The 60,948-nt window shown below is 45.3% G+C and overlaps 1 protein-coding gene across 1 annotated transcript; it reads right to left on the reverse strand.

Annotated features, from left to right (window-relative positions):
- Nucleotides 1–5,162: 5,162 nt before the first annotated feature.
- NIPAL3 (NIPA like domain containing 3) lies at nucleotides 5,163–59,668 on the reverse strand. Its single transcript, XM_052656887.1, has 12 exons — nucleotides 59,561–59,668; nucleotides 55,899–56,231; nucleotides 35,891–35,959; nucleotides 34,321–34,492; nucleotides 31,494–31,553; nucleotides 26,082–26,227; nucleotides 22,500–22,596; nucleotides 19,075–19,210; nucleotides 16,756–16,844; nucleotides 14,844–14,907; nucleotides 12,995–13,089; nucleotides 5,163–9,119 (listed from the first exon to the last, which is right to left on the reverse strand). The coding sequence occupies exons 2-12, from the start codon at nucleotides 55,989–55,991 to the stop codon at nucleotides 8,920–8,922; spliced, it is 1,221 nt and encodes a 406-aa protein (XP_052512847.1). The 5' UTR covers nucleotides 55,992–56,231; nucleotides 59,561–59,668; the 3' UTR covers nucleotides 5,163–8,919.
- Between the last annotated feature and the right edge of the window lie 1,280 nt (nucleotides 59,669–60,948).

Consider the following 60,948-nt stretch of genomic DNA (forward strand, 5'->3'; position numbering starts at 1 on the left):
TGGTTCCAAATAGGAAAAGGAGTATGTCAAGGCTGTATATTGTCACCCTGCTTATTTAACTTATATGCAGAATACATCATGAGAAAAGCTAGGCTGATGAAGCACAAGCTGGAATCAAGATTTTCAGAGAAATATCAATAACCTCAGATATGCAGATGACACCACCTTTATGGCAGAAAGAGAAGAAGAACTAAAGAGCCTTTTGATGAAAGTGAAAGAGGAGAGTGAAAAAGTTGGCTTAAAGCTCAACATTCAGAAAACGAAGATCATGACATCCAGTCCCATCACTTCATGGCAAATAGATGGGGAAACAGTGGCTGACTATTTTTCTGAGCTCCAAAATCACTGCAGATGGTGACTGCAGCCATGAAATTAAAAGACGCTTACTCCTTAGACGGAATGTTATGACCAAGTTATGACCTAGACAGCATATTCAAAAGCAGAGACATTACTTTGCCGACTAAGGTCCGTCTAGTCAAGGCTATGGTTTTTCCAGTGGTTATATATGGATGTGAGAGTTGGACTGTGAAGAAAGCTGAGCACTGAAGAATTGATGCTTTTGAACTGTGGTGTTGGAGAAGACTCTTGAGAGTCCCTTGGACTGCAAGGAGTTCAACCAATCCATTCTAAAGGAGATCAGTCCTGGGTGTTCATTGGAAGGACTGATGCTGAAGCTGAAACTCTAATAATTTGGCCACCTCATGTGAAGAATTGACTCATTAGAAAATACCCTGATGCTGGGAGGGATTGGGGGGCAGGAGGAGAAGGGGACGACAGAGGATGAGATGGTTGGATGGCATCACCAACTCGATGGACATGAGTCTGAGTAAACTCTGGGAGTTGGCGATGGACAGGGAGGCCTGGCATGCTACGCTTCATGGGGTTGCAAAGAGTTGGATACGACTGGGCAACTGAACTGAACTGAATATTCCATTGTGCTGCTGCTGCTGCCAAGTCACTTCTGTGGTGTCCAACTCTGTGCGACCCCACAGATGGCAGCCTACCAGGCTCCCATGTCCCTGGGATTCTCCAGGCAAGAATACTGGAGTGGGTTGCCATTTTCTTCTCCAATGCATGAAAGTGAAAAGTGAAAGTGAAGTCGCTCAGTCGTATCCGACTCCTAGCGACCCCATGGACTGCAGCCTACCAGGCCCGTCCATTCATGGGATTTTCCAGGCAAGAGTACTGGAGTGGGTTGCCATTGCCTTCTCCGATTCCATTGTACATATGTACCAAATTATTCAGTTTCAAGGACTATCCTTTGTTGTGAGATTTTGCCCTATTTTGGTGTTAATGTCCTGTTTTAATGAAATAGTAACATAATAGTCATAGTCTTTTTGCTGACCTCAGTGGATGGAAGGGGGTGGGAACTCTCTGGGGTGTCTTTTATAAGGGCACTAATCCCGTTCATGTGAATGGGAGCAGAGACATTGCTTTGTCAACAAAGGTCCATCTAGTCAAAGCTATGGTTTTTCCAGTAGTCCTGTATGGATGTGAGAACTGGACCGTAAAGAAGGCTGAGTGCTGAAGAATTGATGCTGTTTAACTGTGGTGCTGGGGAAGACTCTTGACAGTCCCTTGGACTCAAGGAGATCCAACCAGTCCATCCTAAAGGAAATCAAGCCTGAATATTCATTGGAAGGACTGATGCTGAAGCTGAAGCTCCAGTACTTTAGCCACTTGATGTGAAGAACTGACTCACTAGAAAAGACCCTGATGGTGGGAAAGATTGAAGGCAGGAGAAGGGGACGACAGAGGATGAGAATGGCTGGATGGCAACACCGTCTCCATGGACATGAGTTTGAGCAAGCTCTGGGAGATGGTGAAGGACAGGGAAGCCTGGCATGCTGCAGTCCACGGGGTCACAAAGAGTCAGACACACAACTGAGAGACTGAACAACGATCCCATTCATGAGGGTTCCAACCTCATGTCCTAATCACTTCCTCCAAATCCCACCTCCAAAAGCATCACCCTGGGGATTAGGTTTCAACATATGAACTGGAGGAGTGGGGTGGGGGCAGTAACATTTAGCCTATAGCACCTGAGCAATCTTCACAGAACTAATTGTGCTCCTGCATGAACATCTTTGTTGCTGTTCACTTGCTCAGTCATGTCCAACTCTTTGTGACCCCATGCACTGCAACACTCCAGGCTTCCCTGTCATTCACTATCTCCAGGAGTTATAGCCTCACAGTGAAAAAAAAGATTGTTTTTTTGGTTTGCATTTATTTATATTGACAACCTTAATGCTAGTTACATTATTATATTTAACAAGACTATGAAAGCACCCTGGCACGTCTATACCAAACAGTCTTTCTCTTGAACAGGACTTGGGCCATGGTTTCTTTTCTTTTCTGTTTTTGTTTATTTGTTTGAAAGAAAGCTGAATTTATTTTGTAGAAAACTAATAAAAAATTAAAAATATTAAAGAGAACAAGATTAACCACAAAAAGAGTTAGTGACTCTTTGCCAATCTCTATTTAGATTTTGTGATTCTGTGGAACCATAAATTAAGGCTTCCCTGGTGGTGATGTAGCAAAAACAGAAATTGGCAAACAGCCTTTGGCACATACCAGCCAAACAGACCCTGATGATGGGAAAGATTGAGGGCAGGAGGAGAAGGGGGTGACAGAGGATGAGACGGTTGGATGGCATCATCAACTCAATGGACATGAGTTTGAGCAAACTCTGGAAGATAGTGAAGGACAGGGAAGTCTGGCGTGATGCAGTCCATGGGGTTGCAAAGAGCTGGACACAACTGAGCCACTGAACAATAATAAAGCCAAACAGACCCGCAAGAGTTTAACAGTCTTGGTTAGTTTTTAGCTGTTACTGCTGACAAACACTTGTAGCTAGATTTTTCTTCACAGAGCTTCATTAACTACTCTCTGACTCCATATGGATTATACTCTTCATGTGGCATTCTTCTCCCCCTATACTCTCTGGTAACATTCGGCATCTCAGAAAGATGGTCATGGGTTAATCATTTCAGGGACACCAGAGCTGGTGGCTGAGTTGTCTGATGCCAGCTGTGACCATTTTGAAACTTTGCGAAAGAAAAAAGAATCCAAACCTTCATGAGGATATAAAAACCTCTCCTTATTCCCAAGAGAGGGGAGAACAATTCTTGAGGCCCTAGCCTACTATTTGGCATTGGTGGCAGGGAGCCAAGATTTTGGCAACAGTGGTTCAGTGGTTAAGAATTTTCCTGCTAATTCAGGAGACACTGGTTCAACCACTGCCCCAGGAAGATCCCACATGCTGCAGGGCAACTAAGCCCGTGCTCCATAACTACTGAGTCAGCACTCTAGAAGCTGTGTGCTGCAATTACTGAAGCCCGTGCACTGTAGGGCCAGTGCTCTGCAACGAGAGAAGCCACTGCAATGAGAAGCCGGAGCACTGCAACTAGAAAAAGCCCCCGTTCGCTGCAATGAGAGAAAGCCCGCATGCAGCAAAGACAACCCAGCACGGCCAAAAATAAACCAATAAATCTTTAGAAAAAGGAAAGTTAAATAACAAAAAATTTAATGAGAACAAGAGTAACTACAAAGAGTTGGTAATGCTTTATTAATCTCTATTTTTTTTTTTTTTTTTTTTGACCTCGCCACATGACTTGTAGGATCCTAGATCCCCAACTAGGGATCAAACCCGGGCCTTTGGCAGTGAAACTGCAGTCCTAACCACTGGACCTCCAGGGAATTCCCCAATCTCTATTTTTAAATTGAACTGTTTTATGAAATCAGAAAGTCTGAGACTCATGGAAAATTCTAAAATCCCCCCACCACCGCGTTCTGAATTTTATTCCCGTGTGCCTGACATGGGCGACATTGCCAATGTGATCCTTAGAGACTCAGTTGATGAGCTTCTGTTCCATAAGTCTGTATCCTTCATCGAAACTGCACATCCTTTGTTTCAGACGTGAAATCCTAACGTGGTGGACCTCACCCCGTAGAAGCCCAACAATAGCAGGAAAGGCCGTGCAGCAGAGGGGTAAAGAGCTCAAGTTTTGGAGGCAGTTCTGGGCTCAAATCCTGGTTCTACTTACCAGTTATATGACCTGAGTCTCAGTTTCTTCATCTGTAAAATGGGGATAATATTAAAACTTACCTCACGGAACTGTTATAAAAAATAATTGAGACGTACATGAGGTCTTAGTATAGTTTGTGGCATATGCGTGCTTGTTAAATATATGGGTATACATTATTCTGTGTGTGTGTAGATATAAATGTTCAGGCACTATTCCACACCTGCCTTACAGATTGGAAAATCAGAATGAAGAGAGACTCGTGTGCTTAGAATTACTTTTAAAAAGTCACAAATGTTCACTATACAATTTCAAAGTGAGTAAGGCTTCCCAGGTGGCTCAGTGGTAAAGAATCCGCCTGCCAAGCAGGAGACTGGAGTTCAATTCCTGGGTCAGGAAGATCCCCTGGAGAAGGGAATGGCTACCCATTGCAGTATTCTTGCCTGGGAAATCCATGGACAGAAAACCTGGCGGGCTACAGTCCATGGTGTCACAAAGAGTCAGACACAATTTAGCGACTAAACCACCATCCCGAAGTGAATAAGTAAATACGGAAACCATCGGTCAGTGTAATATAGTGTCCTGATGGACGGTGTACTGTGTCCAGAATGCTGGACATAATTCTAAGACTACATCTATTACTTCACCTAATCCTCATAATAATCCTTAGAAAGCTACTGTTACTATCCTGGTATTACACATCAGGCACAAAGAATTTAACCAACTTGTTCAATGCCACACAGCTAGTAAGTAGTGGAGCCAAGAACCAAACCCAAGCAGGGTGGCCATAGAGTCTATATTCCTCACCACTACGAAAAAAAAAAAAAAGTGCTTAATTCATCCTTAGCTGCAATACTGGGCACCTCTAGATGCGCACTGTTCCTACAGGGGCTACTAGCTATATATGGGGATATTTCAGGGAACTGAATTTAAATAAAATGAAAAACCCAATTCCTAGGTTTCATCCCCACATCTAACATGCTTAATTTAGGCAGCAGACATAGAACATCTCCGTCATGGCAGAAAGTTTTACTGGACAGCACTGAGGTAGGCAACTCTAGAAAGTATTAATCAGATGAAAGACTCAGACCCAACAGGTGTCATGTGGATTTTGTTTTTAATTAAATACCACTTCATAATGTTATTTGTACCTAGCACACACCTTTTTGAAAAATAAGAACATGCCATACATTAGTCATTAAATTAACAAACTGTGAGCATCCCCATAGAATATATTCTAAGGTGACTTCACTTACACAGCTTCTCAGAGAAACACACAGTAGAATCAGTAGAACGGTTTCGCCTACCAGCCAGTGTGGGACCGGATTTGGGATTCACAAGGCTGCAGGTTGGAGGTTCCCCAACACTACCCTGCTGGGCATCTTGTCTCCACACTGTGCCATCCAGTTGCTTGGTTTCCACCAGGAAAGCGATGGAGAGAGGTCGATTCACCCTTGCCTTCCCAGTATCCAGTTCCATCCTGCAAAACCCTCCCACCACCTGAGGCTTCATGTGATGGCATCTTCAGACCTGCAGCTCCATGGGAGGGGTGGGGGCTGGTGGAGTGGGGCTAAGCTCTCTAAAAGCTGCAGGTGCCCGTCTGTGAACCAATATTAATGTCTGAGTAGGGACTCCAGAATCCCAGTCTTTAGGAGAGGGGGATGGAGTGGGGCGGGCAGAGGAAGCTGGAGAACAACTGGAAAGTTGAAACCCAAGTTTGGTGACCTTTCCTTTCGTACTGGTGGCAGGGAACGGGATTCTGGCGGGATATGTCACGTTGCTTGGAGCCTTCGAGAGGGTTTGGGGATGTGAGGACCATGAGAGAAACAAAGAATCAGGGCTGCGAATGGAAAATGGATGTCCTTGTCCCCCATCCTAACAGCAAGTGCTGCTTATTGGTCACCGGCAAACAGTCCTTTTACACTCGGGCACATAGACTGGGAGATGCCAGCCCAAGACCAGAGTCAGAATTCTGGGTGCCATGGCTCCACATCAGCTGTTCTTCCTGGGACCACGTGACCTCCCCTGGCTTCCACTCCGGCAGCCACCATGCAGCTCTGCCCAGCCCTCCTGTACTCCGCCTCGTAAGATGATGCTGTTACCCTAAACCTGGAGGCAGATGCTGCCCAGGCCCCAGCAGCAGCTCCTGGGTGGCGCTGAACCCACAATTGTTGGCTGACCCAAGATTACAGCGCACTTGTATCCATTAGCCACTCTTGCCTGACTCCAAAAGACATCACCAAACTAAGGGCAGATGACAGTGTAAGGCTGGGAGCATACAAGGTGCCCGCTGATCACCTGGGTTTGACACATTTAAATGGCCTCCTTGCTTACCTTTCTTTCATCCACTCCACCCTCACATCCCTTCCTGGTCCACGATCCACACTGGAAACATCACTGGGAAAATATGAGTAGCAGTGAAACTGGATTTTAATTCCCCTTTTGTGTTTTGTTTTTGCAGGCGTGCAGCCTGACCTTGAACAGTGACTTTTACCACCCCTTCAAATTCTTCCTCTGCTCTGCATAAAGCCTCCTTTCCAATATGCCATTCTCGCCCTCATGAACCATCAATGGCTCCTGTGGTCTCTGGGATACGCTTTAAACCCCTCAGCCAGGCCTTCAAGTTTCTCCATGATTCCACCTCTTTCTGCTGATCTTTGCAGGCTAATCTCCCATCACCTACCCTGGCTCTTCCTTTGCCCCCACCCCAACCCATCTGTGTGCCTTTGCAAATGTTGCCCCCCGGCCTGGGGGTGATCACTCTACTTGCTACATTTCACTCAAATCTTAGCCAGATTTGCCACCCATCAGGGAGTCTAGTCAAAACCATCTCCGATCCTGGATACCCAGTTCTGGGCTCAGGGCCTGCCTTTAGCGGGCCTCCACAACTGTCACTTTCTGTGGTCCACTAACACACTCGGCCTGCCCTGCCATAGTCGACCACATATCCGTGTCTCTTGCTGCTGGCTTGGAGGACAGAAATCAGGTCTTATTATTTGTAGCCCTCACCGTCCAAATGTTTAACACATAGTCAGTGTCTCACAAACATTGTTGAACTGAGTTGATACCTATCCTAAAGAGGGAAAAAAAGTCATTGTTGCTTTCCTGGGCATGTAAGACACAATACAGAACTGGTTATCCCAGGCAACAAACATCAGCTTCAAAGACAAGGTACTAAAGCAGTATTAAGCACAATCCATAAAGGTTAATGATCTATCAACACTGGTCTGTTAACACTGTTATCTTGCCTGTTAGCTCAAGGCTGCCTAGAGAAGCAGGAAGTGCAGTTCTAAGAGGTAATCACAGGATGGAGAAATGCCACGGATCCTACAGGGATTATTGAGCCTGCCAAATGAACCCCCAAGAGGAAACAAGGAATGATAATTCCAGCTTTCCAACGGAGAGTGGGTTGGGTGTGGGGGTGTCAGGATTTTAGCAGACTGGCTCTCTCAATTATTAGACTTTCAAGGTATGTGATACTTGGGTTACCAGCCTCAAAATCACCTGTGCTGCCAGTTAAGAATGCAGACTCATTTTTTGGGAGGGCTACACCACTCGGCTTGTGAGATCTTAGCTCCTGGACCAGGGATCCAACCTGTGCCCCCTATACTGAAAGTGTGGAGTCTTCACCCCTGGACCACCAGGGAAGCCCCAAGAATGCAGATGCTTGGGCCTGGTCCCAGTCCCACTTAATCTGAGGTTGGGGTGTGGGAATCTGCATTTTAAATAAATTCCCTAAGCGATCCTTACTCTCATTAAAGTTTACAGAACTTTACAGAACCTGCTATTCTAAGAAGTATACAGTCAGCCTAAGGGAAGACAGCTGCGTATGCAGCCAGCCGGCAGCAGCCCCATTTCTGAGAATTCCTGCTTCCCGAAGATGTATGTATATGGGGACCCAAAGAGTCTATTGACCCCAAGGAAGTTAGCCAATGACTCAAGCTTGGTTAGTCGATCAGTACAGGAGAGGATGGAGGAGAGGTGAGCAAGGCTGTCTCTGAAATAAGCACCTCCCCCCTCCACCCCGCTAGTTTTCCCAGAGGGCATTGCGGTACAGGAAAATACAACACAAAACACCCAGACTGTCTGTCTGTCCTTTGATAAGTGATGCAGTCACCTCTTGTCAAATGAAAAGGGATTTTTCTTCCTTTAAGGGCTCATCACTCCTACTCTTTCTTATTCTTCCCCTTTTCTTAATTTCTCAGTTCCTTTGAGGGGAAAAAAAAAAGCAGCAGAACCAGAATCAAATTAGTTTCCAGGGTGGACCCAGTACAAACACATCAAGCACGTCTTCCCTGGAGAGGCACAGACACTCAGAAAGCAGACGTGAGCTCCTTACAGGTGAGTGACAGAGCGTGACACCCGGGGCTGGCTCTCCATGCCACGTGAAGGTGACATGAAGGTTCTCACAGGTACAGAATCAAGAGGGAGGTGGGTAGAGAGCAGGCCTGCACGTGAGCGGAGGGAAGACTAGATCTAGAGGCTTCCAGCCTTTCAGTGGACTTGGAAAGCAGGGGCAGAATCTCTGCCTGGCTTTAGCTCTGAAGAAAGTGGCCACCCTTGGTCACTGCCTGGGAAAGCCCAGGTACCGTCCGCAAGGATGATGAAGGCTTTCCAAGTCTGGTTGGGCTAAACCAGGCAGAGGCTGAACTCTGTCCTGCCTGCCTAGAATACCACTTTCACCCTCCCACTCCCACCGTCATCATCTGAAATTTCCAGGACCAAGGTAATCTACCCTTTGTCTGAGGCAAAGGCTTTTCAAGATGCTCGTCTACAGAGTTCACGGATTAAAATAAAAGACTTGAAAGGCAAGTTTTAGAATTAAAGATTGAACCACTGTCAGTACGGCTTGAGCAGCTGTGAATAGAGGAAAGGGGTCTCCTTCAAGGTGGGCTCACTCCTTCTTGGTGTGTTCCAGGACGCGGTAGGGAACCCCAGAGGCATTTCTGGAGCCATGTTCTTCTTGCATGACGGGCAATGTGGCAGGAGCGTAGATCTCAGAAATGTTGTCGTTGTTTTCCAGGGCCCCGTAGGAAAAAGAAGCTTTGAGGTCAGGCTGGACGGTCATCCCCTTGTCATGCATGTTTTGCATACCTGAAACAAAATCCATCCCCCCAAATCATTATGTGATACGGGAGCCAAAGGAGGCTGGGTCTATCCCATCATGGACTAACTATGGTGCTCAGGAGCTAACTGTGTGCATTGTTAATTTCCTGAATGCTTTAGATTGAAAAAAAGAACACCCATAAAAACACACTAGAAATACTACAGTTGCTAAGCAACAAGGGATGAATCTTCAGGAAATATGCACACAGGCCAGCCACTGTCAAGAGGAACCATTGGTTGGCTTCGAAGGAGGTGAGACTGTCTGGGTCAGAGGGGAAACAGCACTGTGCTTTGAACGTGGTAGATGCCAACACTTTACTGCTGATTTAGATCAGAATCTGGAAAAATGTCATTATACTGTTAAGAGGATAACTTTCGTGTCACAGATACGTGATACACAGATATCATGATGCTCAGAGGGAGAGTTTTAACATTATCATACCTGATCCACATACGGGGTTAGGTGTGATTTTGCTTATTACTTCTGGGCACATTGATATTGAATTTCTACTTATATTTGAGGGCAAATATCTTAGTTGTTAATTCCTTTAAATGTATTCTACAATTCCCCTAGTCAGGTGGGACCTAGCCTCCTCTGAGGCCAATTCTTTTTCCTGGGAGGGAATTAAGACACTTTAAATTCTCTTGCCCTTTGGTTAAGTAATAAACATCCTGAATGCAAATTACTTCCCATGAAACTATGATGATAATAATAGCTGACATCTGACTGGTTCCTATGCCTGATGCACTGGGCTAAGTGCTTTCAACAGTAACAATAAGAGCAATAATGTTGCTGGCGTTTAGTTGGTGGCAGACATCATAAAGCTATAACATTATAAAGTTTTCTCTCATTTGATTCTCACAACTATTGATTTAGGAAACTGAGGCAGTTAGAGGTTAAGGAGATTGCCTGAGGTCACAAGCTAGTAAGTGACAGTTCTAGGGTTCAGATTCAGTGGTTTAAATTCTGAAGCCTACACTCTTAACCAGAATGCTGTCTGGGCTCCCTACAGAACTCAGTCCCCCCAAATCCTAGGACAGAAATATGCTATTATCCTCCTTTTATGGGTAAGAACACAGAGATTCAGAGAGGTGAAGTAACTTGCCCAAGGACACACAGCTAATGAGAGATAGAGCTGGGATCTGACACCAAAGCCCCTGCTCTTTACCTGTTTTACAAACAGGCTGGGAAGTCCTGGTCTGTGGGAGGCCCTTTGCCTTCACACTGCATAAGCCCTGGCTGATGAGAATTTGAAGGGTACAGTTTAAAAATGTGTAGTTTGGATTTGGGGGAGGAAATTGGAGATGAGGGGATGCCTATTTCTCAGGGAAGGGAGTTGGCTTCACAGGCAGAGTTTAGCTTTGTCAATGCTCTCCAGCCCAAACCCACCAGGAATATACTTACAGTCTAACAAATTTGGGTTTCTTGATTCATGGCAGTGAAGGAGATGTACATCATGGGCAACTGTTTCAGTAAGTGGGTATCAAAAAGGAACTATTACAGGATCAGCGTTGTGAAGGGTGATGTTAGGAGAGTTTTAGGAAGCAGGGCTTTGCTTTGGATTAGATGTTGTCAGGAAGTGGGGCTAATTCTATAAATGGGGATCTTAATGATTGTTATCTAGAAGGAAAGAAGATGAGATGGAGACTAAAACTGTGATTGGTAAAGAAGCAGTAGTCATTCATGTTAGGTGGATGGTTGGTCTCTATTGTTCAGACAATGTTTGTGTTTTGTCTGCGTTTGGACAGGACAGTGGTGTGGTCCTGTTTGTGTTTTGATCCAACACGGTCACAGAACATCCTCGTCTGATGCTGATATTCTGTGAAATGCTCTATGTTCAACCAGGAGCCCCAAGGCCCAACCGTGAGAGCCAGGCCAGCTCCTTGCTGTCAGGGACTGTTTGTCTCCTCATTTTCTAGAAGTCTTGCAGGTTCTGGAATTATTTAAAGCCTCTCACAGCTGTGACATAGACTGAATCTCTGGAACTTGAATTCCTCTTGAATGGTGGCTACTGGTTGGTTGTGAAGGTGTCAGTCTGGTGAGACCAAAAGCCAGGAAGGTCCTGATGCTGACCAGGGAAACCAAGCAGCTGGAAAGGAAACTCTGTTCAAGGGTCTTCTTCTTGTTCTACCTGGCATCAGGTCAAACAAAGGTTTGGAATTTTCGAAGTTTTTTTTTTTTTAAAGCAAAAGTAAAGTGAAATTGAACCAAGCATCTACCATATCCCAAACACTGTGCAAGGGACCTTTAATGTACTATCCCACTGAGATACGGGAGATGGGATTTGAATCCAGGTCATCTGAACTCCAAGCCCATGCTCCACCTCATAGAACAGGACCCAGGCCTACTCAGTCCTGACATGCCATGCCAGGAGGGCAGGGTCTCCTTTCTCCAACACCCAACTTCCCACGGGTCATGAGGCACATAGAGAAAGCGAGAGCCACATCCACAAACAGATCACAGAGTGTGGATATCGAAGATTACCTTAGGTTACCTTCTATCTTCTACCAGAAAACACATCTGGCGTATATGCATATGCAAATACTTATATAGATGTATACACATACACGGTTTGTAAACACACAAACACACATGTACATACACATACTTACACACACACACACACACACACACACAGAGTTGACACCTCACCTATCTGGAATTCAGCTATCCAGCGCCCTCATCTATCCGGAACACAGCCGAGAAACAAGGAAGTAAGCAAAAAAGGCATCTGAGCAGCCAGATTAGATGTTTCAAAGGTCCATGCACCAAAGCTCATGCATTTAACTCCTAGGAGAAATCTTAAGGCCTCAACTCAGAGCTTATTTATTTTAATTTTATATGGGATTTGAACAACTTGGGTCAAATGAGAAGATTGACACAGAGTTGCTATTAACAGGCAGGCTGGTAACAGCAAGAACAACAGACAACAGCTTAATAGCAAGAGATGAGGAAATAATATAAAAAGTGGACACATAAATCCTGGGCCAATTAGATCAGGGGCACCTCGGTCAGCCCTGAGAACATGCCTGCCTCTCGAGTGCTTTATTAAGTAGGATTCTACGCCATCACTGCAATTGTATTTTGTTCACAAGACTGTCTTAATGGAGGGTGGGAGATTATGTTTTGGAGAGAGTTCCATCTCCTGTAACTAAAATAAAAATTAAATGTGAGTTAAAGTGTGAAAGCTAGTGGTCACTTGCATCCCGAATTTGGACCAGCAAATCTAGACGGGGCTGGGCCAACGTCGTAAACTTCTCACCTGAATCCCCTGAGGTTGGAAAGAACTGTCCAGTTTTCCACAAGCCCCACCACTCCCTTTTGCGCAGTATTCGGCTGATTCGTACAGTTACATTCCTACCGTGTGAACGCGTGCTTCTCGGTGTGAACCCTGAGCTCCCTGGGGTATTAGGCTTTCCACAACAATCTACTTCCATGTGAATCTGAGGAATGAAGTTATGGTATTTGAATTTCAATCATCTTGTTTTCCTTCCCCTCTCTGATCATTCCATTCCACTGAGATGAATGGATTTTTCCTTTTGTAGGCAGGAAGTCACGTGCTGTGGGTCATAATTATACCCGGTGTGGATCAGGATGGTCTTTAAAAGATCCCCCAGTAGATGTGACAACTGACAAGATGTGCTCAAAACCAATCGAGGTGCCTTAGCCATTGCCTCCTCTTTTGCAAACCGAGAGTAAACAAAAAAACTAAAAACAAAAAAGAGAGACAGTCACACCATAATAGCACAGCACATCTTCCCTGGAACCAAACCCAGAGGCCGGTTGTCTCTTTTTAAATAGGAGGTAGCAGTCATTCTACGCGGATGGGCTGGCCAGCTAGAAACATGGGATTTGACGTTACCTGGCATGGCATCCATGGAAATATAGGGCTCGAAGGGAATGGCCTTCTTCCTATTCCGCGTGATTAAGAAGACGCCCAGGAACGCGATGAGGCACCTGGTGAACACACATGAGGGAGGAAGAGAAGTAAGGCCAGAGTGAGGCTGGAGGGATGCATTCAAACACAGGTAATGGGGGAAAGGGAAAAGGTGGGTTGCAGGCTGCAGAGAGGGATTCACTGCTGAACGGCCCCGAGAGGTGGCCAGGCCTGGGATCCGCAGAGAGCAAGCGGGAGGTGAATACTAACAGGCCGTGTGGCCCACACAAGCCTCAATCAGAACAAACCAGGTTCTCTTGGGCCAATTCTTCACCTCCACTTACCCTGCATCTCAGTCCTCTGCCTTTAAAAGTGTTTTTTTTTTAATTAAAAAGTTCTTTATAGCCTAAATTCAACCAGTATAGGAACAGAGAAAGTAAAAACTGGGAAGTCCCTGTACAAACCCCAGGCCGCAACATAGCTGTATATTCTTCCAGAGCCTCCAGTCTTTTTGTTTTGTTTTGTTCTTTTCTCCAAGAATTTAGATAAACAAGCACACTTTCTAAAAACTGAGGTGTAATTTACATGCCACAAAATGCACAATCCCAAAATGTGGAGCTCAGTGAATCTTACCTGTGCACACACTCGTGGGATCACCACCCAGGTCAACAGAGGAGTCATTTCTATCCTCCCTACCCCGGCGTAATTTATTTAACTTGTATTTTACTGATAGGCATTTAGGTTGCTTTCAATTATGTACTTATACCATCGATTTAAAAATGAATAAACACCCTTATACATGTGTCTTTATGTCCCATTTCAATTACTTTTCTGAGATAAATGATTAGAAATGGAAAGCTGCAACAAGAGGCATGCTCACTTAAACATTTCACTAATTGAGAAAGCAGCATTGACATATATAGGCTACCACCATGTGTAAAATAAGTAGCTGGTGGGAAGCCATTGTGCAGCACGGGGAGCTCAGCTCAGTGCTCTGTGATGACCTAGAGGGGTGGAATGGGGGTGGTGGTGGAAGGGAGGCTCAAGAGGAAGGGATTTATGTATAGTTATAGCTGATTCGCACTGTTGTACAACAGCAACTAACACACATTGTAAAGCAATTATCCTCCAACTGAAAATTAAAAAAAAAAAAAGCGCTGCTGATATTGCCAAATTGTCCTCCCACATCAAAGAACTTCTCACACTGTGGCAGAGAGCTGATCTCCTCCTCTCACCAAAGTGTGACATTACTCATCCTGTTAGATTTTGCAAAATCATGGCTTCTTGTGTGGTGTCTTGGGGCTTCCCTGGTGGCTCAGATGGTAAAGCATCTGCCTGCAATGTGGGAGACCTGGGTTCGATCCCTGGGTCGGGAAGATTCCCTGGAGAGGAAATGGCAACCCGCTCCAGTACTCTTGCCTAGAAAATCCCATGGACGGAGGAGCCTGGCAGGCTACAGTCCACAGGGTCGCAGAGAGTCAGACACGACTGAGCGACTTCACTTTTCCGTGTAGCTTCAATCTGTATTTCTTTTTACTAAAATTCTTTTTCAATATGCATTTCTTTGATCAGAGGTGAGGCTGAGAGTCTTTTCACGGGTCAAAATGTGATGTGTTCGAAATGACAAGGAGATGAAAGCCCGAAAGAGAAGAGAGGAAAAATAAAACCCTTTAGGGGGTGAAACGCTCACCTCTGGGGACAAAGCTTCCACTGCCAGCTGCTCCTCTGGCTCGAAGGGACTGGCTTAGAGGCTGGAGCAGGGGTGTGGGGAGAGAGGCAAACTGCCTGCAATACGGGGGCTGGCGGGGGGGAGTGGGTGCAGGACAGGACTCACCCCAGTGCAAACATGCAGACGTGCAGCACATCCTGCCCGAGGAAGTCCAGGTAGAAGACGGCGCCTGAGCAGCGAACAGTGGAAAATACAAGTGAGCTCTTTTCAAATCACCTACTGGCCAGTCTGTCTAGGATTTGGTGGCCTCCCCTCCCTGCAGGAAACCAGAGGGACCCAACATACCAGGACTGCACCTGCTAAGGTATTGAAAGCGAACGCGAAGTCGCTCAGTCGTGTCCAACTCTTAGCGACCCCATGGACTGCAGCCTACCAGGCTCCATCCATAGGATTTTCCAGGCAAGAGTATTGGAGTGGGTTGCCATTGCCTTTGGGAGAATAGATTGTCCTTTCCTCCCCTACTGCCCCTCTTACCTCCACCTTTTTTTCTTTTTCTTTTGAAATAGAGTTATTAACAGATGTAAAGAAGCAGCAGAGTTCCCTGCGTACCCTTCACCCGGCATCCTCCAGTGACATGACACGATGAGCTAAAAACCTTACTTAGCAGTTTTTACGCAGCTCTTCTCCCTCATCTTTCTTAAGATGGAAAACCAAGGCTTTGTGGTTAAGCCTTTGGAGCTTTCCGACCTCATGCGGTTGGCAGATGTCACGCCCTGTGGTGTGAAGTGCCAAGGGCCTGCTGACCTCACCCTGCAGCCGGCGTCAGTCTGGACTCATCTCACCACTCGGCATACCCCGACCCCCGACCCTACTCGCCTGTTGCTGCACCCAGAGCTCCCGCTTGACTCCCAGCTCAACCACAGTGTTCATATTCCTTTCAACCTTGCCTGGACTGAAGTCACTGACCATGACTGAAACTTCCATGCGGTCCACATGAGGTCAGTTTTCTGGCTGCTCTGGGTCAAACCCTACTCAGTCCCTGGTCCCGCTCATGGCACAGGCTTGGCGGGCTGTATGCCCTCTTATCCTGATCTCTGTAAGCAAGGTCTGGGCACCACTTGAACATACTGCAGGGCAAAGCAGATGGCTGTGCCGCTGGGCCTTCCCCAAAGGGAGGCACACTGGCTCTCACTGGCCTTTTTACTCTGAAAATTTTACTCACCACTGCTTCTTACAAACAACAAACTCTGATAAGTCTATAGCCTCTGAAGCCACCTCAGAAAGAAAAAGAAACAAAAATATGGAGGTGAAATAGAAGAGAAGGGGAGTATAATAATGAAAATCACTTATTGAGCACTTGTTTTATATATATATATATAAACTTGTTATATATATATATATAATCGTGTATGTGTGTGTATATATATATATATATAAATGATCTCTAAAAATTATATAGAAGAAATACGTGGTTACTTGGCCAGTGAAGGCTGTGGAATTAGCAGATGATGGTAAAAATTATTAATAAAACCTGGCACAAGCAGTACAAAGTAAGGCACATTTGGACTATACATATTTCAATTCTAGGCTCCCCTGGTGGCTCAGACAGTGAAGAATCTGCCTGCACTGCAGAAGCCCTGGGTTCGATCCCTGGGTCGGGAAGATCCCCTGGAGAAGAGAATGGCTGCCCAGTTCAGTATTCTTGCCTGGAGAATCCCACGGACAGAGAGGAGCCTAGCAGGCTACAGTCCGTGGGGTCACAAAGAGTCGGTTGTGAGTGAGCAACTAACACGTTCATATTTCAATTCTAGGAGGAAAGTATTATTACTCCCATTTTACAAATGTGGAACTGAGGTTCAGAGAGGCGAAGTGATTTTCCCAGAGCCACACAGCTCTGTGTCTGTGCTGTGGTGAAAACCCAGGTCTCTCTTTTCCCATGAGACCATCTACAACTATGACAGGCAGAACAGCTCAGCAGAATCGGCCTTCTGACGGAGGTGGTGCTCCCTCCCCCCACCCCAGGGTAACGAACCTGCAGTCAAGGTGGAAGACAGAAATCTGGCGTCTGCACCCTCACCTGCTGTGATGGCCACGGTGGTGGACAGAATGTAGCCCACACTGGCGATCAGAGAGGAGTCATACATCTGTGAGGCTTGACCTAAAAACCTTCAACACGAAAGACTCTAGTCAGTGGGCTGTCAGGGGCATGTCGGAGGGCAGAGGAGAAAGCCAGTGACTGCAGGCTTGGTGTGAAGAACGAACAAGGCACGAAGGGGCATTCTGCGGGTTTAGAAAGATGCCAGCCTTGTGTGCCTCCCGGGCTGGGGTCCACACTTAGCTCCCATTCCTCCCCTGGACACACAGCCTGCAGCTCATCCCCTTCTCCTTGCAGCCCCTCTGCCCACATGGTTCTCATCACTGCAATGCCCTTCTCCTCGCCTCTGTGTGACCCGCATCCCCAACCCACTAAAAAGCCCTTCCTGATCCCTTAAACATGCCAAGAAACTCTTGGAGAACTTATCATTAACTGCCTTGTGCTGTCATTGTTTTTTTTAAACAAATTTTCTTCTTAATTCAACAGTCACTGAGATAAATATAGGAAAAAGGAGAGAGGAAATTAGAGTCATTCCCCATTTCTCCATCTACAAAAAACTCTCTGTCATTTAGGAGTATATTCTTTGTCCATTATCTGCAGGGGACGACAGAGGATGAGATGATTCAGTGGCATCACCGACTCAATGGACATGAGTTTGAGCAAGCTCTGGGAGTTGGTGATGGATGGGGAGGCCTGGCGTGCTGTGGTCCATGGGATTGCAAAGAGTCGGACACAGCTAAGTGACTGAATTGTAACTGTACTGCATAGCCTTGTGGTTATTATTGCAAAATTGCTTACACCAAAACACACTTCCTACCCAACTGTAACTGTCTGTTTACCCAGCTGTCCCCCGACCAGGGCTGTGAGCACCTTGAGTTCAGTGACTACTGCTCACATCTCTGTGCGCAGAAGGACCAGCACAGGCCTAGTACACAGCAGGCCTCGGTGAATGTGTGCCGAGTGCCTGAGTGAGAAGCCTCCCGGTCATCTCTGTAACCCATGGAGGACACAGCACGGAGCCTTGCACTGGGCAGAAGCTCAGGGATGATGACCAGAATCACCGTAGGAGGTCTAAGCATAGTCATGACTTGATCAAAAAGTTCATTCGGGTTTTTCTGTAACACCTTAATAATTGGCATAATAATAGTAACAAAAATCATAAAAGAAGCTACGGTTTGGCTTCCGAGGTGGCGCAGTGGTAAAGAATCCACCAGCAAAGCAGGGATGCAGGAGATGTGGGTTTGATCCCTGGGTCAGGATGATTTTCTGGAGTAGGACATGGCACCCTACTCCAATATTCTTGCCTGGAAGATTCCATGGACAGAGGAGCCTGGTGTGCTGCAGTCTACGGGGTCACAAAGAGCTGGTCAAGACTGAATGACTGAGCATGCATGCACGTGGTTACTCTCATCTGCAGATGAGGACTCTCTGTCTTAGAGAAGCTTAGAGCAGGGGGCTTAGGGCAGAGGGGTGAGGGGCGAGGGAAGGGGAGGGAGTCAGATGGCTAGGTTCACTCTCAGCTCCACCACTTTCTGGATGCTTGCATTTCCTTACGTGCAAAATGAGGATGACGTCATTGTTGTGGGAGCCAAATGAATTCACGCTCGTGGGACGGCAGTGAGAGCAGAGCACCTGGGCAGCAGCGGTCACCCCTACGGTCCCCCGAGGTGCTGTGGGGGGCGGTGAGCCCCAGCAGCTGGAGTCCGGGGCCTGGCCTGTCGCACACACCATACTGAGTCCTGCACTGTCCACCCTCTGTACCCACGCAGATCTGTCACATACCCACCCAGGCTCTCTGCTGGTCACCGGTCTCAGACATGAACGAGGCCCAGGCCTCCTACCCTCAGGACTCCTGCTTTTGAGGGAGAAACTGTCATCTTGCTCTTCTACTTGGACAGATTTCTTGAGCACAAGAAATAACCACTGCTTGCTCTTTCTTGGATGACAAACAAATGCCTCATGGGGATGGCACAGCTCCTTCTGGAGAGCCCTGTAATGGGCACCTGTCTCGGTCCAGGTGGGAAGGGAGGCTGACTCTGATCATGTGGTTCTCACATTTTTGAGGCAGAGAGAGAAAAACACATCCAATCGAGGCTTTTCAAGTGGCACAAAAGGCCCTCCATATGATAACTCAGCAAATGAGCCACCCTTCTCGCTCCACGGTGGATGCCAAACCCTGGTGACAGGCTGCCTGTGAACGTTCTCCCTTCCCTACAACTTCAAAAACAACTGCGATTGGACCCAGAAGCTGGAAGAGACCTTTGTGGGGAGGCCCAGGGGAAAAAGGACTCAGCAACTCACGCGGCTTGATAGATGGCAGTCGCCACCATGCACACGAGCATCACGTAGAAGATGGGGTAATCGAGCTGCAGGTTCCCCTGTACGGACAAAACCAGCATCCCGGCCACAGCCTTCACCGCCACCACACTCATGGAGCCTGTGGAAGGTTAGCAAGGACACGTGGGAGCCTCAGGGCAGAGCCCAGCTGGTGATTTACACAGGAGAAGCTCTTCTGTGCTCTCCCGTGGAAGCAGCTAGGCAAGCAAAACCCCAACAGGCATTTCCAAATGTCCCTTCTGAACTCAACCAAAAAAGGGCAGTGAGTTCACATGGAACCCTAGAGTGGCATGTCTGGAACACAATCTCAAGGCAAGCTCAGGGAAAATGTGATGTGTAAAGAGCTTTTTCGGTCTTTTTTAAAAAATTTTATTTTTATGTATTTTATTTGGCTGCCCAGGTCTTAGTTGCCTGCATGTATGATCTCGTTCCCTGACCAGAGATTGAACCCGGGTCCCTAGCACTGGGAGTGTGCAGTCTTAGCCACTGGAATGCCAGGGAAGTCCCTTTTCGGTCTTTTAAAATGCTTACCCAGTTGTATTTTTAAAAACATCTCCTTAGACTAGAGGTTTTAGAATGCACACCCCTTCGCATATGTATATACTTTTCAAATATGTATGTTTCTTTATTTTAAAATTAGAGTCAAGTTAACTCTGGGCTTTTATAGTATGTATATTATAAAACAGATGCAGGAAACATATGTCCTTCACTTAAAAGGTGAAGATAAAAATGAATACCGGTTTGAATACTTTTTCTTCCTGTACGCCCAGTGGACTGTCTTGCTGGCCTCACTGTAGAGACCACTGCTTTACCCAGCACCGCAGAAATGACCTCTCACTCTAAACTATCAGATCCCCCTGCCATAGCAGGAGTCAAAAGCAGCTCCCAAGTATGGCACAGCTAAAGGTCCTTGTTCTGGCTGCAACGCTCTGCTTTCCCGTTTTCTCAGCTTCTGCACATTTTGCCTTCTCCTGCCAACAGCCCATCAGACACAGTGACTTTTGGTGGCCCCTCGGCTACTTAGGCCGCAGTTTTCAAATGTCAGCAGCCAGTTTAAGTAAGTGCTTCCTCCAGACTGCCCTTGTTAGTGAGGAGGGGACAGAAGGGAACTGGCCAACGTGCCTCAGAACTCTCTGGTCTTCTGATTCACCAGGAGAGAAGGTTTGGGACCATGATCTTCCAACCCACTTTGCAAACAAAATCATCAAGGAAGGGGCCCCTGAGTCATGCTACAACAGGAATGAATCCTCTAGAACACGATGCTCAGTGAAAGAGGCCGGTGACAAATGGCCACAGGGTGTATGATTCCACTTATATAATATGTCCAGAAAGGCAAATCCATGAGACAGTAAGTACATTAGTGACTGGCCATGGGCCTCCCTGGTGGCTCAGACGGTAAAGAGTCTGCCTGCAGTGCAGGAGACCCAGGTTCGATCCCTGGGTCGGGAAGATCCCCTGGAGAAGGAAATGGCAACCCCCTCCAGTAATCTTGCCTGGAGAATTTCATGGATAGAGAGGAGCCTGGCATGCTTCAGTCCATGGGGTCGCAAAGAGTCGGACATGACTGAGCGACTTCACTTTCTACTTCCACTTCCATGGGCTGGGAGGATGAGAAAATGAGGAGTGGCTGCCAGTGGGCATGGTGTTTCTTTTGGGGGGCTACAAAAACATTCTAAAATTTGATTATGATGATGGTTACATCCTTTGTGAATATACTAAAAATCACTGAATTATATACACTTTAAACAGGTGAACTTTATGGTATGCAAATAAGATCTCTGTAAAGCTGTTTAAGGGCCTCCCAGGTGGCCACTAGTGGCAGAGAAGCCGCCTGCCAATGCAGGATACAGAAGAGATGTGGGTTTGATCCCTGGGTTGGAAAGATCCCTTGGAGGAGGGTATTGCAACCCACTCCAGTATTCTTGCCTGGAGAATTCCATGGACAGAGGAGCCTGGTGGGCTACAGTCCATAGGCAAAGAGTTGGACACGACTGAAGTGATTCAGCATGCACAAAGCTGTTAAAAAAGAAATAGTGGAACCCTATCGAACAATGACAGGGATCTGTGTGGTCTACGGCCTGCTGCTGGAGTGGACTTGCTTTCAGAAGGACACTGGGGATCAGTGCTCACGTTGTTTAACCCCCTTCCCGGCCCTGAGATCTGGGTGTTCTCTGAGGCCCATGTTTAGGGGACTGTGTGGCTGACACACAGTCCCTAGGAGGCAGTGGCGGGGCGGCACCCACTTTTCCCTCTCCAGGAGGAAGGGGTGCTTCTCACGGCTCTTCTTAGCAGCTCTAACTCTATGCGGGCTGAGAGCCTTGCCCCAGTCTGATTTAGGAGCCATTTCCCCCTCTGTACCCACTGTGCCTCTAAAAGGAAAAAAAGGGAGAGAGAGAGAAATCAAAATCAATTCTTGCCTTTAAATCCAGAATTAAGTCTTCACCTTTGACAGGTCTTACAAGCATCCTTAGGGACTCCACTGTTGGAGCCCGCTTCACCCGACTTCTCTGAATTAATTTCCAGTCGCCCCCTTCACCCTTACTCTGCTTTCTTCTTTGTCACTGTTAATTGTCACTGCTCAAACTTAACGCTACGTATATATTTGTCCACTCACTTACTGCCATTTCCCTCCCTTTAGAATAACAGCAGCCTGAGCGGAGGGGTGGCTGTCTGGCTCATTGCTCTAGCTAGTTTGCAGCACCTCTCCTGGCACTTAGGAGACTTGGTATTTGAGCAAGAACTCTGAGCACTGAACCCTAGCAAAGAAACCGACGAGGCCCATAGATAGCCAGTGGGAATTTGCCATATGACTCAGGGAACTCAAACTAGGGCTCTGTGACCACCCAGAGGGGTGGGATGGAGGTTCAAGAGGGAGGGGACAGATGTATACCTACGGCTGATGCATGCTGATGCCTGGCAGACACCAACACAATATTGTAAAGCAACTATCCTCCAATTAAAAAAAAATAAATTACAAAAATAAAAGAAACTAACAAGGTCTGTGTCTGGTTAGCAGGAACCCAGCCTTTGCAGCCTCTGATGCAGAGGGACCAGCCTGAGCTGGCCTCCAGCAGCTCCTGGGTCCAGCGGCCCACAGCTCGGTAAACAAAACCCATTATTTCCTTTTGGTGCTACTTAAAGAAAAAGAAAAGAAAGTGAAGTGGCTCAGTCGTGTCCAAATCTTTGGGACCCCATGGACTGTAGCCTACCAGGCTCCACCTTCCATGGGATTTTCCAGGCAAGAGTACTGGAGTGGGTTGCCATGTCCTTCTCCAGAGGATCTTCTTGACCCAGGGATCGAACCCGGGTCTCCCGCATTGTAGGCAGATGCTTTACTGTCTGAGCCACCAGGGAAGTGGCAAAACTCAACTACCCGGGCCCTGGCTTACCGAGTAAGGCCACCAAGAGGAGAATCACCACGATGTTGTTGGCGTTCCTCTCCTTGTAGAAGTACAGCAGCAGGCAGAAGAGAATGATCTCCACGAGCTGCGGAGAACAGCAAGAGGGGAGGTCAGCGGGGGGCCACGGGCGAGACCAGGGGACCCTGGTGGGCTGGGCTGGAGTTTATGCTGCGGACCACACCAGCCACAGGCCCTCCGTGTGGAAAGAGAATCGAAACATTTCCCAGACCACTGTTAGATATCCTGCAGGGAAGCAGGGAACACTGAGTCCCTCTAACCCCCACCCTGCGGGGGGAAGTCCACCTCGTGGCGGGGCTCTGAGGGTGCTGTGCCAGCCTCACATCCACCTTGTCTTGGACGGTCAAGGTTCACCAGGCTGGGCTGGTGTCCTTCACTGCTCCATGATAATGCCCACTGAAACTGGGGAGCTAGTCACAGAGGGAGACGCTTGTCTGCTGAGAAGAAGAGCTCTTCGGTAAAGTACGCAAGTCTATATATACCAGTTGCCCACTAACCAGGTCACTACCGTGTGCCGCTTGGCAGAGTCGAAAGGAGAGGACATCTGGAGTCAGGGAGGCCCGGTTCTGAGCTTGGACCTCCTCAGAACCTCCTGGTTCTGAGCTTGGCCCGGGTGACCTTGTGCAGGTCATTTAAGTTCTCTGAACCTCAGTTACCGCCTCTGTGAAATGGGGGTAATGACAATAATTCCTAACTCACAGGGCCATGATCACAGCTTATGCTTAACGAGCCCATGAATCTGCCCGGCTCTCTTCTAACCATGTTATCTTTACTCCCTCAACTCATTAAATCAGTACCATAATTCTAGGAAGCAGATACTACTGCAATCCCAAGATAGCAAATGGGATTTGAACCCAGACAGTTTGGCTCCAGGACACATGAGCTTTCCCACTAGGCTATGCTGCCTACAGATGGGGGCCCTGTGCCTTGTGTTCAGAAGATGCTCCCCAGGTTCAATCCCTGGGTCTGGAAGATTCCCTGGAGAAGGGAATGGCTACCTACTCCAGTATTCTTGCCTGGAGAATTCCATGGACAGAGGAGCCTGCTGGGCTACAGTCCATGGGGTTGCAAAGAATCCTACCAGAAAATGGAAAATTAGAGAACCCTGAAGTTTGAGAACTTCCCCGCCCTTGCAGCAACAACTTGTCCTTTCTACTCCTTAAAAAGGTCCAGACATTGGCAATACTCTTCCAAGGAGTGAAGCAAGCCCAGTGTCCAGCAAAACTAAAACAACAGCTCAGCTTCATCTGCCTGCCTTGACCTCCCGCTAAAGTTTGTTTACCATAAAAACCAATACAGAAACATTAATCGGCATTTTAAAAAGAAAACCATTTTTTTAAAATTCCTCGTAGTTATGAGGCCACAAAACGCAGTGGCTTTCATTTCCCTGTGTCTTCCTGTCTTTGTCACAGTGACTACCTGTTTTATCTACTTGTTATCACCGTCCAAGCCCAATTTTGTGCTGGGACACTTTTAGTTACCTAAACAATTTTCATGTTTTATGAAGTTGACATAATTATCTTTCACTGCTGCGAATACGCCATCAAGCAGATGCACAGTCATTCCTCAGTATTTCCAACTGATGAGTGCGGATTCTGGCTGGGGATAGGGGTGGGGCCAACTTCCCCACCATTTGCATGATGCTTGAATGCATCCTGGGGGAGCGCCTGGCATCCTAGCGTGAGCTGACTGTGAGCCCGCTGCTGCATCCTGGTAGACCACGAGTTCTGTGAGTACGTCTCATTTAGCTTTTATATCCACAGTGTCTGGCACAGAGCAGACACTCATTTACTGAATTTGATTTGGCCAAATTCCTCCAGCTGCCTCGTAGTCATGATGGAGGAAGATGAACTGAATGGGTCACTGAGCATCAGTCACGGGCCAGGTGGTTCCCACACCATCTGTGTCTCTCCCGACAACCACTGCGGGTCCAGGGGTCCGCCAGTTTACAGAGAAGCAGGCAGAATGCGTGGCCAAGGGCCTTGGCGATGGCTGCACAGTAAGGAATGGACTCGAGCCCAGGACTGTAAAGAGAAGTCTGTGTTCCGGGGTCAAGCTTTTCCTGAAAAGGTGGGCCTCTGGCTCTGCCTGGCAGACACTTTTCTAGGCCCACCAGGTCAATGCTGGGGCCGGTGGCGGTTGGGAGACGACACAGCCCCAACCTTGGGGAAACCTAAGTCCTCTGATTCGTGGGAAATCTGAGGGGAAAGGACGTTTGGGGCCTCTGCAGCAGGCCCGGGCGGCTGAGGCAAGACCAAACAGTGAACGCTGTGGTCAGCAGGCTGTGGTGACACATGAGGCCAGGCAGGCAGGCTTCGGGTCCAGCTCTGCCCGCGGGGGGACTCTGGGCAACCTCACTAACCCTAAGATCCAGTTTTCTAGTCCATAAAATGGGGAGAAAAACGCCTGTGTTATAGGACTATTGAGGGAATCCGAGAGGTGATGAAACAAATTTTCACATCCTGAGGTCTGGGGAAATCATTCTGATTTATACATGGTTTAACTCAAGTTTTATGCTAACTAAAACAGCTTGTTACACACATTGTATGTCTGTTTTAATTATGAAAGAAAAGGGAACATTGACCAGAAGTAAAGAATGTTTATGTTAAAAAAAAGTTAAATGCTTTCCTTTCTGCTACCCCTTCGATGATAAGATTCCCTCCCCAGGTACCAAGCACAAACTGACTTGCTGTGTACATGCTGATCTGTTTTGTTAACTTGAAAGAACATATCTTTGACTTGTTTAATGTTCTTTGACCTGACAAGATACAAAATTGTGCTGAAAACCAGGCTTCCCCAGAGCAGCTCTTCAGAGTAACCTGAGAGGCTGTCTCCTGGGCTATGGTCCATAGTCTAGCTCATATAAAACTCCTGGTTTATTGATTATTTTCGGTGACAGATAATATATTTAAAAACATTTAACATGGTGCCATGCATGGAGTGGGAATATACCAGCAGCTTTATCAAATACCTTCGATGTTTCCCTTGATTAGTCTACTCATAGACCCAACCAGGATGTAACTGGAGCAGAGGACTGAGCTCTGGTTGGGGGTTTAGGAAATAAAGTTCCCATTGTCTCTCGTTTTTCTATCAGCTTCTATCAGCTGTGTGATACTGGGCAAAAAGAAATAACTGCTTACAATTTTAGCTTTTTTTCCCTTACCTTAACTGTTTTAAATGCTCAATGTAGCGATATGTAAAGACAAACACAAAATAAAAACATAAGCATAATTCCATCTCCCAGAGACAACTACTGATGGAGTTTCTGTTTTCCTGTCCAGTATTTTACAGATATGGTACAGACCTACAAATACCTCTAAAAAATCAAGTTGTCATATTATACATGCAGTTTTAGACATTACTCAGGACACAGTGGGGAAAAAAGAAAATACCTGACCAGGAACTACATACTCCTGCGAGCATGGTGTTCAGTGCTGAGAGATACATCGTGATTCCCATGAACCCCGTCTTGCTGGGAGTTCAGGTTTTCGGTTTCTAGGACTCCATCCCCACACCCACCATCTCAGGTGGAAGGACCGGAATTTCTCGTACCATGTACAGGAGAAAAGGCCAGCTCACGAGGTGCCTGATGATGTTATCGCCTGTCATCTTCTCATGACTGTTGGGTGCAAACGTCACCAGCAAGTAGGTACCCACGATGGCCAGACCGCAGCCAATGAAGGATAAGATGTAGCGCCCTGCAGGGAGAAGGAAGTGTCACATGGCTCACTGCAGGCACTGGCCAGGCCAGCACGTGCCTCTGGGGCAACACATGAAGGCCTGCTGTTGTTTGAATTTTCGGTTTTTCTTTACTTAAAAAAAAAAAAAAAAAAAAGAATATCTCCATGAATGTCATTTAAAAAAATAACATTTAACATGAAAAAAAATTTTAATGCATAAAAAAAAGTGCTTGATGAATTTTTACAAAGTGAACTCACCCACGTAACCAGCACCCAGGTGGAGAAAAGGAATGTTAGCAGGACCCCCAAATCCTCACCTGTGTCCCCTTCCCATCAGTAGACTCCACCCCCAGGGTAACACATTGACTTCTACCGGCACTGACCGTTTGCCTGGGTTTGCACTTTATGTTGATGGAATCATGCATTATGTTTTCTCGTGTCTGTGTTCTTGCAAGATCATGTTTGTGAGGCTCATCTGTATCCTGGCCTGTGCTGATAGTTCCTTCACTCTCACTGCTGTATGGTGGATGAGGAAATGGCCTATGTGTGAATAGGACACAATCTATCATTTCTACTGTTGATGGGCATTTAAGTAGTCTCCCGTCTTGGGTTATAACAAATCATGTTGCTGTGAACGTTCCTGTGCATGTCACTTGGAAAATAAATGCATGTAATTCTGTTGGGTATGAAACTAGGAGTGGAATTCCTGGGTCACAGGACGTGCACATGTTCAGTTTAGTAGTTATTGTCACGGTTTTCCAAAGAAGCTGTACCCCAGCTTCCACTCCCACCAGCAGAGTATGAGCAAAACCGCATAGTTTTTCTTCTTCATTTTAGTTGTTTTGGTATTGTGCTCTGGTTTAACGTGTATTTTACAAGGAACATTCTAAAGCTAGATGGGCGAGATTAAAAAAAAATATATATATATATATATATATATATATACACATATATATATAACCCTCAAAAGCAAACCTTTAGAGCCTACGTTTTCCAAATGACAGGCACAGAAATTTTCATGGCAACATGATTTGTTATCATTCAAGACTGGAGACTACTTAAATGCCGTCAACAGTAGAAATGATAAATTGTGTCCTATTCACACATGGACCAACACAGAGCAGTGAGACTGAAGGAGCTACCACGACAGGCCAGGATACAGAAGAACCTCACAAACACAATCTTGCACGAACACAGACAATTAAAAAAGACTGTCTCACCCTCTCCCAGTTGGCTGTTTGAACTACTCCCAAGGGGACTATCTAAATACTATCAACACTACTCCACAGACTTGTCAGAGACTGTCGGTGACCCGGGAGGCATGCTCCTGGGTGAAGGTCCAGAGTCTCCTGACTCTTCCCCAGGGTCCTGTCACACTCTGGTTGAACCTTGTGGGGTTGCTGAAAAGCTTCTGAGGTTGAGGGAGCCCAGCCCCAGGCAAGCTGAATAGGGCTATGACTTCTGAGCTGCACATATGGTGACTGCAGGCCTCTGGATTTTCCTGTGATAGAATTAACTATATCTGTTCCATTCTACCTGGAGAAGGCGATGGCACCCCACTCCAGTACTCTTGCCTCGAAAATCCCATGGATGGAGGAGCCTGGTAGGCTGCAGTCCATGGGGTCGCAAAGAGTCGGGCACGACTGAGTGACTTCACTTTCACTTTTCACTTTCATGCATTGGAGGAGGAAATGGCAACCCACTCCAGTGTTCTTGCCTGGAGAATCCCAGGGACGGGGGAGCCTGGTGGGCTGCCGTCTATGGGGTTGCACAGAGTCGGACACAACTGAAGTGACTTAGCAGCAGCAGCAGCAGTTCCATTCTACCATATCTAGGAAATGTGATACCACATTAAATGTCCTTTATTTTCGATGCTTACTCCTTGGAAGGAAAGTTATGACCAACCTAGATATCATATTAAAAAGCAGACAGATTACTTTGCCAACAAAGTTCCGTCTAGTCAAGGCTATGGTTTTTCCAGTGGTCATGTATGGATGTGAGAGTTGGACTGTGAAGAAAGCTGAGCACCGAAGAATTGATGCTTTTGAACTGTGGTGTTGGAGAAGACTCTTGAGAGTCCCTTGGACTGCAAGGAGGTCCAGCTAGTCCATTCTAAAGGAGATCAGTCCTGGGTGTTCATTGGAAGGACTGATGCTAAAGCTGAAACTCCACTAGTTTGGCCACCTGATACGAACAGTTGACTCATTGGAAAAGACCCTGATGCTGGGAGGAATTGAGGGCAGCAGGAGAAGGGGACAAGAGAGGATGAGATGGCTGGATGGCATCACCAACTCGATGGACACGAGTTTGAGTGAACTCTGGGAGTTGGTCATGGACAGGGAGGCCTGGCGTGCTGCGATTCATGGGGTCACAAAGAGTCGGACATGACTGAGCGACTGAACTGAACTGATTTTCATTCTAGGCCTCAAAAGATGTTAAAAAAAAAATTAGTCATTAAATCGCTCAGCAAATGAAGCAGTCATGGTTAAACTCAACAGGGTAAGTTCTGTGCAAGCCTATTTCTTTAAGTTCTCTGCAGGCAGGGACATGGCTTACTCATCAATATGCCTGCATTGTCCAGCAAAGGACTAGCACTGGGTGAATGTTTGCTGAATTTAATGGAACTTTAAGCAGGGTGGCCACACACAACTGTGCAGGCTGCTCACTGCACAAGGGTGGCGAGGAGGGTTAAAATCTAGCCCAAGCTCTGCTCACCAAGGCAGACGCCCACAGATGGCCAGAGGGGCATCTTTTTCCAATTCACGTAGGGTGTGCTGCTCGTTCCAGGACCACCTAGAATGACCCTGGAAAAGACATAACCCTTTACACTGGTCTCTGAATCAGCCCAGCCCCACCCCTCTCCTTCGCAGAATTACTACAAATCATTCTGAGTCTTTGCAGCATGGTTTATTTGCTGAACAGTTCAGTTCAGCTCAGTTCAGTTGCTCAGTTGTGTCTGACTCTTTGCGACCCCATGGACTGCAGCACGCCAGGCCTCCCTGTCCATGACCAACTCCCAGAGTTTACTCAAACTCATGTCCATTGAGTCGGTGATGCCATCCAACCATCTCATCCTCTGTCGTCCCCTTCTCCTCCTGCCTTCAATCTTTCCCAGCATCAGGGTCTTTTCCAGTGAGTCAGTTCTTCATGTCAGGTGGCCAAAGTATTGGAGTTTCAGCTTCAACATCAGTCCTTCCAATGAATATTCAGGACTGATTTCCTTTAGGATGGACTGATTGGATCTCCTCATGGTCCAAGGGACTCTCAAGAGTCTTCTCCAACACACAGTTCAAAAGCATAAATTTATTAAAAAAAAAAAAAAGCATAAATTTTAGCTTTCTTTATAGTCCAACTCTCACATCCATACATGACCACTGGAAAAACATAGCCTTGACTAGACTTGCTGAACAGTAGTTCTGCTCTTTCCAGAGTAAGATTCTTTTCTTTTTCCACCTCCTCTTCCCGTCTTGCTCTTACTCTTCACCAATGATTCAGAACAGTGGTTCTCAAACCTGACTGTGTCTGCAGCATCTTGGGAGCTTCTTCTCCCTAACGTTTTGTATTTAGAAACTTTCAGACACACAGACAAGTTGAAAGAGTTGTATAGAAAGCACCCCTAAGTCCCACACCAAGATTCTAAATTGACATTTTCTTATACTTGCTTTATCGGCTATTGATCCATTTTCTTCATCCCTCCACTCATTCTTCAAGCCAGGTTATTTTCAGATATATTTCAAAGCAAGTTGCAGACAAATATACTTCATCCTGGGGAGCTTTGTAAGAATGCAAATGCCTAAGGCCCTCAGCCCAGATTCAAAGTCTCTGGGAATACAGCCTGGATCCACCATTATGCCACTTCTTAGCGTGGCTTGTAAGGTCCTACAGCATCCAGTCCTCATGCGTCCTTGCTCTCATGTCCTCCTTCCTCCTGTACTCATCACCTTACAGCTATGCTGGCCTTACTAACACCAGATACAGCAAACTCATCCCTGCCTCAGGGCCTCTGCACCCGCTGCCTGCTCTGCATGGAACACTGCCCACAGACCTTGGCAACGGTAGTCTCTTCAGTATTACCTGGGTCTGGGCCCCGCCTCTTCAGAGTCTATCCCTGATCAGTCTAGGAAAACTATACCCATGTTCCCAGTGCCCCACCAAAAAGCATTGTTTTCTCTGAAGCACTCACTGAGATCCAGAATTATCTTGTTGATTTAGTCATATAGTTCACTTGTTTATTATATATAAACATATATACAGATGTATACATATATGTATAGGGCTTTTCATATATATATATAGGACTCAGCAGTAAAGAATTGTTTGCAATGCAAGAGCCTCAGGTTTGATCCCAGGGCTGGGGAGATCCCCTGGAGAAGGGCATGGCAACGCACTCCAGTATTCTTGCTTGGAGAATCCCATGGACTGAGGAGCCTGGCAGGCTACAGTCCATAGGGTCTAAGAGTTGGACATGACTGAAGCGACTCAGCATGTCTGCACGCACACACATATATATAATATATACATTAGATTGTAACCTCCATCTGTCCTACTGCAATATCCTCAGTACCCACAGCAGAGGGTGGGACTTAGTAGGTAACTTCTTCCCCACCCCTTGGGTTTCTATGTGGAGGGGCCTCCAACGGACCCACACTTCTGCTTCTTGCCCCATTGGTCCACATTTCTCAACTGAATGGAGATAGTCTATAAAAATAATTTAAACACTCGGGTTTTGTTCTTTTTTCTCCCTTCTCTGCCACAGGATATGTAAGTACGGCAGTAATTCTGGATAAGTGTTCCATTCTGTAAACTGAAATACTTCCTTGGGAGACTGGCCTAAGGTCTAGGTGGGGGCTGGGGTGTACTGGAGGAGAATGGAAAGAAGTTCATGTGGCTGCATGTTCTAATCTAACTTTTGTTAGTAATAAGGCATAACTTCTGATCTCCTGTTTGGCTTCCTTCTTTAGTTCCCATTGCTTTAAAACTCAGGGAAAGAGGGAGCCTTTTATTGGGCCTACTAAAATCCCAACAATAGATGTTCAATAAATACTGATTATATGCCATGAATGAAAGCCCATTTTAAAAAGCCTCACAGATGGTTCTGATGGATAGCCAGGTTTGGGAACCACTGATTAAAAAACCCAGCTCTCAGCAGCCTGCTGAGGGTGGGATATAGGACCACACGGAGGAGAAGGAGACAGATGATCTCTAGATTGGGAGGAGTTGGATTTACGGTGAAAAAAAGCACAAGAATAAAACTACGAACACAGGCTCAAACCAACGAACTTACTGAGGAAGTCTTTAGGTTTCCATTTTTCTTTGATGAATATGATTCCTATGATGGCGCTGGCTGTAAGGAAAAAATAGCAGAAGAAGAAGAGAACTGAAGCTACGATCAGTCAAATGCAAGTCCCTTCACCCACGCCCTCTGGGTTGGCTCATTTGCACTGGAGCTTGCTACTTCCTAAGCTCTCACTCATGCCCCCAAGAGCTCAGTCCCTTATAATGTCCATCTTCAAAACAGAGGCTCCTCTCTGAGCCTCCTTGAGGATTTCCTACAAGGCCAGGAGCTCCAAGGGTTGACTATTTTGCTGTGTGACTGGCAACTCACACAGTTCTTTCTGGCACATTCACTCTTTGGGGTGGGCACTATTATGATTCCATGTGAAACGTGGGGACACGGAGGCTGAGAGAGGGAAAGGAATCCCTCAAGACCAAGCAGCTGGCAAGGAAAGGCTAAAACTAGGACTGCTGGAGGCCAGGGGTCCTGCTCCTTCGCGGCAATGTCCACCTCTGATGTTTCCCCCTGGTTTTTTTCTCTTCCTGACTCTTCCAAGATTGCAGATGTATTCAAACTTCTTTATGACTGTCCTAAAAGAGGAGGCTGGCATTGATCGTGAATAGCCCTGGATTACTGTCTCAGGTCTGCCTCTTCTGGCTGCATTTTCTGGGTAGGTCACTTCACCTGAGAATTCACTTCCTAGTCACTGAAACCATGCTCTGGATCCAGCCTGCGCCAGTGGGCTGATCATTAATAGTCAGGAAACCATTCAGTTCAGTTCAGTTCAGTTCAGTCGCTCGTAGCTTGGAATCAGCCACAGTGGGAGTATTTATACCAGAAACACTACAAATCAGGTCTTCCTTTTCTTTCTCATTTTTCTGTCCCTTCCCTACCTCCTTCCACCTCCTCTCTTTCTTCTTTCATTTTCTCTCTTTCAAGTTAGTTTATCAGCACATCACTGAAAATACCTACTTCTCCCTGGAGAAGGAAACAGCAACCCACTCCAGTATTCTTGCCTGGAAAAATTCCATGGGCAGAGGAGCCTGGCGAGCTATAGTCCATGGGGTTGCAAAAGAGTTGGACGCAACTAAGCAACTTAGCACACAGAGTTATAGGGTCAATTAAATGAGATAACACATGCAAATTATTTATCACACAGTTTGTGATCAATAACTGAGCTATTATTATTAAAGCATCTGGAACAGTGACTAATATGTAATAGGTACCCAATGAAAGGTAGTTATTATTTTAATATTTATTTATTTTTAATGCTATTTTTTGCTGGGTGACTAAGATGCTCTAAGAGCCCCGTAATTTCCAAGGGCTGATCCCTGAAGTTCCATCATTATAATTTGGTCTATTTTAAAGAATTTGGTTATTTGATCCTTATTAAACTTTAAAGGCTAGTATTTAAAGCACCTGTCATTCAGTCACATATTCCTCTTTGTGAATAAAGGTTCTGAGAGCCCTTTGGACGGATCAGCAATGCGCAGAGGACAAAACTATTAAAACCCTGCTGGGCCTGAGCAACAACACAGGTGTGCAACATGGGCCAGATGTAAGACAGGAGGGAGAAGTCAGGACTACGGTAGACAACTTGCCTCAACGAAAGGCACTCAAATGATATTTTGAAACAATATTGTGTGGGAAGAACATGGCATGCCTGAAGATCTTGGTCATCTTGTAGGCTGCCTGTTTACCCACCCTGGTTAAGAAAGAGGGGCTTTCAATAAATAGGATGAGGGAAAGGAAATTAGTTTCCACTCCTTTGCCAACTCCTGGTAATTGGTAATGACTGCCTGAAGCCCTGAGGATTCTGAGGGCCCATCCAGGCTCAGGAGAAAGGAAGGCTATGATTGATTAGTGATGTCTGCCTTGGGTTCAAGAGGGGCCATAATGGCCAGGCATACACCATCCCTGCTGGCCCTCTTAAAAGGGCCTCTTAATTCCAGGAGGATTAAGACTCAGAATATGATTTTTCTCCTTTAAGAGCAGGGAAAAGCTTCTCAGCACTGCAATCCTTGCCAGCAAGATGAAAGGAAATATTTCAAAGCAAGTTCACTGTTCTTGCTCCTATGTACAAAAAACTATTGTCTACTAATCTACTAAAATCTTTTATTTAACCAAAAAAGAATTTTTTATAATTCTATTTTATTTGTGACCTCATGAACATCAAAACTCTTTTGTCTTCTAGATGGTTTAAACGTTCTGAAACACTGGTTCAGTGATTACAGAAATTACAGAAGAAATGGCAGATGAAAAAGTTGATGATGTTTTTAAAATAATGTTGGTTGATGTAAAAAGATCAGCGAATAAGCTGAATATGAATTTCTTACAGGGGCTTCTCTGCTGGCTCAGATGGTGTGAGACATCTGAATTCTATGAAAGCTTAGTTTATTTTCACAGTGTTAGGATGAACAGGTCAAGGTTAATCTTCCTTCTGCAGTAGAAATAAAAAGCAACTCTGATAAATGTTCTGAATCTGAAACAGATTTGGGAGGCAAATAGCCTGGTGTGCATCCCAGCCCTGCTCCTTACTAGCTGTGTGATTTGGGAAAAGCAGCTTCACCACCCTGTGCCTCAGTTTCCTCATCTGTAAAATGAGAATAATAACAGTACTTAGCAGCAGCAGCTCCCTCAAAAGGCTGCCAGAGAATCAGTATCTGTAAAGTGCTTAGAGTAGGGGCTGCTGTGTACGAAGCCCTTGGTAAGTGTTAGGTTTTATTAGCGAAGCAAAAGCTGGCTTGTTGAACAGGTCTGTTTGATCCTGGCGGTGACACTGATCACAGAGGTGGGCGAGTCCCAGGGGAGGGGTGGGGCAGGAGCTGTGTCTTACCTATCACAGAGACAGCGCTGAGGGGCACGATCAGAGAGAGGGGCGCAAAGGCGTAGGAGGCAAACACGCCCAGCTCGCCCAGAAGCATCAGGAACAGGCCCAGCCACCATGTCTTGGTCTTGAAATAGGCCCGAGGGTCCTTGGAGCCTGCGAGGCGGATGTGGCAGTACTTCTAGAAGTCCAAGAAAGAACACGATTCGTCCAGATCTCTGGGGAAAAGATGCTACAGCACATGAACCCTAAATCCACACCACCCCCGACTCTTAAAAATAACTTGGGGGAGATTGCCAGGTTTTTCTGAGCCCTCCCTCAGAGAAGAGTGAACACTGGTGCTCTGAATCTTAGATTGATCTTCTGAGACAAGAGCTCTCACACTGGCTGTGAGGCTTTACGTTCTCCGGGAAGCTTTGAAAAAATACATGTGTCTGGGCCTCATTCTCAGAGGGGAGGTGTGGCCAAGGCCTGGAAATGTGCATTTCTGATGTACATCACAGGCAATGGGCAGCCTGGGGTGAGAGCCATGACCTATGGACCCCTACTAACCCGGCCCTCAGGTTGACCCTCTAACTGCAAGGCTCAGAAGTCCCCGTGTTCAGGGTGCCCACATGGATAGACTTCTTTCTGAAGAAATGCCCGCAGCTCTGCTGGGCAGACTGTGAGGGTTAGTGGGTCTTCCCCTCCCTCGGGTGGACACTTGGCCCAAGCAGGGACAGTATTCCTGGTTCTGGAAATATGAACTCAGGACACAGACCCTGAGGCAGTGACTAAGGAAAGCCCAAAAGGCATGCTGACTCAGAGGGTCAAGTCTGCCACGTGGGTTGGATCATGGTGCAGGGTTGTGTAGAGACAGATACGGAAGCAGAGGAGCTGGTCTACAGAGGGAGGAGAGGGAGCCAGACGAGGAGCCAAGAGACCACGCAGCCTCAGAAACACACGTGTGCACGTGTGGAAGCAAGTGATCATGCGCCTGCTCTAGACAGGCAGAGCAGCTCGCTCGCTGAAGCTGGGGGCAGTGTGAAGGGAAAGGACTCGTCAGTGTGCTGTATTTGTCCGGCTTGCAGGCGTCCAGTCTTTTTTTTCTTTCTTTCTTTCTTTTTAAGTTGTGGCATGTGGAATCTTTAGTTGTAACATGTGGGGTCTAGTTCCCTGGCGGCATTAACAGCCACCACCAGCACCCAACACACACAGCTGGTTGTCTAGCTGCACCTGCAGCCAGTGGGGGTCATTCCCACAGTGTTCTGAGCTCACTCCAAACCACAGCTGCCTGGGATCTCAACTAGGCCGAGGGCATGTGAGGCAGGGCGTTTACAGCAGCTGCTCCAGGGCACTCCCCACCCCACCTAGAGACTTCTAAATAACAGAGAGCTCTGCCTTCATAGTTGAGGGGTGATGAGGGATGAAGTGGGGGCATAGAACCAAGAGAGTATCCTGGAACAACCCACCAGGTATTGTCCCAACCCCGGGATGGGGTAGGCAACATCCCACTGGGAGGAGGCAGACAGCGCCTGCACCGGATAACCTGACTCTGGCTACATCTCGGCACCAGGCAGTGCTGGTGATGAAAACATACCTGGAGATTCAGCGCAATGCTGACCACAAGGTGCCCGAAAATTGCCAAGAGAGCGCCGATCAAGTTTTCCTGTAAGGAAAGTTCACAGAAGCAGACATGAATGAGCTGGGCCTACGCCAAGGGGCCCTAGGACACAAACTGTTCAAACAGTTTGAACCCAACTGTTTGCTGTTCCAACACAAAATCAGAAAAACCACCTTCATCACAAAAAACCACGCCTCCCCAGACCCTCTACTGGAATTTTTCTGCCCGAGTTTAATCTGGCTGCCTTGCTAGTTCAGAGACCATGGCCTGGAACTGGACACCACCAGAAAGCACCAACTTTTGCCCACGGACCCCAAGGATCTGACAAGGCCTAAGTCTGCTCTCCCAGTCCCCTTCTATATTGACTTGGCATAGGCTGGCACAGAAGTTAGAATTTACAAGAAAAACACAGGCAGGGATACATTCACCATCTAATCAATGGAGTCTTCCTTTTCCCAGAGGGGTCGAGACTCTTTTAACTGGCAAAGTTGTTGAGGACACTTTTAATTATTTAATTTATGAAAATTTAATTTATGTCACCTTAAAAATGAGGTTCAGATCCGTTAGCATGACATTAAAAAGAAAACTTTATACAGTGATAACCAAATACATATTCACTATAGAATAATTAGGAAATACAAATGAAAAGAACAATGCAAGAAGATAAAAAAAATCACAGACAGTTACTGCAAATGTTTTGGTTTTTGTAAAAAATTTTCTGTCCATAAATTTAGATGTCAATAGAAATGTTAATATATTTTATAGAAATAAGATGATAACCTGGTCCTTTACCTAAGATATTATAAATGCACTCCCCAAAGTGTGTGTGTGCTAAGTCACTTCAGTTGTGTCCAACTCTGCGACCCCATGGATTGTGACCTGTCAGGCTCCTCTGTCCATGGGATTCTCCAAGCAAGAATACTGGAGTGGGTAGCCATTTCCTCCTCCAGGGGATCTTCCCAGGGATCGAACCCCCATCTGTCTCCTGTGTTAGCAGGTGGGTTCTTTACCACTAGTACCTGCAAAGCCCCTGATTCTATGAGTTTGACTATTTAAGATACCCCATATAAGTAGAATCACGCAGTATCTGTTTTTCTGTAACTGGCTTACTGCCTCAGTCAATTTGGGCCGCTGTAACAAATGTGACAGACAAGTGGCCATTATTTCTCATAGATCTGGAGGCTAAGGGGACCAGGACCAGGATTAAGGTGCTGGGTGATTCTGTTCCTGGTGAAAGCCCTTTTCCTGGCTTGCTGATGGACACCTTCTTGCTATGTACTCACACGGTAGAGAAAGAGAACTCTGTCCTGTCTCTCTTATAATGGCACTAATCCCATTTATGGAGGCCTTATTCTCGTAATTGCCTCCCAAAGTCCCCATCTCCAAATACCATCACATTGGGAATTATGACTTCCACAAATGAATTAGGGTGGAAGGACAAGAGGCACATTCAGTCTAGCACTTACTTCACTTTGTATAATGTCCTCAAGGTTAACCCATGTGTTTGGCATATTACAGGGTTTCCTTTTTTTTTGGAGGCTGGGTAATACTCCATTGTGGGCTTCCCTGGTGACTCAGTAGTAAAGAATCTGCCTGCCAGTGCAGGAGATGTGGGTTTGATCCCCGGGTCAGGAAGATCCCCTGGAGGATGAAATGGGAACCTATTCCAGTATTCTTGCCTGAGAAATCCCATGGACAGAGGAGTCTGGTGGGCTACAGTCCATGGAGTTGCAAAGAGTCAGACACGACTTAGCAGCTAAACAACAACAACATCCCACATTCCACTGTAGTATATACCATGTTTTCTTTCTTCATTTATCAATGGACATTCGGGTTGTTCCCACATCTTGACTGCAGCCAACAATGCTGCAATCACAGCAGAGCTCCAATCTCTCCTTGAAGTCTTGATTTCAGTTCTTCTGGATCCTGTCCAGATTTTTGACCCACAGAATTGTGAGCCATAAAATGGTTGTTGTTTTTAGCTACTTAGGTTGTGTTGTTATACAGCAACAGCTAATTGATGAGCTTCCTTGGTGGACCAAGGCCGCCTAACAATCCGGCAGTTTTGGGCTAGGAATCAAGGTGTGACCCTGTTCTAGATGTTTACAAGCGGGTGGTTTTGATCTTCCATTGATCTGACTTTGGATCACTCTACTGTTTGGTGGTTTCCCGCTTTTTTGCTCAGTTAAGGTATTTTAATGCCGTCCCATCTTAATGTCTGGCTCTAAAAGCCTTTTAAGGACATTCTATGAACCCAGATATCTGAACTTGTCACTATCTTTTTTATTGAGACAAAATTAAAAAACCATAAAAGTCAGCATTTTGACCTTTTCAAAATGTTTTGTTTTTAGTGTATTCACGTTGTTACAAGTAATGTCACTGAAAATGGTGGAATAAAAGAACTCCAAGGAACTAGCCTTCCAGAAAAACCATGAATGAACTCGTAAACACTGTCTGAATCAATTTTTATAGAACTCTGGAGTCTAGTTAAAAACTTATAACAAGCAGGGGAAGGCCTGGTGAAGAAAGAAGCGTTTGCTTTACGGGCAGAGAGCACTGCAGCGTTTTAAATCACCTGCCAACTATCCCTTAAACTACAGACCTATGGTCGTCATGAGGACAGAGGGAGCAATAAGGACTTTATTTTTTAGAAACTGTGGTTGTGGATTCTGACCTGTCTGGCACAAAGGCTTGCCTTTGTTTTGCCTGACTTGGAGGTGGTCCAGGGTTGGTGGGAAGCTTCCAGGATGCTATTGCCAAAAGCATTTAAAGGCACAAGCACTGGATGCTGCAGCCTGGGGCAAGGGACAGCACAGGGATGAACAACAGACAGAAGGGAAAGCCTGGGCAGGAAGAGGCCAGGAAAGAAGATACAGGGGGACAAGGTGAGTTGGGAAGGGCTTTTAAAAGCTCCCAAGGATCCTGGGGAATCAAGAAGACAATTCACATACCCAGGGCTGGATGTGTGCTCCATAGAACACTTGCGAAGATGCCAAGCCTTCACCTCTGGTAGCCTTCAGGCAGAGGAGAAGCAGCAAGAATTCAGACAGAGTTGTAAGCAGACTGGTAATCCTTGGAGCAGTGCCCCAGCAGAGCCAGTCTGCAAAGCCTGGGAGAGTTTTGTCTTGTTTTGTTTTTGCTCTAGGCATTCAAGGAAATCTACTGAAACACAAACGGACCACCAAGCTAACAGATACAGACTTGGGTGAGCCACATACAACGGAAAATACAGACTTTAACCAAAAAAGTTGAGAAAAATCACTAACCAAGCAAACAATAACAAATCACAACAAACAGGGGTTGCGGGGGTGGGGTTAGATCTGATTTCCAGAGCTGCCACATAATCTGTTTTTGTTTGGCCACCCTGCATAGCCTGTGGGATATTAGTTCCCTGACCAGGGATTGAACTTGGGCCCTCAGTAGCGAAAGCACAAAGTCCCTACCCACTGGACCTCTAGGCAAAGTTGCCGCATAACTTTGAAAAGGTCCAGTTTTCACCAAATTGTGCCATACTGATAACTAAATCCAGAACATTTCCATCACCCCTCAAAGAAACCCCAAACCCTTTAGCATTTATTCCCCATTTCCCCTACCCTCATTTTCTGGAAACTACTAGTCTACTAGCTGTCTCTATGGATTTGCCTATTTTGCACATAAATGGAACCTTACCACATGTGGTCTTTTGTGACTGGCTTCTTTCACCTAGAATAATGTTTTCAGGGTTGATATAACAAAATCATCACGTCATTCCTTCTTATGGCCAAGTAATATTCCACTATATGGATATACCACATTTTGTTTATCTGTCCTTCAATTACATTTGAATTATTTCTACTTTTTGTCTATCTTGATTGTTGTTATGAACATTTGTGTACATTATATGTGTGTGTATATATGTATGCATATATAAGTGTGTGTGTGTTTTCAGTTTTCTTGGGACTATTCCAGTAGGAGTGGGGTTGTTCAGTCACATAGTAACTCTATGTTTTACTTTTGAGGAACTCCCAAGTTGTTTTCTATAGTGGTTACACCAATCTACATTCCCACCAAACAAGGGTTCTAATTTCCCTATATCATTGCCAACACTTGCTATTTTCCTCTTAACAAAAAAAATTATGATAGCCATACCAAAGAGTATGAAATGGTATCTAATTGTGGTTTTGATTCGCATTTTCCCTAATGACTTATGATGTTGAGTATCTCTTCAGCTATATATTGGCCATTATTTTATCTTCTTCAGAGAATTGTTTATTCAAATCTTAGCCTATTTTTTAAAATTCACATGTAATAAAATAGGCTATTAATCATCTTAAAACATATAATTCAGTAAGCATTTAGTACATTTTCAATGTTGTGCAACCCTTTGCCTATATTTTTAAATTTTTATTATTGAGTTGTAAGATTTCTTTGTATATTTGTTAAAAGATTTTTATTATTTTTATTATCTTTTTAGTATTGAGTTATAAGATTTTTGTATATCAGTTCAGTTCAATTGCTCAGTAGTGTCTGACTCTTTGTGACCCCATGGACTGCAGCACACCAGGCTTCCCAGTCCATCACAAACTACCAGAGTTTAGTCAAACTCATATCCGTCGAGTTGGTGGTGCCATCCAACCTCCTCATCTTCTGTCGTCCCCTTCTCCTCCTGCCTTCAATCATTCCCAGCATCAGGGTCTTTTCCAATGAGTCAGTTCTTCTCAGCAGGTGGCCAAAATACTGCAGTTTCAGCTTCAGCATCAGTCCTTCCAATGAATATTCAGGACTGATTTCCTTTAGGATGGACTGGTTGGATCTCCTTGCAGTTCAAGGGACTCTCAACACCACCTTTTCCAACACCACAGTTCGAAAGGGTCAATTCTTCGGTGCTCAGCTTTCTTTACAAGATACTAAACCTTTGTCAGATGTATGATTTGCAAATATTTTCTCTTATTCTATGAGTCAAAGCTTTATTTTCTTGACAGTGTGCTTTGACAAACACAAGGTTTTAAGATTGATTGTTTATTTTTTTCTTCTGTTGCTATGTGGTTTTTGGCATCATAATTTTAAAAAACATTGTCCAATACAAGGTCACAAAAATTGATACCTATGTTTCTTTCCAAGACTCTTTCTTTCCAAAAACTCTTTCCAAGAATATTTAGGTCTTTGGTCCATTTTGAATTAATTTTTTTTACATGATATGAGGAAGGAGTCCAACTTCATCTTCTTATATGTGGATATCCAGTTGACCCTACATCATCTGTTTGAAAAAACTATATTATTTTCCTGTTGAGTGGTCTTAGCACCATGGTCAACTATCAGTTGACCATAGAGGTATTGGTTTATTTCTGGTCTCTGTATTATAGTCCACTGATCTGCATATCTATCCTTATGCCAATACCACATTGATTGCTGCAGCTTTGTAAAATGTTTGAAATCAAGAAGTGAGAGTCTTCCAACTTTGTTCTTCTTTTCCCAAGACTGTTTTGGCTAGTTAGAGTCCCTGGTATTTCCATGGGCTTGTAGGATCAGCTGGTCTCTAATTTCTCTTTCTTCATTTTCACATATTTGTGAGTTTCTCTGTTTGCTGCTGTGAATTTCCTTCTGTTATTGATTTCTTATTTCATCCCACTGTGATTAGAGGACATGCTTTGTATCAGTGGTCCCTAACCTTTTTGGAGCTAGGGACCACTTCTGTAGAAGAGAATTTTTCCAAGGATGGGGGCAGAGGAGAGAAGTGGTTCAGATGGAAATACAAGTGATGGGAATGATGGGGAGGAGCAGATGAAGCTTTGCTTGCTTGCCCTTGCTCACCTCCTGCTGTGGGGCCTGGTTCCTAACAGGACATGAACAGGTACCAGTTTACTGACAAGAGGTTGGGGACCCCTGCTTTATATGACTTCAATCTTTTACTTGACATTTGTTTTGTAGCTTAACATATGCTCTATCCCAGAGACTGTTCCATGTGCATTTGAGAAGAACGTGTATTTTACTGCTCTTGAGTGGAGTGTTCTATAGATGTCTCTTTGCTCTAATTGGTTTATGGTATTGTTCAAGTTTTCTATTTCCTTGCTGATCTTCTGTCCAGTTGTTCTATCCATTATTAAAAACATGGTATTAAGGTGTCCAACTATTACTGTTGAACTTTTTCTTCCTTCAATTCTGTCAATTTTTCCTTCATATATTTTAAGGCTCTGTTAGGTGCATGTATTTTACAACTGCTATATCTTCTTATGGACTGAATTTTTTATCATTACATAATGTCCTTCTTGGTCTCTCATAACAATTTTTGTTTTAAAGTCTATTTTGTCCAGTGTTAATATACCCACTCAAGCTCTCTTTTGGTTACAATGAATGGAATATCTTTTCCCATCTTTTTACCATCAACCTATTTGTGTCTTTAAATCTAAAGGACATCTTATAGATAGGATACATTTGGGTCATATTTAAAAAAAAAAATCATTTCTACCAATCTCTGCCTTTTAATTGGGCAGAGTTTAATCCATTTACATTTAATATAATTACTGATAAGAGGGACTTCTGCCATTTCATTATTATTCCCCCTGTATGTCCGTCTAGTCAAGGCTATGGTTTTCCCAGTGGTCATGTATGGATGTGAGAGTTGGACTGTGAAGAAGGCTGAGCGCCGAAGAATTGATGCTTTTGAACTGTGGTGTTGGAGAAGACTCTTGAGAGTCCCTTGGACTGCAAGGAGATCCAACCAGTCCATCCTAAAGGAGATCAGCCCTGGGATTTCTTTGGAGGGAATGATGCTAAAGCTGAAACTCCAGTACTCTGGCCACCTCATGTGAAGAGTTGACTCATTGGAAAAGACTCATTGATGCTGGGAGGGATTGGGGGCAGGAGAAGAAGGGGACGACTGAGGATGAGATGGCTGGATGGCATCACTGACTCAATGAACGTGAGTCTGAGTGAATTCCGGGAGTTGGTGATGGACAGGAAGGCTTGGTGTGCTGTGATTCATGGGGTCGCAAAGAGTCGGACACGACTGAGCGACTGAACTGAACTGAACTGATGTCTATTTTTATTCCTCAATTTCTCCATTACTGCCTTCTTTCATGTCAAATAGATATATTTTCTAGAGTACCATTTTAATTCCCTTTTACTATATATTTTTGAGTTGTCTTCCTAGTGATTACACTAGTGATTATAATTACCATCTTAATTTCAGTAGTATACAAAACTTTGCATCTCTCCCTTCTCCCCTTATGTTGTAAATTTCTTCATTATCTTTTGCATTTCTTTCATTTAAAAAGATATTGTATTGGATTCTCCATCTCTCACTTATCTTTGCTGATACTCAGTTTATGTTTCCTGACTAAATGGCCTAATCTGAGCATAAATAAAAGGAAATAATGGGAGAATGTGATACATGCCGCAAAAGAAGGGGTGGAATTTTAAAGGAGGAACTCGTTCTGGTCACAAGGAAGTATTTGGCTCAATGTCGTGTGGCAGATGCAGTGGAAGGCCATACTCGAAATCCAGGGTCTTGGATTTTTACATGGCTGAGTTCTTTTCAAATGGCTGGCCAGCTCTTCTACTAGAGATAGCTTGCTCTTTGTAAACTGACAGACCAGGCTTGTTTAGATTAGAAACGAAAATGATAATGGTAAACAACAACATTTATTGAGCATTTACTACATGCCAGATACTGTTTAAAGTACTTTATACATATTAACTCATTTAATCCTCATAATAACTACATAAAGTAGGTACTGTTATTTAATTTTACAGTAAACAACAAACCGTGGAAAATTTAAAGAGATGGGAATACCAGACCACCTGACCTGCCTCCTGAGAAATTTGTGTGTAAGTCAAGGAGCAACAGTTAGAACTGGACATGGAACGACAGACTGGTTCCAAACTGGGAAAGGCATACACCAAAGCTGTATGTCACCCTGCTTATTTAACTTATATGTAGAGTACACCATGCAAAATGCCAGGCTGGATGAAGCACAAGCTGGAATCAAGATTACCGGGAGAAATATCAAAGACCTCAGATGTGCAGATGACACCACCCCTACAGCAGAAGGCAAAGAAGAACTAAAGAGCCTCTTGAAAGTAAAAGAGGAGAGCGAATAAGTTGGCTTAAAGCTCAACATTCAGAAAACTAAGATCATGGCATCTGGTCCTATGACTTCATGGGAAATAGATGGGGAGACAATAGAAACAGTGACAGACTTTATTTTTCTGGGCTCCAAAATCACTGCAGATGGTGACTGCAGCCATGAAACTAAAAAACGCTTGCTCTTTGGAAGAAAAGTTATGTCCAACCTAGACAGCATATTAAAAAGCAGAGGCATTACTTTGCCAACAAAGGTCCACCTAATCAAAATTATGGTTTTTCCAGTGGTCATGTATGGATGTGAGAGTTGAACTCTAAAGAAAGCTGAGCGCCAAAGAATTGATGCTTTGAACTGTGGTGTTGGAGAAGACCCTTGAGAGTCCCTTGGACTGCAAGGAGATCCAATCAGTCCATCCTAAAGAAGATCAGTCCTGAATATTCACTGGAATGACTGATGCTGAAGCTGAAACTCCAATACTTTGGCCACCTGATGTGAAGAACTGACTCATTAGAAAAGACCCTGATGCTGGGAAAGATTGAAGGCAGGAGGCAAAGGGGACGATAGAAGATAAGACGGTTGGACGGCATCAGCAACTCAATAGATATGAGTTTAAGCAAGCTCCGGGAGTTGGTGATGGACAGGGAGGCCTTGCGTGCTGCAGTCCATGAGGTCACAAAGAGTTGGACACAACTGAGCAACTGAACTGAACTGAAGGAAACTGAGGCACCGAGGGTATGAGGTAGCTGGTAAGCTGATGAAGCAGAACTGGAACCTGGGTAGTCTGACATTAGAGTCCATGCTCTTAACTGTTATGTCAAACTATGTAATGTATAAAGCTCTGGAACAATGCCTGATACAGGATAGGTACTTGGTAATTAGCAGCTATTCTCAAGGACTGGGGAATCAGTTCTTGACTCAAAGGCTCCTAGGCTAGTGCAGAATACAGACACTTCACAGAGAAGGGAAGAATAGCATTCCAGACACTTATTCATTTAATCAGTGCCTAGTGTATGCCATGCACTGACTGTCAACGTGCCAGGCACTGTCCCTGTCCTCAGATCATATATATTAAACACCTGATTATTAGCAATCACACTTCAGTTAGCGCTACCTAGAGAAGCACAGAGGCCTGATTCAGTGTGTGAGAGACACAGGATTAAGGGAAGTCAGGGAAGCCCCTCTGAAGAACAGTTTCACAAGGAGATCTGAAGATATAGACTGGTGGAGGTGAGGTGCAGAAAGCCATTCTACATCCTGCAGGAAGCCCATATGGTAGGAATGAGCATGGCACCTTTGAGGGATGGAAAGGTGATGTGGAGGTATAAGATCCAGGGGGGAAATGGGCTCGGGGGAAATGGGCTCAGAGGCCCTGAGACGTAAAAGGGGATGTGTGTGTGTGAGTCGGAGGACCAGTGAGGATTTCTCTGTAGCTGGGGCTATCTTCTAGCAAAGACAGAAGAAAACTGAGTGTAGAGGGATAGGGCTTAAGGGGTGCGCTGGCCGGATTGGGAGGGGGCTTTTCTATCTCATACGGTTTGGTTTGGGGCTTGGAGATAATAGGGAGACTCTGAGTCATTACGACAGCTTCTAAGAGAGAAATCAGGATGGCAAGGTTTAGAAGGCCGTAATCTTCAGACTGGGGGCCCTAGAGGCCTTCTTTTACAAAGGTTTTGCTGATACTGAGCATTGTAAGGGATTCAGCCACCAGACCCTCATTTCCATCCAGGCTTTTTGCTGGCTTCCTATAGCGTCCCTTTCTCACTTTTCTCAATAGCTTCTTCCAAGTTCATCAAAGAAGGGCCTGTCTCTCACTCACATAGAATCTTACGCTGGTACACTGCCCCAAGCTGTAAAACCACTAAGAAACCCAGGGGAATTCTGAAATTTTGTTTCCTGGGAGGTTTCTTTAGTGATAAATGCCAACTCGTGGAATTATCTTCTCTTCCTCTCTCATACATATTTCTGTGAAGGTATGACAGGCATTAGAATAGGATACTCTGGCCCTTGTTAGGATATTTGAAATCAGAGAGTCTGATTTAACTGATGTTTGGACAATAAAGACTAGCTTTGTTAATTAGGTTACACCCACAGTTCTAAGTTTTCATAAAAAATATATTCAGGCAAAGTATAAAGTATTTATAATTAAAATACATGTACAAATATTTATAGTAAATATTTGAATTATATTCTATAGTTAAAATATACATTGTTGTTGTTCAGTCACTAAGTTGTGTCCAACTCTTTGTGATCCCGTGGATTGTTGCCTACCAGGCTCCTCTGTCCATGAGTTTCTCCAGGCAAGAATACCGAAGTGGGTTGCCATTTCCTTCTCCAGGGAATCTTGCCAGACCAGGGATCGAACCTGCATCTCCTCCATCAGCAGGTGAATTCCTTACCACCGAGTCACTGGAGAAGCCCATATAGCTAAAATACATGTGTGAATATATGTTTTACAATACAGTAAGGGCAAAGGTATAGGTAAATTTATAATATTTCAATTTCCCCAATCTTTTCTGGATAGATCAGGTTAATGCAAGGTGCCCTAAGTGAGAAAAGTTACTAGCATATTGATAGTGCTTTTTTGGTAAACTTCATGGAAACTGTAAAAGCAAAAACAAACCCCTTTTAAAATTAAGTGTGTCTCGTATGTCGTCGTAAACACAAATGAATGAGGCCTTAAACATACTGTTAGCTGATAGGTCAATAAAAATAGTTTATCACTACCTGATTTTTAGCACAAAACTCGGAAGGAGTTGAAATAATTCATTGATTCACTACACTTCTTCCATTCTGGTTATGTACAGAAGCTCCTCTAGCCATAATAACCAAAGCTTGCAACAGAACAGATGCTAAATTCTATCTCATCTACCAGTTAGTAATATGCACCTTAAATATTGAAAATAAAGTCCTATTTTTCTCATTCAGATATATTTTTCTAAACAATATTATTTTTTGCTCAAAAATGATGATAAAATTTATACTGCATTAATCAATTGCTTTTATTCAATTATATAAAGAATTCTGATTTGAATCAAAACCTATGAACCTTATGTCAAAGGAAAATTTTTTAAACGAAATTTGGTTACATACTCTACACTTTTTCTTGTAGAGAAGTATGATAGGTATTTCCGTAAAAATTTTAACTGTTAAAAGACAGACACATGTAAACAAAGAAGAACAAAGAGTGTTTTTGCTCACCACCCAATTCTACAAGGATTAGGCTGCAATCTGTTGCAGTTGCTGATCAACATTAAGAAAACCACAGGATGCTCTGTGTTTGGACAAACAGGCCCATTAGAAAGTTAAATGCATATCTCAGGAAAAATTTTAATGAACCCAGATTCTTGAATCTTCCCACACATAAAAAAATAAAGCACAAAAATCATTAACTTGAGATTTTTGGGGGACTAGCAACAATCTTTTACTCAGATGTATATTCTGCTGAGTGTGTTCCTAGTAAAAAATCACATATAAACTGGTTATCCCCCCTACGTCTTCAGAACAGCTTTCTCAGAGCTACTGAGAAGCTGTTTCCTGGGCTATAGTCCTCAGTAAGGTCTCTGAAGAAAACTTAAACTCACAACTCTGGCGTGGTGAATCTTTAAGTCAACACACATTTTTGGGATAATATTCTGTGGGGGAAACGGAACTTAGGGAGGAAAAGGAAAGATGTAGAATTTTCAACTGTTAAAGAAGAGTCTTTTCAGAAGACTGATGGTAGGTTATCAAGTGGTCTTTCTATTTTGGGGGCTTTAGTTAACTGTATATAAGAGTTTAAAAAAAAAAAAAAGAATTTAAATGTGCCAGGAACTATATGCCTTGCAGATATTTAAATCTATACTGAAAAGTTTTAAGTTTTAGATGTCTACTAAAAGAAAGTGTGAGAAAATAGATTGTTTCCTTGGAGGGTCAAGTTTGAGGACTTCAAAGGAAGTCCTTCACTCTGTGCTTGGTTCTTAGGATTGAAAGCAAGAACATCAGCTTCATAACATGCAAAGATCTTGGGGCCAGACAGGTACCCTAATAACTCAGTTTACCTAAGCTAATGAGCAAATTGTTGTAAACTGGCAGTAATTTTGCAGGAACTGTCTTGGGCAGGTAGAAGACTGGTTCCTGCTCCAACACCTCAAAGCTGCCTTATCTAAACCTTAGTGGGAGACAGAGGAGAGCTGAAACAGGCTCCAGGAGTCGTGCAGAAACTGAGACCTGGGTGGTGCTGTTCAGAGGGCAGGTGTGGGCCGCACACGTGCAGGCTCAGGGTAGGCAGGATGGTGGGATCTGCTTCGCTGAGCCTCGGCTCCTCTTTGCTCTACTGGGTGGGAGGGCAGTGCTCCTCTGCCGGAGCTGGTGCAGAAACTTCTTGAGACTGTTTGGAAGAAACACTTAACACAGCAACTTAGAATTAGGGTGAACCATATGAAATGGCTGATATCCAACCAGTTTTGACCTACAAAGGTGGAAGATTCATATGGTTCAACCTATAACTGATAGTCGCTGTATTATTTTTACCAGGGAGACCAAGCTGTCCTCTGAAAAGACAAGTCTACATGGCTGTTGGAGAATGTGCTGTGAAATGTGACACAAAATAGACTCATTGAAGTCAAGGGGTTTTAAAATGGGGCTGTGAGGCCATTAAGGAGATGGACCTTACATACATCCTCACGGGATGGAACTATGACCTCCAAGGACTCTGTAAGCCCACCCGCAACTTGTCACAGTAACGACTTCCCCCACCTCTAGTGATGGCCTTAGAGCTCAATCACACTTAGCCACAAGGAGCTTCTGTCTCTAACTCCAATGAAAATCCCTGGTAACGCAAGCCTCCCTTCACCTTTAAAAGCCCTTGACTTTTACTGTTTGAATTGATACTTGAATCTGTGTGCCCTGGACTGCAGTTCTAGAATGCCAAATGAACTCTTTTTGTTTGATTATTTCTCCCTAGGTTTATTTAGGTTGACAGTGTTGTTAACAACTTGCCAAAGGGCAGTAAAGAGGGGACATAAGCAGCTGTGGCCAAACAGACAAGTCAATCAAATAGGAGGCTGTGGAGGTGTGAAACCCAGAATGAAAATTGTGAAACTAACAAGGATAAACCAGTCTAAACATCAAAATCAAGGCTAAAAGGTTACTATACTAATGAAGGCTGGCTTAATTTCCAAAATATACAAACATCTCATATAACTCAATTAACAAAAAACCCCAGACAACCCAATCATAAAATGAGAAGAAGATCTAAACAGACATTTCTCCAAAGAAGACGTAACAATATGATGGCCAACAGGCACCTGAAAAGATGCTCAGTGTCACTAATTATCAGATAAATGCAAATCAAAACTATAACAAGGTATCACCTCACACCAATCAGAACTGTCATCATTAAAAAGTCTACAAATAACAAATGTTGGAAAGGATGTGGAGAAAAGGGAACCCTCCTACACTGTTGGTGGGAATGTAAATGTAGTCACTATGGAAAACAGTGTGGAGTTTCCTTAAAAAACTAAAAACAGAGTTACCATGTGACCAAACCAATCCCGTTCGTGGGCATGCATCTGGATAAAACTCTAATCTGAAAAGAAGCATGCACTCCAGTGTTCACTGGACCACTGTTTCTAATAGCTGAGGCATGGAAACACCCTGAATGTCCATCAGCAGAAGACTGGATAAAGACATGGTATCAGAGATATGGATACTACTCAGCCAAAAAAAGAATGAAACGATGCCATCTGCAGCAACATGGACGCAGCTAGAGATTACCACACTAAGTGAAGTCAGTTAGAAAGAAAAAGAAATATTACCGTGTGATATATCACTCATATGTGGAATTTAAAATATGACACAAACAACCTTACCCACAAAACAGGAGCAGACACAGAAGACAGACCTGTGGTTGCCACCAGCAGGGGGTGGGGTGGTGGGGCAGAGGGATGGACTGGGGGTTTGGACTCGGAGTGTGGAATTAGCAGAGGCGAGCTATTTTATATGGAATGGATAAACAAGGTCCTACTGTATAGCACGGAAAACTATATTCAATATCCTGTGATACCACAGTAGAAAAGAATATGGAAAAGAAGTGTGTATATATATAGAATATAATTATATGTGTATATACATATATTTATACATATAAATATATATATATAACTGAACCACTCTGCTGTACAGTAGAAATTAACACAACATTCTAATTCAAGTATACTTCAATAAAATAAATTAAAAATAATAAAGGCTGCTATTTATGGAACAGTTATACGTATTATATATATATATATGTCAGGCATGGCACTAAGGCCTTTCTACACATCACCTTTGAGTCACAGATAGCCCTATGAAGTGGGTATTACTCTGAGTCCTGTTTTAGCAAACAAGCTTGAAGGAGTTTAGCGATGAACAAAGGAAGGCTCAGAGAAGTGAAATAAGGTGCCCAAGGTGAGGACCGGAGGACGCGAGACTAGAGGTCTGACTTCCAGTCTCTTGATGAGAATCCCTCCTCCACGCTGTCTCCCACTGTGTTCTCTAAGGCTGAAGGACTTCAAAGGTGGCCAAAAAAAAAAAAAGGTCCCCACCTTGTAAGTGCTACATTCCCACTGATGCCCCAAGCAGCTGAGGTTACTTTTAAAAGCCATTTCTACAAGCATATGAATCTCCACACCTAACAAGTGGCTACAGACAGACATGGTTAGTAACAGCAATATAACTTAACACCCTTTCATCCGAGTGTTTCAAAGGGCTTCGTCAACCCTAATTACGCCCCAAAGCCCTGTGAAGTTGTGACTGGCTCAATTTCAAGAGAATTAAAGTCAAGCAAGGAAGTTGCCAGCGGCCCAGGGGTTACACAATTTGAACACACATCTACTAGCCACCCTCAAGTGCCTGGTGGAGGGCGATCCAGAGTGGAGATGACAACCAGCAGGGCACCTGACACTATTTATGGAGCAGTTATACGTATTATATATGTGCATATATCAGGCATGGCACTAAGGCCTTTCTGCACATCACCTCTGAGCCACACATAACCCTGTGAAGTGGGTATTACTCTGAGTCCTGTTTTAGCACACAAGCTTGAAGGAGTTTAGCGATGAACAAAGGAAGGCTCAGAGAAGTTGACATGAAGTTCCTCCTCCAAACCTCAGCACTGGAAACTTTGAAACAGCACCCAGGCCTGCTGGCAGGGAGGGAAGAGGACACGGCCGGCGGCCTTCATCTCTGAACACCACTAAGAGTTTTCTCCACCCATCAGTCTCTGCTTTTGGCTGAGGAACCACCCCAAGGGTTTTCACTGAAGCTATTTAAAGTGTTAAGTGCTCATGAGTACATCTGAATGGCTAACCCAGAACAGGGATTTGACCCTGGGATCAGTGACTCTGTGCATTATGAAAACAAAAGGTGTGGACTGAAACCTCGGTGCTCCTACCAAGGGGCGGGTTCTAGCCATGGCTCCAACAGACCCAAAGGTAGGAAGGACCAGCAAACCCGGAGTCTTTTTCCTCTCTGCTTCAGGTTACCAACACAGACGTCGAAGGTCAGCAGACCTGGGCTGGGGTTACTGCCTCTGCCACTGACGGCTGCGTGACTTCAAAAGAATCGCCTTAACTCTCTGAGCCTCAGCATCCCCTCTGAAAAATGGAGCTGACTGTACACTCCCAGGAATGTCACGTTATAAGGCACATGCTTAAACATCACTCGACAGGTAATAAATATTAAAACAATTCTAGCCGCTGCTATTATTATTTTTATAATTTTCATTTTTTATCATTATTGTTATTAGCAACACCACTAAGGACCCTTCTGGCCCTGATATGCTCTGATCCAAGAATTGATCTTTCACCAGCTATAACTCTGAAAGAAAAGAAACTATTCTCAGAAAAGCAGCCAAAGGTCACAGAGGCACAATACCCTGGATACTGGTATCGGAGTGAAACCTCAGCTCAGATCTCCTGCTTTAATGCCTTCTTCACATCTGCCAACAAGAGCCTCTATTTAAATTCTGTAAGTCCCCTACCTACAAGTGCGTTCAAAAGTCTAATTCATTTGTAAGTCCAACAAAGTGAGCCTGGGTACCCAATTAACACAATCGGCTATATAGTACTGTATTGTAATAGGTTTATGAAACTTTTCATACAGATAGAACATAAAAAACCAACAAACATAAAAAATAAAGAAAACATCTTTAACCTTACAGTATAGTACCTTGAAGAGTACAGTAGTACAATACAACAGCTGGCACACGGGCATGCTTGCAGCTTTGAATGTTCACAACTTGAAGGTTTGTACAGAGGGGACTTACCGTACTATGGTGACAAGACTGTCATTGCCTGCTATTTAAGCTGACTTCCCATAGTCCCTTGAACTTAAAATGCTAACAGTTAAGTATAAACTGCATTCTGGCTTGCTCTGAGGGTTGAAAGTGTGAACGTGTTAATCTCTCAGTCGTGTTCAACTCTTTGGACCCCATGGACTATAGCGCACCAGGCTCTTTTGTCCGTGGAATTCTCCAGACCAGTATACTGGAGTGGGGTGCCATTCCCTTCTCCAGAGGATCTTCCTTATCCAGGAGTCGAACCCAGGTGTCCTTCATTGCAGGTGGATTCTTTACTGTCTGAGCCACTCACATTCAAATGCAATGGACGCAGCAGACCGGCTAACAGTCTCTGCAACACCTGTGACCTGGCCTCAAGCCAGCTCCCTGACGTTTACCTTCCCCAGCAAGTGAGGCATTACCTTCTCCACTGCCATTTCGACACTTACTAAACAGCATCAGGGAGAGAAGGGGCCTCATGTAGTGCCTGGCACAACGTCAGCAGGAGGAAGTGTGTGTGTGAAAGTCATTCAGTCGTGTCCAACTCTTTGCGACCCCATGGACTGTAGTCCGCCAGGCTCCTCTCTGTCCATGGAATTCTCCAGGCCAGAATACTAGGAGTGGGTAGCCTTTCCCTTCTCCAGGGGATCTTCCTGACCCAGGGATCAAACCAGGGTCTCCTGCATTGTAGGCGGATTTTTTACCAGCTGAGCTACCAGGGAAGCCCAAGAGTACTGGAGTGGGTAGCCTATCCCTTCTCCAGCAGATCTTCCCAACCCAGGAATCAAACCAGGGTCTCCTGCCTTGCAGGCGGATTCTCTACCAGCTGAGCCACCAGGGAAGCTCAGGCAGCAGGAAGTGGTGGATAAAACCAAGGGCTCTGGCAGCACACAGACTTGATTCAAATCCCAGTTTTACAGCCAAGCAACTGTGTGGTCTTGGGCCAGTTAACTAATCTCTGTGTGCCAGTTTCCTCATTTGTAAAATGCAGAAATACAAGTACCTACCTTCTGGGAGTTCTAGAGAATGAACAGTTCCTGTTATAGCAAACACAACTAATGTTAGCTGCTATTATTATGACAACCATAGTAACTGTGAATTGGTTATAAAAGTATAAAGGACCTATATTTTCCCGCCAGGAAGACTGACAAAGGCTTCATGGATAAGGTGATATTTGAGTTGGAGGTGGAAGGGTGGGTAGGATTTCCACAGGCAGAAAACAGGGAATGGTGCAGGCAGTTTCCAGTTTCCTAACCTATAAATTCAGGTCAGTCTCATAACCACCCTATAGGATGAACTTAATGCGGACATGCAAAGGAATTACATGACCTTCCCCAAGCGGTAATACCAGAAGGGCTTCCCTGGTGGCCCAGGGGTAAAGAATCCGCCTGCAATGCAGGAGACTTGGGTTTGATCCCTACGTTGGGAAGATCCCCTGGAGGAGGGCGTGGCAACCCACTCCAGTATTCTTGCCTGGAGAATCCGATGGACAGAGGAGCCTAGCAGGCTACAGTCCATGGGGTTGCAAAGAGTCGGACATGCCTGGGCAACTAAGCATGCGCACACAGTACCACAAAGGGATAGAACTGGGGTTGGAAGCCAGGTCTCCCGGATTTCAAAGGCCGTGCTCTTAACACCCTACTGGATCTCTCTTTTTGTGCCAAATTCTGTCCGGAAGGGTAGTTACTTATGGAAATGTTCTCCCCGCCTCCCTCCTAGACTCCTTTAGGGAAAAGTCATCTCAGTGACCTATATAGCTCCCGTCCCACTCAGCACAGGCATGCATATAGCTCTGCATATAGCTCAGCTGAAATTCCTACTTGCTGAACAGTAGAAACTGAGGTCCAACTCTGGCAGTTTGAGGTAAAGCTTCCAGAGTCAGAGACCCTCGGGGATGCTAGTCATCAGCAGTTCAGCCTGCTGGTCTCTTTCACAGACCACCCTCCCTCAACACTCAGAATCCATTCTCTGCTGGGGTGGGCGAGAGCGGGGCTGTAACTCAGGGCACAGGCTTGTTTCTGAGGTCAGCCCGCTGATCAAGCTGCACTTGCATCCTCTTAGTGGTTTCCCCAAAGGTAAGAGACAACATTGGAGCAGCCCACCCAGCCTCAAGCCCACAGCAAGCAAAAATCCTGTTTGCTGGAGGACTCCACCCCCGGCCAGTACTGATTGGATCAATGTAGACACCTGATCCAAGCTGGGCCAATCAGATCCTCCTTCCTTTGAAGGTGGGTGTAAGAGTTCTTTCTAGTACCTTTCAAGCCTCACTGCCCTTCCTGCCCTTGAGTTCTATGAGCTACCATGTAGCCTTATATTTTCTTTTTGCTTAAGCTTCTCTGAAATGGACTGTTATTTCTTGCAACTAAAAGAGCCTGAACAAAATCAAGGAGGAAAGAGCAAGCTTCCCCTTAGAAACCCCTTCCCCTGCCCCCAGGCGGAATGAACTACTCCTTCCTCTGCTCTGTGCATCTTCACCTGTTGCTGTTTGTAACCATGAGATGTTTCTGAGTCAAGCAGTGAGTCAAACCCCTCATGCATGCCTAGCGCTGGGCTAGGTGCTTTTTCGTTGATTTATGCAGCCCTAAAGGAATGAAGGGTGGAGGGAGGTATTACTACTGTCATCCTACCCATAAGAGCTCTGAGGGTTAGTTAAGCCTTACGTCCAAGGTTACTGAGGTGGGAGCAGGTAGGGATTTGAAGACTGATCTTCTTTCCTTTATCCCTGCTCCCCCCACCCCTTCAGGTCAGTTCATCACCCTTTGTTCACATGCCTGTCTGACACCTCAATTCTTAAGCTTTCTGGGAGAGTCACTACAACTTATTTATCTTTGTTCTGGCAGGAAGATATTTCTGTAATAAATAACTGAATTGAGGATAAAAATGAAAGCTTATTAGACACCTCATCAGGGAACATGTTCTATGTCTTCTTAGATTCTGTGTTTGTCTATTTGGCATCCATTCACCACAAGGCTAATTGTATGAACTCTACTTTCTTATTTTCTGTATTTTCGATGCTCTGGCATTTGTGACCTTGCTACGTGGGGAGAAACTACCTCTCTCAGAGTTACCCAATTCTTAGAGATAGCAAAGGGGCCATGCACTCTGGGATGTTCACGGTAGCATCTGCAGTCACCCCAGATTAGAAACAATCTAAACAGCCAACAATAGGAGGTTCTGTCCCACAGACTTTGATACAGCAGCTCAACAGATTGGACAATCATTCAGAAAGCACACTTCCAACCACCACTCAGTAACACAGGGAAATAGTCCATCAACAAGGTTAAGGAAAACAACTGAGATACAAAACTCTCCAACCCCAAATTTGGAATACCGGAAAAAGACAGGAAGGAAATTTACAGAAACAGGAACAAAGGTTGTCTCCAAGTAATGGAGCCGGTGATTTTTTAAAGTCAAACCTTCTTAGGGGGAATGAATTCCTTTTTATGTATTTCAATGAACATTTCTTTAGATTACACATTCTCTTGTACACATGGAGGGGCTGCCTGTTTCTGTCAGTGATAAGCACGCAGACCCTGGATGTATCTGTTAGCCAATACTTCCCCATGTGACTGTCTCATTAGAAAAATATAAAATCCCCAATCTAAAAAATAATCAAAGCTCTTGCCTTGTAGGAGAAGGAAGCCTCTCTCACGGGGCTGGCACTGCTTGTGGGCAGGAGCTGCTGGAGCTGTAGGGCTGCACCACGAGCTCCGTCCATGGCGGGCTAAGGGCACAGACCAGCTGGCCTAGATCCGGAGCTGGAGGTGCTGCTAAGCCATCTTTCCTGGCGGGGTTCACCTCCTTCCACCAGCCATCGCCTTCTCATGTGGAAAGAGTACTTCAAGGCTCTTTTGGCCAACTTACAGCCTTTTCCTCATCTTCACTTAGAGACGTGCCAGTTTCTAGGTTTCTTCTCAGGCAGACAGATGGGGACGCATTTCCTGATTCTCGTGGTGCCCTAGCAGAAGGGGAAGAACATTAAAAATACATGTACAATGAAACACTGAGCTGGATTTGTTACCTGAGAAGAGATTACTATTAGGACAAAACACAAGCTGCCATGAGAAGTGAGGCCATTTAAAAAATTACATCATGCCTCTGGCCACTTAATAAAGATATGGCTCACCTACCTCAAAACCATTTTCCCCAGTCCTTTAAAATCCCCTTTCCTCTTCTCTTTCACTTCCTTCCTTCAATTATACATACGTGTGGGGGTTAGTTGCTCAGTCATGTCCGACTCTTTCCAACCCTATGGACTGTAGCCCACTGGGCGCCTCTGTCCATGGAATTCTCTAGGCAAGAATACTGGAGTGGGTTGCCATTTCCTTTTTCAGGGATCAAACCAGAGTCTCCTGCATCGCAGGCAGATTCTTCACCATGTAAGCCACAAGGGAAGCCCTCCTTCCATCATATCCTAATTTAAATGCTACCTTTCCGTAGGTTCCCCTATATAAGAAGAACATGGCCTGTTCTTTTGACTTCTCTAGGACTCCAAAAAGAAAGAAAGAAAGAAAAAATTCCTCTGCCATAAAAAACAACAAACCATCTGCATTCTGACTTAGGAAAGAAGGAATGAGAAGAAAAGTTATCTCCATGGAAGATGGACAAACTGGCCTGCTCCTGAGGGTCTGCCTAGGGTGATATAACATTAGACCAGGAGGCGGAAGACCTAAGGGACCAGATCATTTTGCCTCTGGGAGTCTCAGCTGCCTCACCTGTAGAACAGGGGTAATAATATGGCCTTAAGTAAAACCAGCAATGATGGAAATGCTCATTAACTTCATTGGACTGACATTTTCAGGGCATCTCAAGCTTTTCTACCAAATAGAGAAGAAAGAGAAAGTACACCCCTAGTGTTTTGGGGAGCATGGCCAAAACACCTACCACAAGGGCTAAGGGTTTCTTTGAGGCTCATGTTTAAAAAAAAATAAGCATACAAATGAGTATTATACTTGCCAAGCTTCTTATATTAATATAAAAATATTTTACATTACTTTTGACCTGTTGTGTGCTTACCTGTTTTACCTTGGCCAAGTCATTTAACTTTTCAGCAAGTTTCCCCTGCTATGAAATATGGATATTCCACATCTATGTACTGTTGTGAGAATTTGGTGAAATAATGCATACAAAATGCATGTACAGCAAATGGTCAATGAATATCAGTTATTATTAATTTTATTCTTACCAGTTTATTTAATTTATTTATGAATACATCTCTCTTTGTCTCAAGCAACACATGTTTGAGGGTTTATTACATTCCAAACAGACAAAGTTTCCGACATGCTTCAAGGCATCAGAAAGATGCCTCCTATGGCTTACCCACTCCAGTATTCTTGCCTGGAAAATCCCATGGGCAGAGGAGCCTGTTGGGCCACAGTGCATGGGGTTGGAAAGAGTCGGGCATGACTTAGTGACTAAACCACCACCGTCCTACCAGTGGCCTCCAGCTCCTTCTGTTATCTAGCCCCAGGCCCAGGAATTCTGGCTCCTGGAATGAACAGCACAGTCCTATGATATAGGACTAACACTGCATTCAGTGTCTAGGAGACATCAGATGCAGGGCTCAAGCCAAGGGCAGCACAAAGACCATCGAACCCAGGCTCACTTTGTCAAAGAGCTTCAAAGTTAAATGACTGCTGCTGCCTCTAGATGAGGTTATATAATCAGTACATATATATATATACCTGAAATATACTTATCAGACAAGCTTATAACTCAAATCCCCATAACCAGACGTCCCTGACTGTAAAGCCCTATGAATGTTTGTAATCTTGTGAAAAGCATAATTATTCTTCACTATACTTTTATGCCTTAGAAAGGAAGAGTGGCTCCTTCAACCTCTGAGACACTCCTAGAGGCTTTCAGCCTGGAGGTGAAGGGGCACTGAAGCAAAAATTCTGGGAAGCTGTTTGCTGAATCCCCTGTTTGATTGCTGCCTCCCAAGATCTAGCCTAGAGCCTGGCATGGGGACCTCCGTACATACCTACTGACTGGCTTTAGACAGGCCAGTGAAGCACCCGGTACACCTTGGTTGCTTCACAGTTGAGAAGGGAATGGCTTACTCAAGGCCTCACCCACCGCAACTCCAGGGATAAAACCCATAGAGCCAGCCCCACCCACAGCACGTCAGAGAAGCCACAGGATGTGCCAAGGCGGTGATCGGAATCCAGGCCTCCTAACCTCCTTCGGATCAGCTGGTTTCTCCAGGTGGGTTTCTGTATTTGCTTTCCTTTGTGGTGGCTGCAGTTGCTCTTATTTAATTATCTTTTAAAAAGTAGCTTCCCTCTCTGCCTCAGGAACCCCCAGGCCTCTGAGGCATCAGGGTCCACAAAGATAGAAAACTCCCCCTTCAGCTAGGTAGCATTTTGGAGAGAAAGCCTTGGAGGAATTCTATGCAAGCTGTCTTCCCTTATAAGGCACACATTCTTTGCCTGATGACTTTCTTTTCCAGACTACAGAACACTTTTCCAGGTCTAACATATGCCCCAGAGGCAAGAAAACCAATTCTGTATTGCTCACCACCCCTTAAGTTTGAGGCCCACGCAGCCATCCATGAGCACGAGGGTCACTGACTCAAAAAGGGAAAGATAAATCCACTAAAGGATGACTTTCACTCCACCCCCTAGTCCTCATCTGAGAATTATTTCACCAACCCACAAAGTAGGTTTCCTAGATTAGAGAACCATCCATCGGTCTTGGCTCCTAAGAGTAGGGTCTGAATTAGAATTTGGCTCTATCTAAAGAAATAATTCAAACACGCCCTTTCCCACCACCTGCCGGTTCAGCTTCTGGTTGCTGAGTGCCAGTTACAAGCTTTCCCTTTCCTGGGCTTTGGCTCACGAAAGGGTTACACTCTTCAGTCCCCACCCAGTGCGCTGGAAATGACTTCCAGTGGCCAGCACGGACCAGGAATGCGTCCCCCAGCCCCACCCCAGCCCTCGTCATGCACCTGCTAACTCCACTATCTGCTTTCCCTTGGAAGCCCGAGCCGGTGTGTACAGGCACAATTGTGACGAAGTCACTCCATTTCGCTTCCTGATTTGGTCAAACCTGGCATCGCCTTTATTAAGGCAAACCCATGGCCCTCTCCTCGATGCGAAAATGAAAAAAAAAAAAAAGCAGCATTCTGAGCCAACGAGACCCAAACTGACAAGGCTGGTGACAGCAAGAAGGAAGATGTGTATACTGGGGACGTCAGAGGATCACAAATGCCTTGGCTTTTCCTGAAACCGAAGGCTGAATTCAACCCCATCCCCACCCCCGCCTTAAGTCTAAATCACTACTCACCGGCGGCGTTTCCGCTAAGGCCCACCGATCAGAGGCTTCCGAGACAGGACGCGGACTCCTCGAGCAAGCCGGAGGCACAGCCCTCCTAAATTCCTTCCCCGACTCGAGATGCAGAGAGGCTGCTGTGCTGTGCTTTCCAAAGCCGCGATTCGATTTGTCAGGCTGCCTGTCAGTCAAAACTGACGGGCATCCGGCGCCGGCGAGTGGCTTCGAAGAGGAGGCGGGCGGGACAGCCCTCGGGCATTGATTGGCTGGACTGCGGAGCTCGCTGGACACGTAGTGGGGGAGGCGGTGCCCCGCTGGAGCGCCGAGCTCACCTGGCGAGGGCCCCCTCTAGCGGCCACAGGGAGAACATCGGGCTGGGTCTGGAAGGGTCCGGGTGACTTGCTCACTGCATCTGCCCTTATAGATGGGCAACCTCCCCGGGTGTCCTCCCCACGCCTTTACCCTCGGAGCCATCTCCCGGCTTTGCTCCCGCTGTTCCCCGACCCCACGATCTCACCAGGTATTCAAATCCTACACATCCTTCAAGGCCCGGTTCCCCCTCCCCGCCAAAGCCCCGAGGCCATAAAAAAATCTCTCCTTGCCTGTCCTCCTGGAACGCCTGTTGGCAGCACAGTACACTCTCCCGGTAACATCTGCATCTCAGTTCAGTTCAGTCGCTCAGTCGTGTCCGACTCTGCGACCCCATGGACTGCAGCGCGCAAAGCCTCCCTGTCCATCACCAGCTCCCGGAGCCTGTTCAAACTCATGTCCGTTGAGTCGGTGATGCCATCCAACCATCTCATCTTCTGTCGTCCCCTTCTCCTCCCGCCTCCGATCCTTCCCAGCATCACGGTCTTTTCAAATGAGTCAGTTCTTCTCATCAGGTGGCCAAAGTATTGGAGCTTCAGCATCAGTGCTTCCAATAGCAATACTTAAAAGTCCTCCCATAGCCTAGCACTTGATGAATGCTTCCGTAATGTACCACTGTAATAGTTCTGATTCAAGGATATATTGAACAATATATCCTTGTTATTGAACTGATACATTGTTCACTATATTGAACAACAGTCTAGCCGATATTTTATAAGAACTATCATGGAGTATAACCTTTAAAAATCGTGAATCACTATACTGCACACCTGTAACATATCATATAGCAACTATCCTTCAACTAAAAATTAATTTTTTGAAAAATGAAACGTATTTAAAAAAAGAATTAACAAGTGCAGGGAGCTTCGCTGTTTCTCATTTCATTCCAGATCCTCTCAACAACCCACTGAGTGAGACATCGGGCTCATGCCTGTTTTACGGATGAAGACATGATATTTGGATAGAGACCTCAACTGTGAGAAAGAGGCAGTTGTGGTGCAGACCCTGACACCGAGTGAGCTCAGAGAGAACAC

The sequence above is a fragment of the Budorcas taxicolor genome, chromosome 2 (assembly GCF_023091745.1).
Source record: "Budorcas taxicolor isolate Tak-1 chromosome 2, Takin1.1, whole genome shotgun sequence".
Lineage (NCBI taxonomy): Eukaryota > Metazoa > Chordata > Mammalia > Artiodactyla > Bovidae > Budorcas > Budorcas taxicolor.

Bases quoted from the DNA above. Each gene is read 5' to 3' on its own strand.
- NIPAL3 (XM_052656887.1), bottom strand. From the start codon at position 55,991: ATGGACGGAGCTCGTGGTGCAGCCCTACAGCTCCAGCAGCTCCTGCCC. The intron at 14,908-16,755 runs GTGAGGGTGCAG...TTCGCTGCTCAG, and splicing joins CACCGTGGCCATCACAGCAG to GCGCCGTCTTCTACCTGGAC. The intron at 9,120-12,994 runs GTAACGTCAAAT...ATTTTGTTTCAG, and splicing joins TTCCATGGATGCCATGCCAG to GTATGCAAAACATGCATGAC.